This window comes from Hoplias malabaricus, chromosome X2 (genome assembly GCF_029633855.1).
Source record: "Hoplias malabaricus isolate fHopMal1 chromosome X2, fHopMal1.hap1, whole genome shotgun sequence".
Taxonomy (NCBI): domain Eukaryota; kingdom Metazoa; phylum Chordata; class Actinopteri; order Characiformes; family Erythrinidae; genus Hoplias; species Hoplias malabaricus.
In genome coordinates this window covers 48,636,259-48,691,123 of record NC_089819.1, presented here as the reverse complement: position 1 = coordinate 48,691,123, position 54,865 = coordinate 48,636,259, and the positions used below count along the sequence as shown (strand labels likewise).

Sequence of the window (54,865 nt, the reverse complement as noted above, 5' to 3'; positions counted from 1 at the left end):
ACACAGCATTTGGAGGACAGGCAATGATAAATAAGAAGAAATAAGCAACATAAAAATAGCAACATTATGAAACAAAAAGACATTACAAAGTAAAAGTCCAAGAGTATAAAAAAACATTAATGGTTTTAACCCCTTTAATTTCCTAGAGTACAAAGTTCTACACTGCAGTTTATCACCGCAAAATCCAATGTACTTGAACCTCTGTAAGATTCATTGTGGAGATGCTGGAGCCTGTAGAATCACTAGAGAAGAATTTGAAGCAAAGAAACCAACTATGACTCAAATGATTCACGGCTTTATGACAGGAACGTTCACAGTATCACTTTATATGTTCAACGGAACTTTTAAGTTGAAAGGCTTTGACTCAGATAGGTCAGAGATGAGTGGTAAAAGCCAAGCCGCAGGTGGGTGAGTTGTGTTTTAAAGTTGTGTGTGCTGTGGTGAGGTCAGTGGAAGGGCTGTGTGTTGAATTGCTCTGGATTTAATCAGAGATCTCCCGCTGAAACAGGCAAGTGGGCCAGAGAAACCCAGGAGAGACCCAGGAGTGATGTCAGTGCTGGGAGTGAGTTTGAAAGACGAAATGACTGTTCTTAAGTATTCGTTATTACTGTGGTGGCACATAAGACCCACAGCGCTGCCAGCTTTAAAGTGACACTTAAAACCTCTGCCACATGCTTTATAAAAACCCCAAGGAAAATGGCAGCTTACAAGAGAAACACAAAATGTTCTGTAGGTAGGGTTAAGGTAAGTTGACACTGAAGAATATAATATATTTAGGATAGTTGCTATTGGTCCATTCAGCAAGAAATCTTCACACAGTATGTGTCTATGTTCAAATTATGTCGAAATATAAAAATCATAAAAAATGGGGACACTTTATATAACCAAAATTTGTGGACACATACTCATGATGACCTTAGGCACAGCAAAGCATACCTTGCTTTTGGGCTTTGTGGAGATTATAAAAGCTGCATACACAAATGAAGACTTTGTCCACAGTGAATGCACTGTAATGTAGCGGAATTCACTTATTATCAGTGGTTGAGACAAGCATTTGTACATAGGGACTTTGGGGTAGCCGGGGCCTTGTCTGGGGAAATATCACCTTCTGTGTTTGAGCTGGAAAAAGCTGTATTCCAGATTAATTGCAACGAACAGTCCTCTTAAAGCGAACAGAGAGCCATACAGTTGAGATATCTTTTGCATAAATAACTTAGAAATATCTGACAGAGAACTACATCTATTCTAGTCCAGATAGTCTTAAACGGTAAGAGGTTATGACAGTGACATATTACCATGTGCTTCTTAACATGTGCTCCATGTGTATCAGGACTGTATTTTAGCAACAATTTACATTTGTTCATGTTTTTGTGGGTGCATGTGTGTTTGCATCAGACCGCTAACAACAGTCCTCAGGTGTGAGATACATCGAAACAATGGAGCTGTTGAGAGTGTCTTGGTCTGGAGCCATACAGGCTTCTTCTTATTTTAGCCTGAGGAAGAGGAGGAGGATCACACATGCCTTCCATATGCGGTAAGCGCTGGGATTTCTGCGGCTCTTGGCTGGGGCCAGCACAGGGCCTCTGCTGCAGCTCTAATGGTTGGAGTGTGCTGGGCAGGAATAGCTGCGGTGGTGCTTAAACCTCCAGCCGTCTGCCAGAAGTGGGGCTGTCTCCCTCTCTGTCTGCAAACCATAAATGCCCTCATTGTGCCCAGTGCAGAACCAGCTTCACGGACACCACACCACACAACAACTCTGGTATGACACACCATGGCTGCAGAGCCAATGAGAAATTTAGAAATTGTTAATTAAAAATGGTTTGCTTTCTCATGAGATCTGCTCACATAATGCAATACAGAACTGAGTGGCAGCACTGTGACAGAGAGTGCTGGATTGTTCCAGAATGAATATCTACGTCATGGAAGGAGTGAGAGACATCCGCTTACTTTAGAAATGTGAATTATATTACTGGTTTTCCCAAATGCTAGAAATGAGTTAATTGTCCTATTTTTTCCATTCAGGCCTGCCATACCCATGGCTGTCACCAAGAACATTACTAATTAAGGTCTTTCATTTCTTTGTTTTTTTTTTTTCGTATGGCATGGAGTTTGCAAGACATTCATCATGTACTTAGCCTATATATCCTTTCATTTCAATAATGATACATCATTACATGCCACTAAGTGTTTTAAACTGAAATTGCATGACCCGTATGCGTTGGTCAGATTGATGATTCAATGCCCACTTAAGATGGTGTGTCCAAGATACACAGCAATTATTCATGTTTCCTCCCTTGAGTCACTGACTAAAACCTGATGTAAACCCATCCGTTTAAATGTGTGAATGAGCATATGCACAGATGAAAGTGTCACACCAATAGACAGAGATCCAGGCTATAGCCCAGATATCTTTGATGTAGTCCTAACTCATAATATCCTGCTATCGTCAAGAAAATATGGTGCAAGGTTCTAAGCCTCAGAGCTGCTGTCTTCTTCTGTGATGTGTATGTAACGTGAAACCTCCAAGCTTCAGTAGTAGAAGTTAGCTGTTTGACATGATGATTAATGCTGCTTTAGCTAATTGGAAGGGGTTATGTTCCAAATATAGACTGGGCCAAATGTCTAAATCCCAAATAATGGAAAAGAAAATAGTGATCTGGTCCATATATTCATTTTCCCTGCGTTATTAAGGCATTACTTCAAAGAGTACAGCACATCCAGGCAGAATTAGCAAATGTGCTAGGCTACAACAACACAAGACTTTCCACAGTAGAGAAAGAAGGATTGAATCATCTGCTGGATTTGGTGAAGAGCAAAGAAAAACTAATGTAAGATGTTTTGCTCTTTGCTCATTGGAGACAAACCCTGAACAATAGGGAAACATCTGCATCTTGAGCATCAGGCATGCACCAAATGAAAAATCCAATGGCGATCTTAAGAGCAACCATTCATGAAATTAAATTTGATGTGAGTAAACTGTAGTCAGGATGTTTTGCAAATGCTCTGTCAAATAATGTTTGATGTGATACACATATTTAGAATGAACTCCTAAATGCATTCATGGATATAAGCAGCTCTGTGCATAAAAGAGAGACCACAATACTGAGGTATGTGTAGTGCCAAGGCAACCTTCTAGGTAATACAGTTCATTTTAAATGCACACATTAGTGACAAATAGCTACACAGTTTGTATAATCTGCCTAAGTTCACAAAGCCCAATGCCAAGTGTTGGCGTCAGGGATAAAGAATTCCCCAAGAATTCTGCAGTTAAGAAACGAAACTGTGTTGTTAAGTTGAAGTGGTGTTTGAGAGCCACATGCAAAATATCCAGCATCAGTACCTGACCTTACAATTACCTTTTAATCATGTTCTACCTGCACATACGCATATGCACATGCATGCACTAATGCTTTTATCTAGCTAGCAGTCTTGCATGTTTTACTCTATTTTGGAGCTGTGGAACTTTCCAAAGCAGGATAAAAAGTGCAAGACTGCCAGTCCTTGGCGCATCATTAAATCATTATGATGTGGCTGAGGCTCTGCATTAATAATAATAGACAGTTGAGTCACTATGACAGATGATTGCAAATTAACTGAAGCTGGAAAAAAAAATCTTCCACCCATAAGTCCTCGGTGGATTTAGAAAATGTGCAAAAGTGTCCACTGAGCTGAGCTTTTTTTCTGCAGATGTGTGTTCGTAAGTGAGTGAGTGTGATTTTGGAGCATCTGACAGTCCAGTTTTTGATTATTCCCACAGATTTCATTTTGGAAAATATTTCACCTCTGTGTAGATTGATGACGATAAAACTGATGATGTTGAAAATGTGTGTGTCTTTGTCAGTGTCTGTGCCTGGATATAAATGACAGCATTCCAAGTGTGACGTCTTTGAGCAACATCTCCCAGTGGTCTCTGTGGGGAACTGAGCTGAGAACACAGACTGCTAGTCACTGCAGATTGGCTCCAAATGACCCAGATTCTGAGAGTGAGGTTTGTTTTCAATGATGGGAAGTTAGATCACTGAGCTTCACACTGAGGAATCTTGTGTCTCCATTTCCCTTTTTTTAAAAAAACTGCAAGCACTCCTCCTAATGTTCGTTTCCTGCTTCCAAAACCCAGGCTGTGTTTTTGGCCTCCTCCATGTACCCATCAGTGCTGTGACATCAGAGAGACCGCATGTTCAAATTCTGCCACTAAATCAATCACATTTTCTTTAACTCTATCCATGATTGGCTACTTTTACTTGGAGAGGTAAGTTAATTAATATTAGAGCTACACCTTCGAGTCCAGCCATGCTCTATCTAAAAATAAGAAAAAAGACAATGCTAATTTCTGCTTATAGTTTGTTAAATTAATGCTAAATTAACTGTGATTCTTATTCATGTTTTTGGGATAATTGAAACATGTACAGCATGTTTCATGTTTTATTTGAACCATATATTTCATTTTGTTCGCTGTAGGTTTATTATGTCTGTAGTTAATGCGATATGTTATGCATACATCTCCTAATGTTCTAACCCCTAGAAAATGCACACTTGGCTGTATTTACCTTGCCACCACAGTACAATCCACTGTGCTGAAGGATATCCACAACCCCAATAGGTGGCTATACGCTGGTCCATTTCCAATGATTGATAGAAGAATGCTGACAAATTGTACCTTAAAACATGGAGTATACTCATTTATCTTAAACCTATAAATGTGAGACAGATGTTTCCACTTAAATGGCTAATGAGAATTTCATTTGCTTTTCCATTAATTTGTATTACCACAGATATTTAATCCTGCATGGCAGACAGATTCTTTACAAATTGCCTCAGAGAACCTCCTTTGGTACAACAAATGCAGCTCAGAGTGTGCTTTTGTACTTTGTCCTTCTCTCACTGAATCTGGACCTTCATTTAAGAATCTGGAAAGGATTTGCCTGATTTTTTCCATCTCCCTGTCACTCTCTCAGCCTACTAATCTTACTCTGTTTTGATCAGAGCATGCAAAAAGGCTACAGAAATCTGCATCATTTTCACTCGGTTGGAGAGCTGCTGACACCTCAATGTAGGCTTGATTTATGGCTTCGAGACTTGATTTATTAAGGTTGATTTAGAAAGCATTAACATGCCAAAACAATATACAATTAACTAGCTTGCCTTTCTATTATCAGGACTAATTCCATTTGCATGAGTTGCAATCACTATGGAAAAGCTGAGGATTTAGACATACATACTTTTTTTCTATTATCTTCTTCACTCATGTATTATTATTTTATTGTTATTAAATAAAAAACATCTTCCACATATAATGTCATATAACATCTGACACCTGAATCCATTGGATTCTGAAGCAAGTCATTAATGTAAACTTGGGTCGAGTCATTGTACATTCTATTGTTCATTGGGTTTCTTCTTGCTTTTTAAGTACAGGACAGCATTTGTTTATCATAATCAGCCATATGTTGCAGATTTGTCAGAGTAGAGAGATTAGTTTGAAAAACTGAAGTGCGTTTCTCTTACTGAGGCATAATCAACTGCAATATCTTCATGCAAACACTAAGCTTTCACTTTTATTGTGCAAGACTTAATGCATTGCCCAAAAACAGAGGACAGAGGAAAACCTGACACCAGCACAACCAGGGATTAGTTCTGAGGTTCTGTGGGACAGTTAAGATCTGAAACCAGAGAGTGTGTCTGACAGGAGAGCTTCTCTGTACTCTACATTTTTACAGACTTTGTGCAATACGGAGATGAATGGAAAACCAGCTGCTGTGAGGAATCAAAACAACATAGGGAAAAGAGAGAGAGAGAGAGAGAGAGAAAGAGAGAAAGAGAGAGAGAGATGGAGTGCTGGGAAATGAGGAAAGTCTCTCTGAAGTCTTTGGGAGGGAGCGTGGGGGTGTTGAAGGGTAGCCAGGACCGCCTGTCCAACAGACTGTGCATCATCTTGTGTCCACTCTCCATAAAACTTGTTGCACAACCGTTTTTGAATGATTTTCATTCTGCCTGAACATCTTAGCTTAAGTAAAGCTTTTGAAAATGATGTCACACCCTCTGAAATGTTTGATCTAATCTGAAGAGTTCATAGCTCTTACTTTAACCAGAATGTACATACAATTCTAGGGGCAACCTTTATATCTTGAGAAGATAATTTTAAAATTCTTCTCATTTACAACACTAGTTCTTAAAAAAATATTTGTTGAAGAATTCTGGGCAATGTTCATGAGGTTACGTCGCTGTTATGTTATAACAAGTTTGTTAATTGGTTACTTCAAAAAACATTGTCTGTCATAACGACTGCTTTTGACAACTTGTAAAACTTGTTGGGTAACATCCATAATTATTATTTTTTGAGTGAAATGACACAGCACATTACAGCAAATGACTTTAAGACGGACATGAACATTCATTCATTCATTCATTATCTGTAAGCGCTTATCCAGTTCAGGGTCGCTGTGGGTCCAGAGCCTACCTGGAATCATTGGGCGCAAGGTGGGAATACACCCTGGAGGGGGCACCAGTCCTTCACAGGGCAACACACACACTCACACATTCACATTCACACCTACGGACACTTTTGAGTCGCCAATCCACCTGTTATTTTGGACTGGGGGAGGAAACCAGAGCACCCTGAGGAAACCCACGCGGACACAGGGAGAACACATCAACTCCTCAGAGACAGTCACCCGGAGTGGGAATCGAACCCACAATCTCCAGGCCCCTGGAGCTGTGTGACTGCGACACTACCTGCTGCGCCACTGTGCTGCCCCAGATATGCATATTTTTTATATAATGCAAGCAATATCTTCTGAAGATTTTGATATAAGTGCACAGTTCACTGCCAGCAGCCATGAATACATGGGGGTTTAATTAGTACACAGTACCTGCGTGATGCTGTTAGTGCTCAGTGAGAAAAGAAAAGTGAAAAAGACTATAATGGAGACCCTGATATGTTTAACACATGAAATCCTATAACAGGCAGCAATTAGAAAACATTTCACTTTCAAAAATACAGCAGTGGGTCTCCTCAGTTCCCAGATGTTCATGTTTTCACAGTTTCAACATTTATTTATTTATTTATTGTACTATTTTCATTTAAAAGTATGGTCTAAATGATTTGCAGAACATTGCATTTAGTTTCATTCATTTATTGTATGTTACCGCTTATCCAGCTCAGGTGGGTCCGGAGCCTACCCAGAATCACTGGGCGAAAGGTAGGAACTCACCCTGGAGGGGGCGCCAATCCTTCTCAAGGTGACACACACTCACACATTCACTCATACACTCACACCTACGGACACTTTTTTGTCTTTGGACTGTGGGAGGAAACTGGAGGAAAACTACACGGACACAGGGAGAACACACCAAACTCCTCACAGACAGTCACCTGGTTTGAGAGCGAGACTCGAACCTGCAACTCCAGGTCCCTGGAGCTCTGTGACAGTGACATTACATGCTGTGCCACCGTGAAGCCCTGAATTTTGTTTTTATTGTTTTATTTTGTCCAGTGTCCCAAAGTTTTTGGAAATGAGGTTTATAGATAGATAAATACTTTAATTTCATTGCATAGTACAAAAAGATTAGTGTGTCATTCCCCACAGAGGCTTAAATCTTAAAAATAATCTGCCATAGGAAATAATTTGTTTCATCTAGCCTAATTAACTTAATTTGACATTAAAACATATTTATGAACTGTGTTTTTCATGTTAGCTGTCATGACGGCCTTAAATGTTAAGATATCTTATGTATACTGCCCTAAATTAAAGCGTTACCAAAGATTCTTTATTGGTTCTTCTATGACATCTCTTCAAAGTACTCTTGGAACATGTATTTTTAAAGAAACCCCTTCCAATTAAACTCTGTAGAGCCATTCAGCTTGAGGACATAACGTAACGTAGGTTGTAATCCTTTCTGGAAATCAGCACTGTGTCCTGGAAACTTGGAGAATCTATAATTTCTCAGAGTGAAGAGACCTTTAGCCAGCAAATAGTTACAGTGTATAAATTATGGAGGCAGATTGCATTAAACCAATGTGCTATTCTTGTTTTGATCATACTGATCAGTGTAAATGTCTAAGTGACATAGAGATTATCATTGCAGATGGTGGATTATGTTGAACATTCCAGCTGCATTACAGAGCACTAAAAGATCCTCCAAAAGAATGTAATGCACTTCTTCATGATGGATGTGTTCTATGCACATGATAAATTAGATCAATAAAAGCAACTTTCATTGGGATCCTGTTTTCCTTCTTCCATGGTCTTGCTGATGGCAATGGAAACATTCAGAAACACAGTGCAAATTATTCTGCTGCTTTTTCACATAATAAAGCAGCTCTGCATAATTTCAGGGGCACAAACATTTTGATGGGTTTGAGTGTTTTTGGGCTAAATTTCCAGTCTAACACCTACACACACACTAATCTGAAGTCAGGCACCAAATAAATACATGCTTGGTCTGAATGGAAAACTACAATTGGCTTTGGAAAAAGAAATAAATGAAAGGAAATCCGAAACATTTTTGTTTTATATAGGGAATGCTGGCTTCACCTTTTCACTGAAAAGTCTGCAGTAAAGACTGATTTCTGAAGTGAAAACCGATGGCTTAGGGACATCATGCTCATGTTTCCTAATGATTCAGCTGCTCAGTTTGTTCAGGTTTAATACAGTGAAGTCAACTGAACAACATAGCTTTTAGTTTAGCCTCACATCAGTCTTAGTTTGCATCAGTGTTAGCCCCATTCCATCTATCACAGCTCTCTAATCCAATCTAGCTCAGAGACCCTCTAAGGTTTTATATTTCATTTGACCACTGAGTGAGTTCCTTAAAAACAGCTACTTTGGCTGGTCTATGGCTATAAATCGCCACTCCACAGATTCACTATGGCACCTGAACAAAATGTCTGACCTTTCCTAAAGGATGTTGTCATGCATGGCCAGCCCTTTATGGTTTATTTAAGCTCAGTCAACTTTCCATAAATGACCTGAGTGTTTTCTGTGTAATCCAAACTTTGTTCATTGCTCTGCTGAAGTTTTATAGTCTCCAGCTCTGTAGTTTAATCACTGAGCCTGAAGACATTTTTTTGCCTTCATACTCAAGATACAGTTTACAGCTCAAAATTAATTTTACTCACTTGAAAAAGATCCATCTAAACATAAGGCCCTCCCTGGGCCCTAATAAAGTGTTAAATGGAAAGACTTTTGTGGATGTCAATGGCCAGTGCCACCTTGTAAAGGGTCAACAAAGTGAAGAAAAAAGCAAATGTAATGTGTGTTGGTCTTTAAAAATATTTTCAATTGCAAGCAGCCATAACACTAGAATCCTACAGACCTCATTGCATAACACTGGCCAAGCATTTGTTTAATAGATTCATCTTGTACCATTGTAATGGGTTACATCTAGCTTTGTCATTATTAAACCCAGCTGTGTATTGTTGCTGCCAATAGCATTCGTCACTAAATGAGTATTGTATACAATGCTTCTCTAAATAATGGGTGCATACATTCATTAGTTAACAATGAGTCACTTACTGAATTCAGGCCTAAATTCATATATATATATAATTTTATTTTATTTAATAATGTCTTTGTACATGCTTTACTATAGTTCATCTGTCATTTTATTTGAAAAAAAAACTTTGGGGACCATGCAATTGATATTTAAATGGAAAATAATAATGGACCTGTTAAAGAAAATGGTTCACTGCTAAACAAAACATACACTTAGTAAACTTTACTTTACTTAGCAAACAGAGACAACAAGTAAAAACATATTTTCAGGGTTTTTCTACAGATTATCTCCCCTAGATTTAAGGTATTGGCAACTCTGCAACAGTAACCACTAGCACAGGCTTCCTTTCAGACTTCTGAAGCTATTTATATGTTTGATTTTGAAAAGATATGTCATCTTTCCATATTGTTGCCAGCACCATGTTGTTATACAGCTCAGCTTGGAAGAGAACACTGAGTCCCCAATTCTGTCATGTTAGCCAACAGACTTCAACAGACACTCAACCATTGTGCGATGGAGGAGACTTTCTTAGACTCCTGGCCATGGACAGCTGTAGAATCATCAAGGACAAACTCTCTGTCTACTGATCATAGGCCCAACACTTACAAAGGTGTACCTCTTGTGATCAGAGCAACAACATTATATAGGTTTGCCTTTTAAATACAAGGTCATTCTGCAAGGTTAATGCATGTTGCTGCATATTTTACTATTTAGGGTGACCAGACGTCCTCTTTTACCCGGACATGTCCTCTTTTTTAGACTTAAAAAATGTCCGGTCGGAATCTCACAAACGTCCGTTTTGTTTTTCTAGAGCTTACATAGAACTTCGAGAAATTTCGTTCACAAACTAGTCCCGCCCTCCCCTACTCCGTTTGGTTCGCTTGAATGAGAAGGGGGCGTAGTGAAGTAGCCTAAATTCTGATTGGACGTTCTGACTGTAGAGCTACCGTTATTGGTCGTTAACCTCCTCTGCTAACATTTAATTGGTCAGTCTGCACGTCAGTAGTCCTTGTTTACGTCAGGCAAAGCTCGTGTACCCACCCTCATCTCGAGCAGCTATGCCGAAAAGTAAATGTAAGTTCTCGGATGAATTAAAAGCAGAAATTCATATTCAAATAAAGTTTTTTTATTAAAATGAAGCATATGTTTTTAATATTGCTGGACAGAGTGTGGTTTTAGTAAAGCAAATGGTGTTTCGGGAACATATTTTTTAGTGCAGTACTGAGCTGAACTGAGCAGAACTCAGTATCATCCAATTTTCCTGGGAGGCTGTAAGTATTTTTGGTGGAGCTGAGACTTTTGAAATAAATAATGCACTGCTCTGGATGAAAGTTTCACAACCAGCCTTGTACTTTAAAATATGACCCAGGGTAGTTATTGTTTAAAGAATCAGTGCTTTTAATGGCTAGCTCCAAGTAAATATGCATCATGCACTCCTAATCCACTGAACTGTTCATTCTATTACTGTTTTTTGCTTTTACAAAGAAAAAGAGTAGGTTCACTGAAGATCCATTCTTTTCCACTGAATCAGATAAGGATGTTAAAACATTAACAGCTGTTTCAATTGATTTGTGTGACTGTATTAGACCCACCTTAAAACAACTGAGTTTAAGTAGCATACACTGCCCTCTGCTGCTTGAACTGAGCAACAGCAGTTAGCTTTTATTTACACCCTACTTGAAATATTTTTTCTTTCTTTTTTTAAGGCTTGTTTGTTTGTTTTTATTAATTAGTGATTCCCATAATCTCTTTTACTCACTTATTCTTTTTTAAACTCACACACTTATGTCCAAGTACCTATATTTATATTAGTGTGTGTTATATGCTTATATGTCTTATTAATATCTTGTATGTATGTATTTAAAATGTGCTTTATTTGTCTAGAACACACAGTTCTAATACACAGCTTATATATAACTCATTGTTGGCACTGTTGGATATAAACCTAAGCCCTGAGTCTCCTTATCTACCATCTCTCTCTAACAATAACCAATTGACCTGGTTATGATGCAGTCTGTCCTTTTCAATTTAAAAATAGTCCTCTGTTTTCTTTTGCTCTCTCTCTCTTTCTCTTTCTCTCTCTCTCTCTTTCTCTTTCTCTCTCTCTCTCTCTCTCTTTGCTATTATATACACTGAACAAATATGGGCTGGAAGAAAGAGGATATGTGAGGCCTTTGTGTTGCCAAGGAGACAGGGCATGGTTGGAATGCCTTAGAGACCTGTTAGGCAAGTTCTCTTCTTATTAAGGAATAGTCATAAGGACATATACGTGTTGATCTATAACTATCAAACATGTTCTGCAGGTAGAACATGCCTGTGACATGTCTGCAACCTCCACAGAAAAGGCGATTTAAATTAAAGGTGTACTCTTCTATGTATTGACATGACGTCTTCAATGTGGCAGCTGATGCAGAGGTGTGGCCAACAGGTGAAAATTCAGGTAAGGTCAGTTTCTGGATAACCTCAGGAGCCTCCTCCTCCTCCTTTTCACTTTGTTTCCATTCACAGGAGAGTCGCAGAGCTTTTGTATTCACCTGCTCTTCAACTCACCTATAACGACAAACAGAAAACAGGTAGGGTGTCTTTCTCTTACTTACTGAATAAAAGATGAATCCTCGACAGGTAGCTCACTTTCTAACTAACACATTTATTACTGAAACAATAAAAACGTTGTGTAAGTGCCTTATATCATAGAGATGGCTAGAATTCAGCGTATTATTGATTCATGTAATATGATGACTCATATATAATATTGTAATGAACCTAATAACTGCTCTATCCACTGTGCAAAAGTCACAGTAAGTCCCATGTAAAGACATTGTGGTGCGATGTGAAGAAACCAAGCATTTAAAACATTGAATGCACATATTTCTGCCTTAATCTCATTTCTCAAGCCCTTTAATGCTAGTAATTGAATTTAAACAGAAAAGATTTTAACCATACTGTGTCCAGCGTCAGCACATCAAGGTTAATGTCGATTTCCATATATTCAAACAAGTATAAATATGAATTTACTGCAACTACTTTGAATAACAACCTTATTTTTTTATATAAATAAAGAACACTATGTTCTTTATTTTGTTTTTATCTAGAAATGTTTAAACCATGTAAGCATCTTGTAACATGGTTAAACTGAGCTTAACACTCTTTAGAACTCTTTGTAACTTAAATTAAGGGAACAAACATTAACACATAAAGTAGGACCATGTAACTGTTATTTGCGTTTGTGACAAAAGGGTGTAGCTTGTAAGAATTTATTAAACCAAAATATAACTGAAACTGATCATATTGGCCAAACCAGTTTGGCACCATTTATACCTGTTCCAGCTCCTGAAATTGTTATTTCATGTTCCTCTGACTGCACAATATGCACCATGGAAGTATACACTTCAGTGTGTGTTAAAGTTAGGAGAAGTGCTAGATTCCCTTTACTGAGTGCAGCTTAAAAGGGTGGAACAAAAAAAAAAATAAATGTCTAAGCAGGACTTTAGAAGGACTTTGGGTGTGTTGAAGCAATGTAATGAGGGTAATTCTGATTTTGCAATGTGGAGTGTTATATGGTATAAATGCATCTGTGGTTAAGGATTTCTCCTGTGAGGACTCATTACAAACATTCTGCTGATCCTTTGAGATTTCTTGCATCACTATACTGGTGTGTCGTAGCCTTCCTCCATCTTGGTATATATTTTATCAATTTGTTATAGAAAAATAATTTATTAATTACATTCTAATTATAAGTAAATATGAAGGAATGAAACAGACTAGAGTATTTACATGGTTTGTTGAGACCATTATTAAAACAGTTTTTCTTAGTAATAACAACCAGAACCCTCATGGTTGATGTACTTTTAAGTAAAATACTCTTAATGTGCTCACACAGTGGAAATACAAGTTTCCCCCTAATTTTAATATAGCAGTGTCAGCTCATTTGGGTCATAATTGGAAGGTAACCTGTCAGAAACAGATGTAATTTCATTTTCGCTGTGAGCTACCTATACATTCATATATATATATATATATATAGGCACAATTAACCTACAGCAATTTAGCCTCACCCATTCATAATTATACTATTAGAACTGTCTCAGCTCATGCTGCATTTTAAGTGAGGCAGATATAGACCTGTCAATCATACCAGCCTTAAAGGCACCTTAACAACAGTAAATAAAGTATATAATATGAATGTGAGATGAATGATGTTGAGTGAATATCATGTAGAAAAGCTGTAAATGAATTTATCAGATTGTTATATATTATGTTATTAAGGGGGTGGCATGTTGGTGCAGCAGGTAGTGTCGCAGTCACACAGCTCCAGGGGCCTGGAGGTTGTGGGTTCGATTCGCGCTCTGGGTGACTGTCTATGAGGAGTTGGTGTGTTCTCCCCGTGTCCACGTGGGTTTCCTCCCACAGTCCAAAAACACACGTTGGTAGGTGGATTGGCGACTCAAAAGTGTGTGTATGTGTGTGTGTTGCCCTGTGAAGGACTGGCGCCCCCTCCAGGGTGTATTCCCGCCTTGCGCCCAATGACTCCAGGTAAGCTCTGGACCCACTGCGACCCTGAACTGGATAAGCGGTTACAGATAATGAATGAATGTTATTAAGGTTAATTACCTAAGGGTAGTGACAATTTTAAGCGCTGTTTCTTCTTATCAATATATTAAATGGACTAAATAACAATTCAAACAGCCGAAAATGAGATATTTTAGATACTGTTAAAGGTTGTAATGCTTTCACTTTTTTTGATGAAGGAATGACACAACTATTGTTTCACACAGGAAAAGGCTGCAGACATGAAGCTACTATTAGGCCTTGGTTTTGCTGCGATATTGATACTCCAGAGCTTCCAGGAGGTTCCCACACAAAATTTGACAAATGAAGTAGAATTTACCTCTGGCTATAATTTATTTGGCTTTAATAGTGGTGATTCTGAAGATCCTACTGCCCTTCCAGTAGAAAGCAATGAACCAGAAAATGACACAGATTCTCTCACCACAGTTCCGACATTTAATGCTGCCTTGAACTTCAGCACAGAGGTTTTCTTAAACCCCAATGAAACCTCAACCCAAGAAGACAACACAAGCAGTACAGTCACACCTGGGCCAGACCTGACCACGCTGATGACCACGGAAACTGACCTAAACAGTACAGATGCACAGCAGCCCACGATCAACAGCACGGCACCTACTACTGGAAATTTTACTTCAAATGAAACAGCCATTGACAGCTTTGATAATCAGAATACAACTACAGGCATCAATATGTCTTTTACGACTGCTCAGCAACCACATACTGCAAACACGTCATCCAACAGCTATCCAACTTCATCTAATGGTACAATTCAAACAACGACCAGCCAGTTACCAACCACTGTGTCCACAACCGTCCAGTTAACTGAGAGTGGCTCACAACTGAACAGAAGTGGGGGATCATTGGATGTCAGGGACAATGTACAGGAAGGTAAGGGAGAGCTCAGTAGATATGAACAATATCACTGTATACTGCTGAGTAATTGTTATTGTACCCCACATTTCCACACAAAAAGTGTCAGTAAAGACACATAAATTGACTGATAGATCACTTTTACAAAAATGTCTGTTTACCCCAGGTGTATCAGTCAAGACAACGATTCTCCTCAAGTTAAGCACTTCAGAGGATGTTTTTACAGTAAAGATAAAGTAATCCACTCACTTTAGGAGTTTATTAGCTAAGTTAGCTACAGAGAAACAGAAGTTACACCAAACATGTCTCTGCAAACAACTACATTTGGTTTAAATTATGTGTAAGTTAGATTTTTACCAGATCCTAACTTTTCCTAAGTACCACCATCATGTGGTAAACACATCTGGTTTATGTGTGGCATCAACATAAAGCATTGTTTTTAGCTCTCACATGCTTTGATGAGTTATGAAGAGTGATTGAAATGTTCTTTCACATGCTTTTACTCTCATGCACATCTTAAGAGGAAACAGTAAAGGAACAAGGTCATGCTTCAGTCAGGACCTGTGTTTATCTGCCATCTGAGAACCATCGGAAAGCTTAGCCCAGAAGTACTTCAGTAATGTGTTATCAAAAGGTCAGGTTTTTGCCTTTTAAAACCAAACAGACTCATTTATATGGGGGAAAATCTGATCCTAGAACAGATGATTTAGGGTACCTTGAGGAACTTGATATACAGGCCTTGGATTATGTTCCTGAGTTGGTAAGACCTTTCATACTATGTTAAAGAAATCATGGTTTGAATTCATGTTTTTTTATATATATATAACATTGATCTAAGGGAATATAGTATATATTTATGTCTTGATTCATTAATTAATCCATTAATTAATTTATACTGTGTAGACATGACTAACAATAAGTGAAAGCATACACATAGACACACACACACACACACATGTATTTATTTCAGGTTGGAGAAGCATGTCATCGCTGTCCAATTTAAAATGTGTATCTCCCAAAATAGTAACTTCACAAGAGAAGGAAAAAACCTTTTTACATTCAGTGGAAGTGAATGTAAAAAGATTTTATTTCAGCTATTTCTATTGGTCCATTCATCATGAAATATTCATAGTGTGAAGGACAGCTGCTGTGTTCAAATGATGTAGTAAACTAATAAATTAAATAAATGTTCTTAATTGGACAGTGGCAATATTCAAGGGCAATGTAGCAGTGTATTAAAAAAATGCTGACACTCTTTTATAGTCAAACAACACATCTCCTCATTTCCACCCTGGAGCTGTCCCACATTTCCAGTGTCCTGTTTCAGTTCTAAAGCTCCAGTGGCTGTGTATGTGGGATTGGGTTTCACCACTGGTTTGTCCCTTGTGCTAAGCCGAGCTCTCTGATTACTGACACCTAACCTTATGAGACAAAAAAAGCACTGTGTTCTCTCAGCACGTCCTGGGAGGGTCTGTGTCCCCAGGTCAGCAGCAGAACATTGTATCTCACTGCTGGACTAAAGTTATTTACATATAGAAAGCATCCTGGAGTTTCCCCAAATCTTTGACAAACATTTTGACAAAGATTAAAAATACTGGTTTCATCTTCAGTTAAAGGGATAAATGATTACATAAATAATTAATGCATTTAAAAGACTTCATTGGAAAATCAGAGACATTGTAAAATGTTTTTTACTTTCATGTGGTGACAGGTTATTTAAAAGATTCTATTTAACTCAGTCACAATTACAATGACATGTAGTTTGAATAAATAAACCAAAGCACTACTTTGAAATCAACTTAAACTAGAAAAAAGCATTTCTATGCTTTTTCCACATTATATATACTTCTAAATATGACCGACTGAAATCAGTTTTGAATGGTAGTATAACTCAAATGTAGTTTCAAGTAATGGAATAAGTAAGCATTATGATTAATATATTAATAACTAAATAAAATTTTGGTCCAGGATAAAAACAGGACTTTGTCCTCTACAGAAAATCACAATGCAAAAAAGCTGAGCCACGCGCTGGATGGGATTTCGAAAATGGCCCTAGATTGCAATTCTTGGTCAAAGCAGAACAGTTACAGTGTTCAATAAAAGACAAGTTGGAAGGTTTAGAATGTTTTTTCAGCCCTAAACCTTTTGTTATTTTGTGCTGATGGAAGATTGCATTGTTTGGTGTAATTTGGTCTAATCAGCGGTTTATCTTTACAGGTGTTGGCTCAGATATTAAGCAAAAAGCCAATAACCGGCCATTGGGAGTCGTCCTGGGAATTGCTGTAGCAGTGGGATTTGTTGCCGTGGTGGCATATGTCATCATGAAGCAAAGGAACCATAGGGATTTCTCACACAGGAAACTGGTGGAGGACGTACCACCTGATCCAGGTTTGAAATAACTCTTAAATATCCTCATCTTCATCACTGTTATTACTGTCTGGATTAAAGTAAATGGGGAAAAAAATATTTAGATGCATCCTGGATTAAATGCATTTATTGTTGTCTTGTTCTGTACTCAGGAACTATGAAAAATAACCAAGATTGAAGAATGCCAGTTATTGTTTAAAGTCTATTTGTTTCTTGACTGGCTAAACCTTCAGACATAGTTTAGTGCCATGATATATTTATAGTACACAATAATGTTTACAAAAAACAATGAACAAAAATACAACAGCCCCACAAAAATAGACTTGAGGCATAATGTTAATAAAGTATATATTAATAAACAAATTAATTGATTCACATTCATTGTTTATTAAAAAAATATATTTTTGCAACATTTTATAATATACAATATTTAAGATTAAGAAAATGAAATGCATATTAAAATTTCTAAGCTATGACTGTAAAAGGCATTAATTTCATTTTATTTTCTATTTTTACCTGCAGTGCATCTATATATAAATTTACTGTAATGATCTTGACCCCTTGAGCAAATATTTACTGTGTTGCTGTGATTACCCATCTGTAATATGTCTTTGTTTGCTCTTTATAGTTCATAGGTTGGACCATGGTGAGCCTCTGGATTTGAAGAGTGATGGATCTGCTTACTACAACCCTGGACTACAAGGAGACAACATCCAGATGACCAGCTTCCCTCGAGGACACTCTAACTAAAGATTATTCTGCTACTCCAGAGACACTGACAACGTACATTGGACCTTGCTGTTATTAAACAACCAAAAAAATAAAATGAAAATGTTTCTAATCAAGATAATGTAATATATAATGTAAAATGCCAAATGAACTTTGAAAGGACCAAAGCTTGTTTTCTTTGTTATTTTTAATTTTTTATAATCTCTTTATAGAGACCGAGAGATTTCTGGAAGTGACACTCCTTATTTTTAAAAGAAAACTGAATATATATTTTTGTTACAGGTAATTAAATATTAACATAAAATGAGTCAATACACATAATTTGTATAATAATTGGTAAAACCATGAAAATCCTATGATGTAAACTGATGAGTTTTCCATCTTATATTAAACTTGTTTCACCTGGTAGACTGAATACTGTAAGGAAAATTAAGATGTAATTCAATTATTCTGTATAATTCTATTCAGATATCACTGGTATGAAAATGTATAGTATTTGAACACTATAGAACACCTTCACATAAGAGTGTAAAGTTTCAGATGTAATGAGTAAGGCTGGCACATTTATAAAAGTACATCAATTCATTTAAATTCACAATAGATTCCCTTGGTTCCTAAAGTCAAGTCTGCAATGAGATGTTGATTTATAGTTTGTAAAAATATCTCTGTCCTTTGTATAGGGTATGAAAAATCCAGAAAGGGCCATAAAAAAGATTGGAAGTTACAGGCTAGGGTTTTGAGAAATTACTTGGGAATATTGGTGTTATACTTGCTATCATGTCCAGTACTACAAGAAATATACACTTATACTGCTGTAAAACATTCCAGCGGGTATTGGTTTAAACATGTGTTAACTGACTGTAGTTATTTTGGAATAATGGATTGTTTTGTATGCCTCTGGGTATTGCAGGGTCTTTCTATCTAAAGTGTGCTGTTGCACAAAAGAGGTTTCTGGTGACTACAGGGCACATAACAGAACTTTACAACCGACTACAGGAAGCAATAAAAAATATTATTTTCAAAATTGGAAAAGCAAATTGTACTTTGTACCTCCTGTGTTTTAATGTTAATTAAAAAGCTTTATTAAAAAAAATACTGTTTATATATAAATTAAAAACAAAGAATGGAGCTGTAGACATCACTAAATTAATAATAAAACCAGCGCTGATAAAGTTCCTCCAAGCCTGAAGGGGGAGACAAAGGAGACCGTGTGGCTGCACTCCCCCGTGTTTCTGAAGAGAAGGAGTGCACTCAATATTTTTTGTTGTTGACCGAGTGAATGACAGTTTTTGCTTATTTTTATATTTAAATATGATAAAAACTGAGAAGGTGTTACACCTTAAGAGCTCTCGTGGGGGTAAAGTTCGGGTTGTCCGGGAGCACTATTTGAGAGAGAGAGTGGATTGCAGGAGCTCACTGTGTCAGGACGACTGTAATAGCGGTGAGAGAAAACACAACCTCTCTGAACAAGTGTAGTCACTAAAAATGAATCTCTCTTTCTGAATTACTGCTCTCAATTAGTTTATACTTTACTCTTTTAAACCTTTCTCTTTATCTCTCCCTCTTTTTTCTCTTAATGTTTAAGATATGTGCGTAATTCATAATGTTAGATATAAACAAAGTTTAATTAATCATTACTTGATATGATAGGAACAAGACGTCAGAGAAATCTGGAACCAAATACCAGTAGAAAAAGTTTAAAGGTTCCGTATTATGGAAATAATGTGTGTTACTGTGTAGTACATGCAGACCACATATGTAAACAAAGCTTCAAATCTGATCAGTGTTTTTGTGATGCTACAAAAGTGTATTACATATACACATCAACCTATTGTACCCATGGGCAGTTTAGCCTGTCATTTATAGTGAGAAAAATAAAATAAGAAAATGGTAGAACGTGATACAAGTTGAATGAATAATCTCGGCTTTTATCATTGTACCAACACAGCAGCATGCTTTTGCCTTTTGAATTAGAAATACTGAGGGTGTGAATTTACTCTGTTAGATGGCAAACTGCTCTCAGGAGATGTGACCCACTATGTAGTGCCAGATGCTGGAGTGGTGCGTGACTTTCTGGAAGTTTTGGAGTTCAGGGAGTTGCAGGGGATTGTGTTCACGCAGACAGCCTGCCAGGCTGCACATCATGCACGTGGACGGAGGTAAGCTGTTGCCCACATGTGTCAGAGATTCTTTACTACAGCATACATGGTCCGATTCTCATAATATTGTGCTGTAATTCTATCATTTCACTGCTGTGAACCATTAATATATTTTGCAGGCACTATAACAGATTACGTGGTCTACTGAAGGACCCTCGCCATGACTGTGTCTTGTTTGCAAATGAGTTTCAGCAGTATTCATACTGCCCTCGGGAGAAAGGAGAAACTCAGGAGAAATGGCACACAAGGTAACTCATGCATGTAATGTATGTAATGTAGTAGTAATAATACTTATTTCTATTTAAAAAAAAATAGTACTAAGGCTCGACTGATGAGTGGGTGGTGGATTTTCTTTTCAAGGTGTGTGTACCATGCTGCAGTTTGGTATTACAACCATCTGGCTGGTCAAAAGCCAGTGGTTATGATCTCAGAAGATGAGGAGGCTATCAAAGAGTACAGCAGTCAGAACACTGGAGTTTATGTCATCTCAACTCAAGTATGAGTGTAAAGTTATAATGGCTTTATAACTGCAGCTTTATAAAGATGTATAGCCATAAAGCACTATTACACATCTTAATCTCTTGCTTGTTATGAATTAACCAGTATATTTGCACTGCGGTTTATATTCTAGAAGCATAATAACAGTCCTTATACTGTTGCCTGCTGACAGTCTGTATTTTCTGGATGTCATACTGTAGGAGTATTTGCAAAGTTTCTGGCCAGACCTACAGGCAGCACAGGAGCTGTATACATCCATTGCTCACGCTCTACAAGAGAGAGAGAGTGAGGGAGTGGAGAAAGAATACACAGAGCACCTGCCTGCTGAGGTTTTGGAGGCAGGGATCAAATCTGGCAGGTACATTCAGGTAAGACCGTTTTAGTCATATGAGTGTGACTGAAAGGAGATACAAACTATTCCTGATACTTTCAGTTTCTTTTAATTTTTACCTTAAAAGAACTGGTGACCAATTATAGTACCTATGTTTCTTGACACTTCTCTTTCAAGGGCATGCTCAGTGTGAACAAGCATCGTTCTCAGAATGAGGCATTTGTGCGCTTTGAAGGCTCTTCAAATAAGGACACAGGTCAGCACTGGCAACAAAATTTCCAGTTGACCTCTATACCAAGTTAAGTTGGTTGAACTTTGATCTCTGACCATGTCTCTAGAGCTGAACAGTGACATTCTGATCAGTGGAGGGAAGCATCGTAACCGAGCCGTTCATGGAGATGTGGTTGCTGTGGAGCTGTTGCCACGTAGTGAATGGAGCGGACGGACTAATTCACTGACAGATGGACAAACAGAGGAGAAGGCAGGAGAGGACACTCAAAGCAAGCCCATGCCCACAGGTAAATTCAAAAACACACAGTAGGGATTTTTAGCATCAGGACCTGTAGGGGTGATTGCGGTGAAAGGAGATAATTGTGATTAAATCTGCAGAAAGTAAGTCACTAAACAACCACCCTAATATCTGACAAATTCCCCTGAAAGACAGTGTGAGGACACTGTGATCTGTTGTAAATAAAATTCCTAAAATGTAAACTAAATATACATACAATTAAGCAGCCAGGAGCAAGTCAAATTCACAAGTCAGATAAAATCTGAGGCCCCGCTCTTACAGTGCCTACTCTCAGCAAACTCTCACAAAGGTACTGTGTTCTTCAAGAGTGGACATACTTAAGGTTTAAGTTTCTGTATCAAAGAGCATTAAGCCACAGCCAGATGATTCCATTGAAAAGTTACAGGCATGTGGCTAATGAATGGAATATTAGAATTATAAACTATTAGATTTATTTGACTTTTTCAAAAAGAATTGATTGTGAGGTTGACTAGATCTGTACAATCTGTAATATTCTCTTTTCCTCTGCAGGCAGGGTTGTAGGCATTGTGCAGAGGAATTGGAGGGACTATGTTGTAACATTTCCCCCAAAAGAGGAGCTCCAGTCCCAGAGCCGTAACACACAGAAGATTCTGGTTATACCCTGGGACTACCGCATTCCAAAAATACGGATCAGCACCCAGCAGGCGGAAGTCCTTCAGGTACAGCTTTATATAATGGTTTCTGTAATGTATTTGTGTTTAAATATGAAACTTAAATACATATATTTATGTATTTGACATGTCACCATGATCAGCACTCTGTTTACTTTGCAAACTAATTCCTGTTTAACAACATCAGAGATTTTTCATATGAGGTATTAAAATGTTTGAGTGATATTTAAAGGATCATAGGGTGATTGTGCGTTTGGACTCATGGGATAGCACCTCACTTTACCCCAATGGCCACACTGTGAGAGTACTGGGGAAGGCTGGTGAGCTGGAGACTGAGATTCAGACCATACTGGTGGAGAACTGCATTCATGTGCCCCCATTCTCTGAGGCCCAGGTGAGTGACAATGGAAAATGGAAGAAGTAATTCACAGTTTCATTTTCTTCACTGAGCAGTTTTAAGTTTTTTTGTTATTTTCACTCAGAAGTGGCACAATTTATGTTTTCCTGAAAAATGCCATATTTAAGTTAAATCATTTGTATAACAGGGATGTACAAAGATTTTTTTAATAACATATCTGCTTCTTGTTGTGACTATGTATTTTTTTTTCTAGCTGCGAGAGATGCCTGTGAACTCTAGGGAACAGCCATGGCAAATGGACCCATGTGAAGTGAGCTCTCGCCGGGATCTGAGGGACACTCATCTGGTATTTAGCATTGATCCTTTGGGCTGTGAAGATGTGGACGACACGCTGTCTATTCGCACTCTACCTGGCGGCAAGCGGCTAGAGCTGGGTGTACACATCGCAGACGTCACACATTTTGTTAAAAAGGGTTCACTGACTGATTTGGAGGCTCGCACCCGGTGAGTTAAAACACTGTAAAGCTAGGAATATTTGAGTGTAAACCAGTTGTTAGTTGACTTCTCAAATCATCTCAAAATCATTTTAATGCATCTCCCTCCATCCAGAGCTACCACATATTACATGGCTGACCGCAGGTATGACATGCTGCCTCCAGTGTTAAGTGCAGACCTTTGCTCTTTGCTGGGAGGAGTGGACAGGTAAGTTTCACACCTACTTATGTTCTCAGACATAAAAAACATGCATATGAAAATGTTAAATGTAGCATAGGAAGATGTTTATCACGATTACTTTTTCATTTTTTATTGTATAGATATGCCATGAGTGTATTGTGGGAGCTGGATGCTGAGACTCTGGCCGTGTGTAATGTGTGGTATGGCCGTACTTTGATCCGCTCCTCCTACCAGCTTCACTATGAACTAGCCCAGAGCCTTTTAAATGGAGAAGGGGTTGAAGTACCAGAGCTGTTGCAGCTCGAGAGCCCGGAGCAGGGTCAAAAACTGGCTGATCTCTTGCAGGCCCTGGAAACCTTGACCCGGGTGGCCAGGCACTTGCGGGCACAGAGAGATAAAGTGGGTGCTCTGGAGCTTGAAGGAGTTGAGGTGAGAGCACAGCTGGACAAAGACAAGAATATCGCTGCTCTTGTGCCTAAGCAACCTCTGGAAGTCCATGAGACAGTGGCAGAATGCATGATCTATGCCAACCACTGGGTGGCACGCAAGATCCAGGAGAGTTTTCCACACCAGGCACTACTGAGGCACCATCCACCCCCTAGGCAGGAGTTCTTTAACCAGTTGGTTGACAGTGCCAAGAGTCGTGGATTTATAATTGATACACGGTAAGAAACCTGTCATTCTTATAAGCCTCACAGTGTTTGATATATTTTTTTGTCTCAGCATGGACATAATACTAGTATTAAAATTCTATTTCTACATATTGCTATTGCATTGGCGGCACGGTGGCGCAGCAGGTAGTGTTGCAGTCACACAGCTCCAGGGACCTGGAGGTTCTGGGTTTGATTCCCGCTCTGGGTGACTGTCTGTGAGGAGTTGGTGTGTTCTCCCTGTGACTGCATGGGTTTCCTCTGGGTGCTCCGGTTTCCGCCCACAGTCCAAAACACACACGTTGGTACGTGGTTTGGCGACTCAGATGTGTTCGTAGGTGTGAGTGTGTGAGTGAATGCGAGTGTGTGTGTTGCCCTGTGAAGGACTGGCGCCCCCTCCAGGCTGTATTCCCGCCTTGCACCCAATGATTTCAGGTAGGCTCTGGACCCACTGCGACCCTGAACTGGATAAGGGTTACAGATAATGAATGAATGAATGAATGAATTCGTAATGAATGAATCATTTACGTTTATTGACTTACATCAGTTCTTTGTAAACCTGCCAACCTCCCAAAGAAATGTTGTGATTGGTTAGATTGTCTCATTTACATTTTGCAGCAATATCAGTATTAAAACAGTATTTTTGCTGCAAAAGGTCAAATAAGGCTTTGGCTGATTCCCTGGACCGGGCAGTGGATCCCCAAGACCCATTGGTAAACAGGCTACTGAGAATGATGGCCACTCAAGCCATGTCTAATGCCCTGTACTTCTCCACTGGCGCCTGCCCAGAGGAACAATACTATCATTACGGTAAATATTTGAATTTATTTTTAGCCTGACTTCATGACTTAGGAAAGAAAACAGCTTTAATGTTCACATTGATGTTCACAGTATGTGTTTTTCATTTACAGGTCTTGCATTGGAGCGCTACACACATTTTACTTCTCCAATCAGGCGCTACGCTGACATCATAGTGCACCGACTTCTCATGGCCGCTATCCAGTCAGAGAAAGATGGGTGCCTTCATAAAACCATAGACAGCAACAAGGAACTGCACGAACTGGCTCAGCAAATCAACAACAGGAACCGAGTAAGTGTGCTCCTTGTGTTAATACTTTGCGTGGAGCCCCAGCTGTGTTTTAGAATAAGGATATGTTATTCTGACCTAGTACTATTTGGAAAGATGTGACTTTATATTTTGGTGGAACAATTGCAATGTATTTAACTTATTTATTATACAGTAATTGCTGAAGAAGAAAAATGAAACAAAATGCATTAAACACTTAAAAATTTCAATACTATTTCTCTGTGACCTACAGGCAGCCCAACATGCCCAGAAGCAATCTATAGAGCTTTTCCAGTGCCTTTACTTCCGAGACAAGGATCCACTTACAGATGAGCGCTGTGTGGCAGACGCTATTATCTACTCAATACGGGCCAATGGCATTCTGGTCTTCCTCCCACAGTAAACCAAGTTTAATGATTTAATTCCACCAGCTGGTGTATCCGACTATATAGAACTGTTTTGTTTTACTATTAAACAGAAAATGGAAAAAGGATTAATGGAACATAGTATTACTCAGTGTGCATTGGAAAGGATGCATTGCAAAGCCACACATTTTTTAGAAGTTCAAAAACACTTGCCCAAATCTGGATGTGTCTGTGTGGTTGCAGATATGGTTTGAAAGGTGCAGTGTACCTGAAGAATCGGGAGAACAAGGTGGTCAGTGTAAGAGATGATGGCAAATGTGAGTGGCAGGCGGGGACACTACAGCGTTATCTGGACAGAGTCAGCACTTTTACCAGCACTGGAACACACACCTTTCACCTGTTTGATCATGTTACGGTGAGTACTGTTGTTTATTGATAGATATAAAGCACTGAAAGGAACTGGCTTGTGACTTACTTGCGGACGTTTAACAAAATGCTGTGCAGTGTGTGCAATTCAATGCTTCACGTCCCAAAGCCTAGGCTGTATTTCCCTGCTGTTGTGTCAAAGGCTTGTCTGATGTGAATAAGCAGATAAATGCAGCTTATATTCAGTGAGATTTGGAGGACAATTGAAATGTTGAAATAGTTACTTTAGACTATGTTTAATCAAAACAATTCATTTTTTTCCCCTCTGTATCTCATTATGCTTCCTTAAATATTAAATCCTCAGGTGCGTATCTCTGTGGTTCCTTCTCGTTGCCATGCTGACAGTGTGCATCTCGAGCTCATCAGTAACAAGCAGCATCGGACTGAGAGAGCACAGTCTCAACCCTCTGGTCGTGGCCAGTCTGAACTTGTTCGGGAGGTGGTACGCAGGGAAGAGGAGGCATCTCTCCAGGCAGAGGAGCAGAAAGCAAGGAGACCCAAATTCAGCAAAGAGGAGAGGGAGTTCAGACAAAGCAAAACACCCAACCTCTACTCCCTTTTGCAAGAGATCAGTGAGCTTGCCATGCTGGACTTGACTGTTTGTCACTTACCCAACAACGAAGCACAGACTTGCAGTACTTCAGCATAGGTTTATTTGAAGAACTCGGGCCAGTCCAGAATCCCGCGTGTGATCATGTTACCCCTGGAGGCTAGTTCATTAGAGATCTGGATGGTGAATTTTATTACTGGTATATTACAAAGCTTGATTTTTGTTTACCCAGGGGTTTGGCTCCTAGACCCAGACTGCTTATATACTAAGGAGTTTTCCTTGAAATAATTTAGTTCACAAAGTCTTTTGCACTGAAATAACAAACCACAGAGACAGATCAAATTAGCAAGAGAGGAAACATTGCTTTTTGTTTAACTGATCTGCAGTGTGCAGGATTTTTTGCCAGACTATATAAACTGTCTGTAAGAGCTATAGATTTTTATGATATGAATCTGTTTACAATGTTTTACAAATCAAATGTGTATTTTCATAAACAACTGAAAGTGAATAAATTAAACTTTTATAATGATTCTAGTGCAGCAGGTAGTGTCACAGTCACACAGCTCCAGGGACCTGGAGGTTGTGGGTTCGATTCCCGCTCCGGGTGAGTGTCTGTGAGGAGTTGGTGTGTTCTCCCCGTGTCCGCGTGGGTTTCCTCCCACAGTCCGAAAACACACTTTGGTAGGTGGATTGGCGACTCAAAAGTGTCCTTAGGTGTAAGTGTGTGAGTGAATGTGTGTGTCTGTGTTGCCCTGTGAAGGACTGGCGCCCCCTCCAGGGTGTATTCCCGCCTTGCACCCAATGATTCCAGGTAGGCTCTGGACTCACTGTGACCCTGACCTGGATAAGTACTTACAGATAATGAATGAATGAATGAATGAATGATTCTAGTCAGATTTTCTGAAATCTTTTGTGAACAAGTTATTGGAACACTTGAAATCCATTGATAATGACTTCCGCTTGCAACTTTAATTTACATGAAATAGCATTATAAACCATTGGATCTTAAAATAATATTTCAGAATATGTCATTTGATCATGCTAGTGTGTATATACATCTATGTAAAATGTGAATTTGAACTGTTCAATATATGCAGCTTTTTGGTTTAAAAAAAATTAAAAATAAAATTTAAAAAATCCAGAGTGAAATGATCTTGGACCAGGTTATGGAACCTCAGCAGCTACTCAGCAAGACTAGCATGGAACTACACAAATGCTCAGACATACTAAACTTGCTAACCATATAAAGACTTTATTTAGAATACTGAAGTACAACAAGAAAAGGCAGGACACTGGAATGAGAAGTGTGCAAGAGACCAGCCATGTTGAACAAGAACTATATATATATATAAAAAAAAAAGATTTTCCCAATGCAGTGTGGGCTTAAGTTACTTGCTCAGAACCACTACTGACCAGATTAAATGATATGGTTAAAACAAATGGTCAACTAAGACTATTATAGCATGTTGGACAAATGCCATAACCACATACCTATATAAGCATGGGCTACATAATTTGTTAGCCCATGTTCATACAGTTGTAGACTTAAATATAGTTCCACATCACTAAGTGATGTATGGTTATGGCATAAATAGAGCTTAGTCAGATGACATCAGTGACACCAGTTTTACTCAAAATGAACACAATCTGAACTCTAGCCCTAAATGTCCAGATAGTTCTCTCTAGTTTTGCAGATTGATTATAATCTGAACTGAAAGGAAGAAAAAGAATTAACAAGGTCAGTATCTCCTGAATATATGTCCTCACAGAGGACGATGGTCCATACAGGTCAAAAGGGAAACACATTGGACATGGTCCATTTTTAAGGCTATGAGGGGAAACAGTGAATTTAGCTAATTTAAAAAGTTACCCAAGAGCTGCAAAAATTTGGCACTGGATGAAGAGGTATTTGGTTTGGTCAAAGGTGAAGAACTATCAAAGCAGTTTAACAGAATGTTTGACTTATCTGAAACTTGATTAAAGGAAAGAATGAAAACATCACAGATCAGTAGCAGTAAATTTCTTGGCAAATTTTGTCATCTCCATTGTAATTACCAGACGTGGGTAGAGTAAGATTTGATCAGTTGCTATTATTGTCTCTGTCATCATTCAGCTGTTGAACTGGACTGTCACACTCATCATCAAACAGGGGTGAATTCTGGGATGCAGCAGGTTTCAAGGGTGAATCATTTTTATCTGTGTTTTCATCCAGCGATTGTTGGTCTTCTTGGCTAAGGCAGTGTTGTGTGGAACTTGCAGATGGTTCATCGGGCAAAGCAGACTGTGAGGACTCTGAGAACATGCGATATATAAAACTAGCATAACATCGATTCAGCATAGATTATAAAAACTTATTTTTATTTATAAATGTAACAGAACAAGATGATAGATGATTAATGTTATGACATAGACAGATCGGACTATGCAAAACACATTACTTACATTGTTATTATAAAGTATTGTTCAGTGTCAAAACATACAGCCATGTACATGCACCAGCCACTTTTTCTGTTTCAACAGTTAACTGTTCATTACATCAGCTCCTCATACCATATAGGAGCACTTTGTAGTTCAATTATAGACTATTCTCTGTATATTTTACCCCTCTTTTACCCAGTTCCACAACAGAATGCTGTTAGCTGGATACTTTAACTAGCTGGACTATTCTTAGTCCAGCAGTGAGTGGTATAAAGACTCCACCAGCACATGCCATCACTGTGTCAGTGTCACTGCAGCACTGGGAATAATCCACCACTCAAACAAAACTTTCTCTGTGGTAGTGCTCTGGGGGTCCTGACCATTGAGGAACAGGGTGAAAGGGGGAAGCATGCAGATAAACAGATGGACAACAGTCACTAAATGATCTACAAATTGCTCCTGTACTGTCAGGGGAGATTGGACAACAGACAATACGTGCAGATACAAGGTAATTATACATAATAAAGTGACAGGAAGGTGTATAATAAGTAAAGCTTTGCCTATGTGATAACTAGTCACCTTGCTGTTTTTGACGGGCCAATCTCCTCTCCAGGGCAAGCTGTTTGTTTAGCTCAATTCGCTGCTGCTGTTCCTCTGTAAGCATCACTGGGGCAAGTGCAGGGGCAGGAGTGGAATGGATAAAAGGGTCTTCAGAGAAGCCTGCATCTCCAAATGAGCCTGCATCTCCAAATGAACCTACATTTTCCTGTAATCTGGCCTCAGCTTCACCTGAAGCATTTCACAAAATGAATAAAGAACAGGGACCATATATTAATTCTATTGCTGGCACTACAAGTGCTAGCAGCACAACATCAGCAGATAACCCTGTGTTAGTGTCTTCCTACCATCATTTCCAATGAAATCCTCATGGGTCAGAGGCATATCCAGTCGTATTCGCTTAAGACAAGTCTATGGACAAAGATGTAATTTGACATGATTTGTTATTGATTGCATGGCTTAACCTTGAAAATGGTAAATGTGTGAAATTAAATCCGAATTTGGGAAAGGCCGTAGTTACAGTAGGCCTTACCTGTACATCTTTCTTGCCACCTAGAACCTCAAGTTTGTCTATGAAGTCCTCAAACTGAAGTTTGGGATATAATCTGTGTGCCCAGTTCTCCATTTTCTGCATGAGAACCTTAAGATCCTCGGCCTAAGTAAATTAGAATAATATATACATCGGTATTAACATTTGACATTCAAAATAAAGAGATCAACAGATACTTGGCATGCCACACTGATTAGTCACCTCATGTCCTTTGCCTTTAAATTTGACATTATTAAATAAAGTACGTAAAGCTGGAAGTCCTCTTTCAGACAGGAGCCTGTAAAAAATATATATAAATAAGAAATTAAAAAACCGGAATGTAGTGGGCAGATCAGGCCTCAGTTTAAAAATACACAAGTATATGCTGAATAAATCCTGAACATTTCCAATTAACAATACCTCTGAGAGTCTAGTTTAGGCTGGGGCCTCTTAATTGTTCGCCTTTTAGCAACTGGAACCTCTGCTAATTTCGACAACTCTCCCTCCTTTTCACCTAAGCATAAAGAATATTTAGTAAATCCAATAAATACTCCACATGTAACTGTTAATGTAGTGAAGAATAATTGCTAATTATTGCATACAACATACCTTCCCCATCATCAAATTGGTCCTCTGCTAAATTACCCTCCCCAGGAGACAGTGGTGGTGGTAAAGGGGGAAAGGACTCATCTTCGATTTGATCATAGTCAGGGATGTCATACAGTCCATTTTCTAATTGATCAACCATGATGAATAGAGCCGGGGGAGAGAGAGGTCCTTTTTGTATTAGGAGAAAACACTAATACCCTTCAGTCCTAGAGACAACTTACAGAAGAAATTATTATTTTTTTTAAATATATAATAAAAAGAAATAAATGGTTTTAATGTGTAATTTCTTGTTGCATCATGTTTAGTAATAATAAAGGTGGTAACGTGTGTGTGTTTTATATATATATATATATATTAAAACATTAATGTATCAAAAACAGTTAAGTAAAATTGACCCTTTAATCCAGGAACTGTTACTTGCTAAATCAAAATGTGAAATGGTTAGTTTATAAACAGTTTATCTAAATGATCGGTGTATTTTAATATATTTGTGGGAAAAGTTTAAACCTTAACCATGACGTGGTTAGCTTAGCTTGACAGTTAATACTCAAACACCAGTCTCCAAAATAATAAAGTAAGTTTCAAACATTTCGGTTCCACCTTAAAAGGGGCAGCGGTTACAATCTGGCGCCTTCCATTTAAGGTGGAAGGGAACGGTCCTGAAAGAGGCTGGCGAATAAGAAAGCAGAAATGTGTATTTGGCGCCAATGTAAAAAGTACCATTACGAGTTAATGACTGACAGGATACCATTAGCCCAGAGAATTCAGAAACGTTTATTTTTATTTTCTGTAAAAGCTGAGCAACGTTAATATGAAGCATTTACGAAGCATTTACTTAATAATATTAAGCATTTCTTCCATAACGTAGCTAAGTCCGATATAAACAAAACTGCGGTCGTCTACGTGTTCAGAATTTTCGCGCCACCTTAAATGGTACAGTAGGCAGCTACAAACCGTAGCATGCAAGGACGAAAACTTTATACGTATAAAACGCCAACGTGGGTTTCGTAAAGTCATTCATTTTAAGAAGCAATGTAAAACATAGCTCTAAGAACCTAACTTCAGACTCGTCAAGAAATTGATCGTGAATGATATAGTCCATACTCAATTCCGTTTCGAACTTTATTCAGTAATTTAAGATGTCTGACCGATGTAATATTATACAAAGTCGTTTTTACCCATTTAAAAAAACAAGCCTTAATTACCTTAAACTTAGACGGACTGAGTCGAAGCGCCTGCCTTGTTTCTACCGGCGATTCCTAAAGGTAGAGTCCCTAATCATTCCCTGCTCCCTACAGAGTGCACTAAGTAGGTTTTAAAATAATGGCTCCTTAAAGGAACAGTGCATATAGGTCATTTCCTTTTTATGTACTTGTGCACAGTTCTTTACTGGACACATTATGTGCACTGTTTGGTTGTAGAAGTGCACTATTTAGGAAGAAGGGGGTTTCTTACGTTTGAGTCTGGTTCAAATAAATATTAGGAAGGCGGCAAGGCGCTTCTTCTTTTCAGCTGATCAGTTTTTCGGGGAGTATGGCTCCATCTAGTGACCTTAAAGAGATTAACCCATTTTACAGTCCTGTATTTCTACAGGAGCTAATTTGGGACATGTTTCTTTTAGGTTCTGCAATGAAGTGTTGGCGATATATATTTTAAATAAAATGAAAGTGGTCAGATTACCGTTTTCATTTGTACGTGACGCTATATAAATGATCAGAACAATAACGGTTATTTATTAGTTTCTTGAATCAGACGACAAACGTGATGATGTCACCAATGCGTAATCTACACGCGCCGGCAGTGGTTCATGGGTTTTGTAGTCAATATATAGTTTAATCTGTTTAAACAAATACTATTTATTTTCTAAAGTTCCAGCTTTATGTGATCTTTCCTCAAAATTCCCATATATTGAAAGCAATGGAAATGAAAAATATTTGAATATAACTGGCAGGTTATATAATCTAACTGCTGAAATTGGTGAGTTGTGTACAAATATCCAGCACTGATAAAACTAAAACTCGGTGTTAATATCTTTATTGAAGATATAGATGATACCACTTTTTGCCACACATTATGTCCACTTATATATTTGTGCCACAGAATTGATTTCCCCCTTTATGCCTAAGGAGGTACTGTATGTTACAACAAATACAAACATGCTTTTAAAGTATGTTGTTTATTTCATCCACCACTTTTCACCTCATATCAAACACCAAACCTCTAGCTATCCACTGAGAAATATGACTAAATGGGGATGTTTTCCAGCAATGTATTAACATGTACACATGTAACCTCTTGTCATTACTTAGCCATTGGTAATGTCAAAAAATAAAAAAAAATAAGTAAAATAAAATAAAAATAATATTGGAACAGGCATACATCTGTCTCAGTGTAAGAATCTTGTTAATCTTAAGATTTAACGAGACCAGAGATGTGGGAGGAATGTACTGAACAGATTGGAATTGTGATGTAGAGCATTCAAGGCCTAGAGGCGACCTCTCAGCAGAAACATTAGGAAAACAGCACTGATGAGAATACAGAGAGTGCACACAGTGGGAACTACTATCTCTGTCACCATCTCCATGTGGCTGGTCAGTGGATCTAAAAGAAATTAACATCAGTTAAATTTTACAAGGCATCCAATGGATAAATATGACATTAGAACATAAATTTGGTTTAAAGGAAATCAGTGCAGAAGTGCAACAAATATTCAAATTCAAGCCATTTTTTTCAGTTCTACAATTCTGGATATTAGTCCCCACTACCTAAACTTCATCATGCACTGGCCAAACCTTTGGCATTTCTGCATGTTCCTTATTTTCCTTGGATTTTCTTCTAGCTGGAGGGGCAAACAAAAGAAAATTCCCGTTAGAGGTTTTGCTGTTGTTAATTTGTGTATGTCTAAATTCATCCAGATTGTAATGCTGCATTTTTGCTTTTCCATGTTCTATATGTCAAGTACTTTTTCACTTAACAACTTAATACATAATGTAGACATAGTGTTACTTTTATTTGCAGGATGTACCCTCATTGATCCTGCCTATTGATACTGACCAGGAGAAGACGGCTAATCTAAATGTGCCAAATAGTATATTATTTTCTGTTGAGTTTTCTTTTATTTGCCCCAGCTAGAGCATTGCTAACTGTAAATAATGTATGGTAGTTATACTGACCTGCTGCTAGAAGCTGGTTGCTGGAGGTGCATGTTTCTGTTGCTTTCCTTTTCCAGCTTTCAATCTGTGGTGGGCATATACAAAAAAATTAATAAAATGAGACCCATAATTTATTATGTGAAGGGCTGACACAGTTTGTTGCATGTTATAACGTTTTCTTTTATAACTACCTTAGCAATTACCATGATTTTAGCATTTTGACAAACTGTACCTCTCTCTGATTGGGGAAGCCATTAGAGCTGATGATACGTTTGTAGTACTGAACTGAGGCTTTTGGGTATCTTGCTTTATTTTTGCTCCTGAAATCCACGTAGTACAGGCCAAACCTTTCAGAGTAGCCCTCATCCCATTCAAACTTATCAAGCAGAGACCACGCAGTGTATCCTTTCACATTTACCCCATCATTAACAGCTGGATAAGAAAGAAACAGTTATAGAAATGGGACATATTTTACTGACCACTGTTATATAAGAGTCTTTATTCTTTGAAGATTGACACTGACCTTTAAGCATTTCATTGATATAATCCTTAAAGTACTGCATTCTCCATTCATCACATAAATCAGTACAAATCATCTTCTCTGAGACTCCATTTTCTGTCACATAAATCATAGGGTTTCCATACTGGCTCTGAGGGAAAAAAATAATATATAATATATTATATATATAACATTTCTGAGTTAAATCTTGGACATATTTCTGCTCTTCTGATATGGATCTTCAGGGCTAGCACACTCAGCTTCCACTTAAGTTGTAACCTCATCTTGCTGGTGTACACTTCTTGTTACTGTGTCATGTTATGTCATTTCTGACCACAGAGCCAGTCATAGGTTGGATATTTTGGTGGATTTCAACCAGGAGTAATGCAGTGAGGAATGATGTTGAGGGACACCTATGAATTGAACCCACCTGTGCTCTATATAAGGCATGTTATTAAACTATAGTGCACCCATATGTGGTGATTGCTAGTGGGAGCAAATATGATATAATGGTTTCTAATAACTTGGAGAGTGAGGGTATGATTTGACTGCTTATATCCACCATCACAGTCATCTTCCCCTGATCATTGTGTTGTTTACTAAATAGACACTACAATTGCCAGTACCTTTACAAAGTTGAGCAGCCGACGGAAGCCCCATGGAACTGAGTACAGCCATTCAGATCCAGGATCGGGCCAGCGAGGGTCCACTAGCTCAGCCAAGTCCCGGTCAGTAAAGTAACTGTTTCCACGGTTGGAGGGGAAGTTTTTCTGTGTAATGTAGCGAGTAGTGAAGTGCCCAATGCCTAGGAAGTCACAGGTGCCTTTAATGTAGCTCTTCTCCTGTGGGTTAAATGTGGGCAGACGGGAGCTGCTCAGGCCCTGCTGAGCACTCTTTCTGCCTGGAGGAATAAAGCTGAGTGTGAATATCAGGTTTCTTTAAAAAAGTATACAATCAATTAATATGTATACCAGGAAAATATATATACAAACTCTATTTACATAAAAGTTGGGCCATTATGTAAATTTCCAAGGATGGAAACTGCTGCAGAGTGTGTGTGACCATTGAGCCTCAGGCAGTAGAGAAACTCATCATGCTATCGTGATGGCCATAGCCACAGGGGCATGTATTCTTAACAGTAAATGAGTTATTTGGGCCAAACGTGATTTAAAATGGACTGAATGTCAGTGGAAATATATTCTATCGTCAGTTGAGTCTGAGGTTGTTTTGGGAAAAATGGATGAAAAACCCCATTCAGACTGTTACCAACGAAAAGTGCACAAACCAGCATCTGTGATGCCACAAGACAAACTTTCAGCAGGACAATGCCAGTCCTCGTTCTGCATGAGGTACAACAGTGTGGCCTCATAGACATAGTGTGCATGTGCTTGACTGGCCTGCCTGCGTCCAGATCTGTCTCAAAAAAAGGCGCATCATGAAAAGAATCAGACACGGTGACCGCAGACTGTTGAGGAGCTCAAGTCTTGTATACAGCAAGAAAGGGCTTAAAATTCCACTTGAAATTCTGCAACCATTAAAATCTTCAGTTCCCAAAGGCTAAAAAGTTCATTTTAAAAAAGGTGATGTGACCTCATGGTAAACATTCCCCTGTGTTGCTGTCATAGTGTTGTAATTTATAAATTTGGTTATATTTAACATTTAGGATGGAGTTTGTCAACTCTGAACAAAGCTGAAAATGTTTCTTTGTCTTTTAGTCTGTTGAAGATTTAATTGATTAATGGATTTTAGTTTTTATTGAATTTTTAGAAAATGTTTTAGAAAAGCAAGGTGGCACAGCAGGTAATGTCGCAGTCACACAGCTCCAGGGACCTGGCGGTTGTGGGTTCGATTCCCGCTCTGGGTGACTGTCTGTGAGGAGTTGGTGTGTTCTCCCTGTGTCCATGTGGGTTTCCTCCGGGTGCTCTGGTTTCCACCCACAGTCCAAAAAAACACACGTTGGTAGGTGGATTGGCGACTCAAAAGTGTGTGTGTCTGTGTTGCCCTGTGAAGGACTGGCGCCCCCTCCAGGGTGTATTCCTGCCTTGTGCCCAATGATTTTAGGTAGGTTCTGGACCCACTGTGACCCTGAACTGGATAAGGGTTACAGATAATGGATGGATGGGTTTTTATATATATATATTAATATGACTATGTTAATACATAGCCTATTTCCAGGTGTTTTGAAACGATTTCCAATTGTCATTTAGTTACTGGAATATATTAACAGCTAAAACACTTGCCACAACTTGCCTATATAGTCCTTCATCACTTGAGGATAGTCTCCATTGAAGAGTGGTGTTGCAAACCAACCCAAGTAGAACTGCACATATCTATCTGCTGCTTCAATGTCTCTCTGGTTTGTGATGTCCACTGGCTCTCCCCATTCAGTAGAGAGAGAGATACCCACCAAACCTGCAACCAAACAGATGCTTGAGCTTCTATTTAAAGGCAATGAAAGACAGTATCCTACTAAGGTACAGAATATTGTGCAGAAACAGAAATAGCCTTGCTGTTATATAAGTTTTGACAGTAGATCACTGCTGATAAATAGAAGAGCATCATGGCTCATGATTTGACTGCATTGATTATGGATTGTGTGTATATATATATATATATATATATATAATTATTATTATAATTTTTTTTTTTTCAGATTATTCATTGTCTTTTTCCAATTAATTCACTGTTGCGAAAATTTATTCACGTCACCATTGAAAGAGACTTAATAATGCCCCCCCCCCCCTAGATTCCATATATATACATCTTTACTAATTAATGAGTGTTACCTTTCTGCTTGTTCCGCCACTGGGTGTCATAAGTGTGCCAAACCTTAGCGTGTGCCTGTAGGTTGAGAAATGGAAACCTGAGCTGGGCTTTAGTGCAAAGTTTCAGACATTATTATAACAATGTGATAACCATTTTCCAGTTTATGTTGATTGCATCCTTCCTTTGAAAAAAGATCTTTATTTACCTTAATGATGTTGTGGGCAGCCTTGTAGGCGCCAGTGCCCCTCAGTCTAAGTCCAGGAGCATGTTCACCAGTCTCATAGCCCTCAACTGCAATTGACTGTGAAGACAATGTGTCTGTATAATATAAGTGCTTTTTGAAAGCATTATCTACTGTAATGAACTAGATTTACATTTGGACAGACTTTAACTGTCTCTTTGTGACATCATTACGACTGTGCACTTGCCTACTAAAAGTTATTGTAGTTAATTACAATAGCATCATTATAATATTTTGACATTTAAGACATTCATTCATCGGAGGTGGCAAATGTAAAAAAAGTCAATATGTTAATCCAATTGCCTGACTTCATTTATCATTTCAAAGCAGCCTCAGTGGTAACACAGCAGTTGAAACAAAAATATGGACAGGTTTTTTTGGGTCTGACAGTAGTAATACAATTATTGCACAGTATATGTGCTAATAGCTAAAATGTTACTGTTCAAGCTGGATGAGAGTCCTACCCATGGGTTGTTGAAGGTGATCCAATATTTCACACGATTACCGAATCTCTCAAAGCACAAGTTGGCATAGTCATTAAAATAACTGACCATGCTACTGTTCTGCCATCCACCGTATTTCTCCTGAAGAACCTGGAAATGCAGAAGAGTACTTTGGAAGAAATCAGAGCTCTGGATGGAAAATCAGTCAAATGTAGTAACTGCTACATATATATATATATATGTATATATATATATATATATATATATATATATATATATATATATATATATATATATATATATATATATATATATAGTTTACCTGGGGCAGATCCCAATGATAGAGGGTTACAATAGGGGTGATCTGATGCTCCAGGAGGGTATTGATGAGGTTGTCATAGAACTGTAGTCCCTTCTCATTGATTTTCTCGGCTAACAAACAGAACCATATGTCATTAATGGCCCAGTACTAATATTAATTACATAAATAAAGTACACTTTGACTAGACAGTTGTTCCCTCACACTTTATTCCACTGGGCAGAATCCTTGGCCAGGAAATAGAGAAGCGATAGTGATTCAGTTTCAGGTCTTTCATTAGCAGTATATCATCCTGTTGAAAAGAAAGGAAAATATTGAGAAATTTATTTAGAAATTAAAAGAGGGAAACTGGGACTCGTAACAAACATGCAAGACCAATTAGTTCATCCAAACAATCACCATAAGGTTATCAGTACTTAAGGCTTTCATCTTTGCATAACATACAACAAGGCTACAATATATTACCCGCTATATCACCTTGACTTTGTAGTAGCCATCACAGGAGGCATCTCCAGTGTCATTCAGGAAGATTTTTCCTTTCTTATGGGAGAACACATCCCAAATACTCATGCCTTTGCCATCTTTGTCCCATGCTCCCTCTGTCTGATATGCTGAGCTTCCAGCACCCCAAGAAAATCCTGAAGTAGGGGAATTGACAGAGAAACAAACTCAGTATATTGTTTAGTGCCATTTGAGATAAACGATAAATTGTAAAATATCTCTTTTCACACCAGAGGGAGCCAAAGAGAATTTGAGGGGGTGTGTATTTTGTTCACCTTCATCATATAAAATGTGTAATCAATGAAAAATAGACAGTTTTTACTGTCAAAGTGTTATTATAAGCTTATAATGTGAAGAGTTACCAGTGGGGAAAGTGCCATAGTAGAAGGATCCCATCTCATTCTTGGTCCAGTCAAAATCCTCAGTGGCAGACATGCGCAGCACCAGCGTGAGAACATAGCACACTCTCAGCAGTCTGCACTGTGCCATCCTGTTATTTTCATGTGGGTCAGTCTCTCACTAGTTACACCTGCACAGGTAAAACAGTTTATCAGAAGACAGATCTGCGCAGCACTTGCACAGGCAGTATCATTTCAGAAGTACTTGTATAACATTTTTTACAACCGCTTTTTGTCACAAAACAGCTTCACTGCAGTCTGGGTCCTCATCCTAAGTGGCAGTTAGACAAAAAAGACTTCTTCAGAAGAAAGGGGGAGCCTGGCATCCTCAGGTCGAAACAGGAGCAAAACAAAAACACAGTGAGGGCAGTGTAATTGCATCTGCAACTTAAACGGTCTACAATTTATATACGGTCGCTGTCTAATTAATAATATGTATCTCCCAAAATAGTAACTTTAAAGGAGAAGGGAAAAACCTTTGTCGTTTTTATTGGGAGATAAAATAAACAGAATATGTTCCAAGTAATTTTGGAGCATTTCAATTGGTTCCTTGATCATGAAATTTTCAAACAATGCGAAGGACAGCTGCTTTGTTCAAATGATGTAGTAAACTAAAGATCCACAAAATGGAGATACTTGTTTTTAGTTGGAGAATGACGATATGCCCCAGTACAGTCTCCTTTTCTAATTACTATATGCAGCACTAAGACCCTATACATCTACACAAGTAAAACACTCCACCCTTTACATTTACAGTGGGAAAAAACAATTCCTTGAGCTAACACACATCCTCTTACGTTTGTAACTCAGAGAAGGAGATGGCAGTTTTTTTGGACCAGTCAGAAGTGTTTCTATGCTCTGCCATTCGGATTCCTACTGGTAACTATCAAGTCACATATATATATCTACATATACATTAAGTAATGTCATAAAAGAGAATGTCACAGAAAGCCTCATAACATTTTTCAGTGACTTACTTAAAGTGGTCAGCTTCCAAACCATGCAGATGTAAGGCATACACATCCCAAAGCAAACGGCCAGCACTTCTCATATGCAATCAGTCGCAAATGCAAAAGAGGTATACATTCTGTGAACCCAGATTAGAGCAAAAGAATGACTTCTCATTTCAGCCAGCTGTATGACACGCTGACACAGAACGCTATCAGAGACAGAAAATAAGTGAGCTTGTCCAAAGCGGTCAGTAAGAAAGACATCTCCAAAAGAATGTATCCTTCACCAAGGGAATATTAGATATATCAAGTGACAATAACTCAATCTTAGTGCCCCCTTTAAATCCGGTCACTGCAATGTCCAGGTCTTATCTCCCTTATTACTCCTTCTACTTCTTCTCTCTCCGTCTCTACCTCACTCTCTCTCTCTCTCGCTGACCCACGCCACTCTGAACACATATACAGCCATACCTGATCCACGCCTTGCATTTGTCCCAAGTGGAATCTACTCCAAAATGCCAGAAGGTTATCCAAGCTTCTGGACTTAATTCACCCTCACAATGGTCTCCAGAGGCACTGTTTTGCTGCCACAAAACAGCAGAGAAGCATCCAGCAGATACGGGCCCTATTCAGGACCCCCGTGACCCACACATGCCCACAAATACCCCCTATTCAGGCTCAATGGGGTGAGAGAGGAAAAGTGCTGCAGCAAACAGCTTCAATTCAAGCAGAGATTTGACACTGTAAGCAAAGTTAATGTTAGTGAGGGTGATCCAATAGCATGCAGGGGCCTGCAGGAGGTGACACCTAAAACATACAAAATAATAGGTCAGTTTTCTTAGCATGAAGAGCTTGATATACACTGATACTGTACAGTATCTTCTTTGTGATGTACTTGTGCTATGATATCTGTGCTATACATAAATGAAATTAAAATCTTGGTGAAAAATATGAGTCAAGACTCAGTCAAGACAGGTTTATTGTCTTAAATGATTATATTTGCATTAGAAGATAATGTAACTAATAACTTTTTTGAAGAATTTTGAAGTATTCTATTCTGTCTTCTGTTTGATTCTCCTTGCTTCTCATGGAGTAATTTAATGATTCTTCTGATTGTCTTTATCGCCCTTGTTGCTGAACACCTTGTTCTTTAAGCACAATTCCCAAATATGATTATTCTCAAAATCTTTTCTGAATATGCTCAGTTGGGAAACGTGGGCTTAGATTTGGACTTGGTTAATGCTTGATTTGGTCAAGGACCAATTCGTTTGCCATTTACTCCCATAAGTCTTCCTCAACATAAAAAAAAAATGTAAAATACATCAGCACGTTTCCTGTCCCACATTTTTAATGTCTCACATTCACAGCAATAAAGGACCACAACAAATACCAGTAGCAGCCTTTTTGCCATCAGTGGTAATTTTAGAGGTTTTTACCTTAACCTTTTCTTTCTTCATAATGACCTTAAATCCCACCTTTTCAATCTGTTCTTTCACTTTAGATATTCCTCACTTTCTGATATTCTCAATAAACACATTAAACAAAGGTTATTGATGTGACTTTAACATGCCTTGACCACTGATCATTTTTTGTCCAGTCCCTTATAAATCCAGCATTCAGATTAAACAGGTGTTATGATAATTGGGAACGGTGCCAAATTCCTTTACTGTTTGTCTATTTTCGTGACTGTGTCTTATGAAAAATTGTTAGATTATAATTGAGCTTCTACATTAGAACAACTATTCTGCTGAGAACATGTTATGTATTTGACACAGCTGGGTACAGTATGATTGACTGTTATCTAAAAATGGTCACCAGTAGCTATGTAGCTAATACTTTAACACTGAACATATAATATTCTTTTGCACAACATCAATCACATTATATGAAGCTATTGTCTGTGACACTAGAATGCTCATGAATATATTCCACAAATATGACATGTAAACAGCATGGTAAAGTATTGTATTGTACAGTATTGGCTGTTGGTATTTACTAAATGTAATGCATAGATGAAATACAGAGAAAAGACACATTCCCACATCAACCACTCAATTTGAGCCCAAGCATTTATGCATTTTTCCCCCTGCAGGCCACAGCAATTTGATTCTCATTTAAATGTATTTTTATGACTAAATAATTGACCTCACTGTGGTTATATTCACAGTGAAACAAGCCCCTATTATTCTGTGCTGTTATAGACTTGCTCAAGATACTGTTGGTACTGTGTGTTCATGTTTGTGTGTACTGACTATAGTTGGTGCATTTGAAGAGAGGAAAGCATTGTTGTGGTACTGCAGAAAAAAATGCTGAATTGTTGAAGAAAAGTGTTTACACTGCACTCCCCGCTTTGTGTGTGTGTGTAACTGTGGGCTTGTGTGTGTGTGTGTGTATGTGTATAGAAAGGGTTATGGAATATGCACGTTGCCTGTAAATGCTGGGGTGTACTGATATGCATGCAGTACTTTGTGTGTTTGTGTTTGTGTGTGTGTTTGTGTGTATGTTGTCATACTGGTCATTGGGTTCTGTCAAAAACACAGTGTTGTGGACTGTGTTTAGCATATCAATGCAGGGAGAGACTGCAGAGAGACAGGCCGAAACAGAATGAGCGTTCTAGTACTCCCTTATTCTCTTAAGCTGATGTATTTAAGGGGCATTTTTGTGCCCTCCACGAGCTGAAATGAACATCTTTACTAAGGTCCCCGGATTAGCCCAACAAACCAGGTATGTTTACAGTGTGTTCCAGTGTTCGGAAGCATGAACAGCACCAAGTGTTGGAGCCTGAGGTTCAAACAAAACTGTTCAAGCAGGGCTTCCTTTTCATCATATAAAAATGTTGTCTTCAATCGAGTGCAGAAGTCTGTGCACTCCTGGTTTGATTAAATGTTTTGTTGATTTTCATAGTGAAAACACATTCTCTAGAGGCAACATATCTCTCTCTGGAAACTTCAGTGCACTTTCTATTTATTACCTGGGGTAAACATAATGGAAATAAAGCACAAAATATTATATTTGATTCCATTTGAACAGTTTTATATATTCTTCAAATATATAAATAATATATACAAATATATAAATACATTTTATATAATCATCAAATAAGCTGGCTTTTAAGGAACAATTCTTCATCTCAGATACACATTCTCAGTATTCTTGTCCAGTACAACTATGTTCACAAGTTTTTGATGATGTCAAAGCTTGATTATCCTGACACAATTGTATTTGACTTTGATTTAAATATGATTCATATCGATTATTTTTCTCTAATCACTGTTACGCAATGCCGCTCTGTGTGAATTCGTTCTCTGTGTCTGATAAGTGCATATTAGTGTGGTTATGGTTTTGAAAGTGTTTTGGCAGTGATTTGTGTACCCCTTTGATGTGTCCTGCAGCAAGCTGGGGTCTGTGCTCCAACGTGCCTTTTACGGGTCCAGCGGGAGGGTGAGTCACTTCTTTATATTTGCATAAGTTTGAGCCTGGCAATGAGGTTCCTGTGCTTTTTTTTCCTAATTTCTGACTGGATATAAATGTTTATGTTTCCCACTATGATGTAATTTGTGATCATATTCAATATACCATGAAAAGCAAATCTGATCCCAGACACTCCACAAACACCCCAGGCTTGTTGATTTCTACTGGAAAAATATGTGTTGAATAGGTGCATATAAAGTCTAACTCACATCTATGTGTTATGTGTCAGGTGACCCTTTTCGAGCAAAGGAACTTTGCCGGCCGGCGGCTGGACCTGAGCTCGGACTGTCAGAAACTAAGTGACAAGAACTTCCCTGAAAGATGCAACTCTGTGCAGGTGGAGAGTGGAGCGTGAGTACACAACATACAGCCCACAAACTACTGAACCGGGGCTTCAATTAGCTCTGAGCTTTTACTCACGCATGTGATGACCTTGGTATTAATTTCCATAGACCTGAATAAGCATTGGCAGCGGTGCAGCAGGTAGTGCCATAATCACAAAGCTCTAGGATCTTGGGGTTGTGGGTTCGAACCCGGCTCCAGGTGACTGTCTGTGAGGAGTTAAGTGTATTCTCCATGTGTCCGTGTGGGTTTCCTCCTGGTGCTCTGGTTTCCTCCCACGGTCACATGCTGGTAGGGGACCGTGGCAACTTAAAAGTGTTCACAGGTGTGAGTGTGTGTCACCATGCAAAGGACTGGCGCCCCCTCCAGGGTGATTGCCCCCTCTGGAACCACCATGACCCTGAATTTGATAAGCAGTTACAGACAATGAATGAATGAACGAATGTATACACATTTATAATCAATGCTTTTATACAAATCAATCAATTAGTGCCACCTTATATACAATGTTGGTTCTATTCAAAGGGTAACAGGGTATATCTAAATATTAAAAATATGTCTTTGGGACCAAATTTAACATGTACTTGTACCAAACTTGCCAAACTTGTACGGCATTAAAACTGTAATGACAAAGTAATTATATAAAAATAAAAGTGATTAGGGATCATTTCTATAGGTCCAAACTTTGTTAAATATTAGCTTAATTTAAAGGGTGTCTTTACAAATGTGAGTTCTCAAGTTAAATCTCATAAACGCTGTATAAAAAATGGAGCTACAACATTTACACATGTGATTCTTTCTATGACCTTCAGGATGTATTATATATTTTTAAACGGCTTCTTTGCTTGGATTGTTGACCCTGCTTTGGTCAAGTGCTCTGAGCCATTACAGCCATATTTACTGGAGTGCTTCTAAACTGTTCTAATGTGTGTGGGGGGTGTTTGTTGTGTGCAGCTGGGTGGGCTATGAGCATGAGAACTTCCGTGGGCGACAGTACTTGTGGGACATGTCAGACAGGGGCGAATATAACTGCACAGAAAAGTGGTGTGCCCAGGTTGACCGTGTCTCTTCTGTACGCTCTGTGAGACAGGTGAGATACTTCCTTGTTTGTTTTGCTTTCACATCCAAAGGGGAAGAAATACTAAGACAGCACCTAATATACAAAGGCAATGTTTGGATTTTCTACCTCCAACGTAGCTTTAAAGGAAAAGGAAATATTAATTTGGGGAAAAGAGATGTAAAGCAGTGTTCTTTTCAAAACGTGGAAACAATCTGCAAAAAACAGAAGGGAAGTAGGGAAGATTTTCGTACCCTAACTATTAAATGAACACATGACACTTGCAGGACACAAACTCTCCCCGTGCCCAGCTTTTTGAAAGGCCAGGTTTCTCTGGGAAAAGGATTGAGGTTCAGGAAGATATCCCCAACCTGATGACCCGGTACAGCCTCAACAGAGCCTCATCCCTCAGAGTGCTGGGTGGAGCGTGAGTACTATATATTTATAAATATATTCTGTATACATTTTGCACTAGGCCTAAAAGCTGCACTGTTTCTATTTTGCCAGAGACAATAAAATAGGAATTTTGAACAGACTTCTGAACTTACATATCTCTGTTTTTGTATGTGTAGCTGGGTGGTGTACCAGGAGCCCAACTACAGAGGAGCCCACTATGTCCTGGAGAAGAAAGACTACAATAATTTCTCCGACTGGGGGGCTCAGAGCAGCACCGTGGGCTCCATACGCAGGGTTCGTTTCAGCTGAACTTCTCCATTAACTCTCTACAAAATCAGCCCCAAAGCCCCCTCCTGCTGACCTTTTTACACTACACATGGCACAAGCAACTCAAGTCCCAACAGAAAAACTATTTTTAGTAATAAACGCCTGAAAAAAGACAAACCCTGCTGCACTGTGGTTTATTTTCAGCCTGAGAACACTGTCTGTACTGAAGTTTAACTGAGTGTCTGTGTGCCCCCTAGTGGTTTGCACTGTTCCTAATTTATTTGACTGCAGTGGTAGGAGATTTATGAGTCACAACACTTTTCTGTCATCGTTTATATCATATTAAGAATCAATTAATAAACAAAATAAAGAGCAACATGAATCCAGCTGTTTAGGAAAAGACTAAATTATGCATTTAAAATTATATATTTATAGTATATGTTTATTTAAAACCACTTAAATTTATAAGTTTTGATATTTAATTTAAAATGTTCCTCAAAAGCATCTGTTCCAAATGAAAAGTGTATATAGTTAGTGTTATTTTATTCCTTTACTTTTAAAAAAAGACAATATAATGGACAATTTTCACTATATAAAACTTCTACTCAAATCCTGTTACAGAGGAAATACGTAAATACCCAATTTTCAAATACATTTTAAAAAACCCTTGTGTTTAGAACTAAACTAAACAATTTCAAATCCTACATTTATTTAATTTCATTTGTGTAGAATGAAAAAATCTACTCATAAAATGCTCTGGGTCTGTGTCCTAAGAACTCTTTCCCGACAACGTAGCAGAAGTCAGCTAGTAAATGTTGATGGCCTTAGTCTCAGTAACATCAGTAACAGCATCAGTTGTTATGGGACCTTGGTGGAGGGTATAAACTCAGTGTTTTCACCCTATGACCTAGACCAGTGCTTAAAGAGCTTAAGTCCTCAATGGCCTAAACGCTTGAAGCACAGCTGTAGAGTCTTCTGTGTACATGAGAGCACATGATAAGGAATTTGTGAGGCTTTATCCCAGGGTCCTGCCCGCTCCACATGCTAGGTGATGGTGTGTGTGTGTACATGTGTATCAAGGAAAGGGTATTTCTGCAAGCCGTGGGAGCTGCAGTTGCTCTCCTTCTGTCGGTCTGATGACACTGGCCTATGTCTCTGTCATAGTCTCTGGTGCTGAGATATGGACTACTGCCAGCTGATGCCTCTATTATAGCAGCATTGTGTGAGAATGTGTCACTTTATATTGGGCAGCTCGTACAGCTTTCTCCTATAGAAATAAAACTGCCTGTTGCTGTCTGTTTGATTTTACCAAACTTTTGAGGTATTATGTACCAGAAAAGAGTGTGATTCAATTTTACAGCTCTATAACCAGCCTCTTTTCATGCAGCCCTCGGTTCTGACTGACTGCTCAGTATTATTATGCCTCATTACAAAAGTATTCCGAGCTGAAAGTCCTCTTATAACATTGTGCTGTAAGCTGATTAGATATGAGCATACACAGGTCATTAAAAAATAAAAAATAAAATAAATAAATAATAATAATAATAATAAATAAACGTACCAATTCAAAATAAGGTCTACAAAATGTTTACCGTCTGTTTAACTTGTTATTTATTAGGTTGTAAAGACCATATAAAGAAAGACTAAATAATGTGAATCTAGTCATTTCTTAAGTTATTATCAGTAACAAGACAAAATGTTTGTGGTCAATTCATTAAACTTGGTGGTTACATATACAGATTATTAATGATTTTAAGGTGTTTACCAAACTATTTATAAGAGTAGTCTTATTCCAATGTGGTTGTGTTAAATGATATTACAATACGGGCAGCACGGTGGCGCAGCAGGTAGTGTTCAGTCTCACAGCTCCAGGGTCTTGGAGGTTGTGGGTTCGATTCCCGCTCTGGGTGGCTGTCTGTGAGGAGTTGGTGTTTCCTCCGGGTGCTCCGGTTTCCTCCCACAGTCCAAAAACACACGTTGGTAGGTTGATTGGAGACTCAAATGTGTGTGTGTCTGTGTTGCCCTGTGAAGGACTGGCGCCCCCTCCAGGGTGTATTCCCGCCTTGCGCCCAATGATTCCAGGTAGGCTCTGGACCCACCGTGACCCTGAACTGGATAAGCGGTTGCAGATAATGGATGGATGGAATATTTCAATATGTTATGCATTTATGAGAATTACTGAAGGGTATGCTCATATATAATATCTTTGCACTTAAGAAGTTATATATATGGCTGCTATCTTGTACTTTAAAATATGTAGGATGTCAATGTTTATAATTAAATATAGATTTTGTGCATCACATGTAATGCTATGTCTTTCATGAAACTGATGAAAGTGATACTTTTCCTACTGTCTTTTCCATGAGCTTCTGTGACCTTGTGTTTTCTCCGGCTATGCCCTGCACCTGTGAGCTTTTGGCATGTCATGTGACCAGGCTCGCAGGTGTCTCCTATTGTCTATGTATACTTAAGCTCAATTTCTTTGGCTTATGTTGGTCGTTCATTCATTATCCTGTTTATTTATACTAGACTCTGTCAGTATTGGTATGTATCAGTATCAGTAAATGCCAAATTCTGTTTGCATATATCTGTATGTATGATTCTACCTTGTTTGTTTATGTTAAGATCTATGTTCACTCTCACAATAAAGTCTCACCTTCCCATTTGCTTTCACATTGTCGTCCTTCATCCCATCGCTAAAATGAGAAAGAGAGATTCGAAGAAAAAGAGGGAGGAAAATGAAGAATTGAGTTTCACATAGCAATGCCAGACTTTTGTAAACAACCTTTAACCAGCTTCATCTGAAAGTCTAAAAATCAGTTCATGAAATGACTTGAAATGGCCCACAAAAATGTCCCAAAAGGAGTCAGAAAACAATGCCTGGGACAGAAGTGTATTAAGTGGAAGCAATGCAATGGAAAGCTGTGGTTAGACTTGCGTGCATTTTGTTTGAGGCCACTGCTTTAAACAGGAACAGTAAGAATGTGGATGTGCTGATTTAGGCTTTAACATTGGAGAACATCACAAAGATTCTCTCTCTCTCTCTCTCTCTCTCTCTCTCTCTCTCTCTCTCTCTCTCTCTCTCTCTCTCACTCCTGCTATTTCTGTTCATATGGCCAGTGAGGCCAAGAGAATGGCCAGTGAGTGCAGAAACAATAGAAACACGGAGGTGGTGTTATTGTTATGACTGATCTATTGCTGTGCATACTTTGTAGCCCATTTTCACCGTTTTTCAATCTTCAGGACCACCATAGAGCAGGTATGATTTGGGTTCTGAATCATTCTCCACACTTCAATGACACCGATGTGGTGGTAAGTGTGTGTTGGGCTGATGCAAGTGGATCAGACACAGCAGTGCTGCTCGAGTTTTTAAACACTGCCCCTTTGCTGTCCACAGTATTACACCAACCTCACTGGTCCACCTTGTAGATGTAAAGTCTGAGACAGTAGGACTCTGCCCAAAGGTGGCAGGGTTGGTGGGATATTGATGGTTAACACACTATTCTCAATCTAGCAGTGAAACTGAGGGATTTAAAAGATGATCCAAACGGTGTCTGGTCCACTTATACCAGCACAAGGCACGCTAACACACACCATATATATCAATGTCGCTGCAGTTTGTTGTCTATGATCCACCAACCAAGTAACGCATACTCTGTGGTGGTTCTGTTGGAGTCCTGACCATTGAACATAATGCTAAAAGGGAGCAAGGAAATTATGCAGAGCAACAGATGGACTCTAATCTTTAAATGTAGAACTACAATGTGTGTAGTCAGTGGAGCTGAGAGAAAGGAGGTGGTGTTATTGTTATGGCTGATCTATGTATGCTATTCACTGAAAATGTAAATATTAGGCTAAAAATGCAGGGCAAAATTTAACTCCATATTGACTTCTCTCCATCTCTCCTTCTCTCTGTCCGTTGCGGTCTGTACCTCTTTCTCTGCTTCTGTTTCTCTTTTTCAGTGTCCTTATGCATGTTTCTCACTTTTTAATCTTTACTAGCCTTTATCTCTCCACCCCTGCCCCCCATCTCTCTCTCTCTCTCTCTCTCTCTCTCTCTCTCTGTCTCTTACTCTCTCTCTAACTCATTCTTTGCAGCAGAGATGATGTGGTTAGATGGATGGGAGGGGTTCTGTGTGTTTCCTCTGTAAGCTACTTGGTCACAGCTGAAACAGTAAACTAATTGACCACCCATACACTGCATTCCTCCTGCAGTGCATGCAGCTATGAATGAGCTTTGTGACTCTCTCTCTCTGTCTCTTTCTCTCTCTCTCTCTCTCTCTCTCTCTCTCTCTCTCTCTCTCTCACTCACTCACTCACTCCCCGTTCTCTGTCTTTCTGTCACACACACATTCACTTGCACGACCATACACACACACACCCCAGCACACAAACACAAACTGCCTACAGTTCATATGCTATCAATCAAGCCTTGAATCCCCCAGATGCTCATTTACCCTCAGTGTGTTTACATGCTGAACTCTGCTGCTATACCTCCTCTGCCACCAAAAATTCTGACCCCCAACCTCTGGCCACTAACATACACTTCAAACAGTAACGGTCTTCTGAAAATTGTTTACTTGCTATCCACAGCTTACTCTTCTATGTTCAGTGTTGTGAATATGCCTCCAAATTGTCCTAACCTGTTTAGGGACATTCCACTGTGGAACATTTAACAGACACGTCAAAATACTGGTTCTGTTTTCATCAAACTTATTTTTTAAAACTCCATTTATGGCCTGTGGACTTTTCTTAGATTGTGAAGCCATCAGTCAAACCTGTATCACTTTAGTTAAAAATGATGAACTCTTACCCTGTGTACAGTGTGTATGTGTATATGTGTGTGTGAGGTGTAATTAAAGTTTGCATGTGAGAGCCAGTGTGTGTTTGGGTGACCTCTGATTGCAGTCCTTGGCTGAGAAACACATCTGTACTATCAGTGCATCTAATCGACGTGACCCTGATATGGAGTCTGCCACGCTGCATTCTTGCACATTCCCAGCCATGTTTCCCCTTTAATCTCACAATAGCCAGGGAAGCAAATCGCCCAAGTGCTTAACACAATGTGCACATTATTAAATGCAAAGCAAACTGCTGCATATTTGTTAAATGGCTTTCAGAGTCCAGCACCCAGTGTTTACTGCAGTCACAGCACATGCATTCAAACACACAAAGAGCATCAAAATCCAGCAGCTCTTATGGCATCAATCAGAACACTTTTATTTAAGTAGTCATTGTAATCTGGCTCCTAATTTATAGAGCTGTTGGATTTTTATAAAGCCATTTCCTGGCATGGCTTATTAATCGAAAAGTACGTTATGTGCCTGAAGTTTGGAAGAAACTCCTTATAAAAATAGGTATTTGAATTGCTTTAATGTTCACCTTTTTTGGACACAGTTATTCAGTTGTGAACAACAGCTTGTATAAGTAGTGTAGAAAAATTAAGAAAAAAATAAGCTGCTACAGAAAAGTTCAGAGTCGAGGTTTGTGATATTTTATTAATTCTGATGTCATTAATTGTATTTCAACTGTTTTCTTTCCTCAAAACTAGACAACATGACAAATATCCTACAAAAATCAACAGACAAAAATATTGTTTGAAGTGAAAGTTTACAATCTGTACTTTCAACACACCGTAAACAGCTCTACATTTAATAGATAATTAATCTAGACCTAAACAACACTATGCTTTTATCACTGGTGATAGCTCTGACTTACTGGGAAATTCCAACAGCTCCGGTTTGCCCAGAGTGGGGGCCCAGGAAGCCCCTCCATGTCACTGAGGATTACAATTTCAACTCCAGCTTCAGCTGTGGATGTTACAAAGAGAAGAACAAGACAGTTCTTGAAAACTGAGGGATGGCATGCATTTGTGACTGTTGTTAATTTTCTTATCATCCTGCCTCTTTTTCTGAAGTGGTGTATTTGAAAGATTCTTTAGCTAAAGCTGAACATCACTTAATAACACATAATAGCACAAGGCAGTGTGTTACACCCATAAAATCGAGCCCTTTATCCTCACTTACAGCACCCATCATGTCACATTTCTATTCTCTGGCTACAGATGCCCAGATACCAGTCTGGCAGAGAACTCTGCTGCTCTTTGCATGCTTTCTCTCACCCAGCTATGTCTAGGGTACAGTGAGATTTAATTACAGATGATCTCACGAGAAAATACCTTGCAGGGCTTAACTGCACATGCCTGCATGTCTGACAAGCTATTTCAGGATGATTATCAGGAAAATCTTGATGCTACAAGCCGGTATGCGGCGTGGCGTCTTGTTACGACATGCTTTCTGCTCTGGAGCCAAGAGAGAAGGGAAATGCCAAGCTCCAGCCTCAACCACAAGGGCAAACCTGCACTTTCAGGAGCCTCAGTAAGAATTAAGTTTGTTTTGTATGGCTGTCTGCCTTCTAAGTAAAATCTGGAGGGCAATATAACAGAATACAATAGTATACAATAGAAAACAATGCAGTAGAATAAACAGATGTAAACTACACCCTTACTCAAGTGAAGGTACTGCTAGTTTGATCAAATAAAGTTATAAATGGAAGGAAAAGAACCATTCCCTTTAAATACTACTGAGTAAAAGTACTCTGTCTAACTACAGAGAGGAGCTGTCTGTAGGATGAGGTTCTCTTTTTGATGTAATATTAACATAACATTAAAATAGAAAGAATTACTTCAAGGATCAATAAATATATGCTAACTATGTTTTTGAATTCAAAAATCAGAACTGTGACAAGTGTTGCAGAATTGTGATCAAATCATGGATGCTGTCAACCTTACAACATAAATTAAGTCCCTCAGAAGCATAAGGAATATTAGCTCAATACTGATATATTTCATTATATCTCCAATGTTACATTGAGATGTGTGTGCTTTGATGTGAAATATAAAATTATTCAAAAAACATTGTAAGCAAGGGGTTTCAAAACCCTCATAAAGCAATGTCTCAAAAATCTATTCATAAGCAGTTTGTGTAATATGTTTTTGTGGTGTAGCTTACAGAGGTATTAAAAGCTCTGGATGTCTGGATGCTATCACCACTATTGCAAAACATTCTAATATTCTCTCTGAAAAGATTTCACATCAAACCAATCTGAATTACTGTGTTCAAATCTCAGCCCCTGAATAATGCAGAAATGAAGCAAAAAAATTGAAATGTCACTCTAAGACTCTTTACACTGAATATGGAATTGAAGCATCAGACTAAAAATATAAGATACTATGTCAAAATAAATCTGTTTACATGTGTTTGAAAGTTGCCTTGCGCCCGGTGATTCTGGGTCGGCTCCGGACCCACCACGACCCTAAAATAGACAAGCGGTTACAGACAATGAGTGAATGAATGAATGTGTTTGAAAGTATATTAGGATTTTAGAGAGACAAATGCTGTCTTGTGATAGTTGATATTTTTTTGCCAAGACATCCATGGTTATTTCAGCAAGAATATGTCAGGCCACATTCTACATTTGCTACAAAATGACTGGCCTGACTACAGATCTAAGTCCAGACAAATGTGACCACAGACTGCTGAGCAGCTCAAGTCAGAGCTTAACATTCCTCTATATCTGAGTTTTGGTGTGGGTTGCAAGCATCAAATTATGAATTTTGTTGATATTTATACAGTAAAGTTGGTCAATGAAAACATTTGAAATCTTTGTTACCTGTCAGTTAAATAAAGCTTAAAAGTAATGAACACATGACAGCTTCTGGTTATATTGATGCAGCAGGTAGTGTCGCAGTCACACAGCTCCAGGGACCTGGAGGTTGTGGGTTCGATTCCCGCTCCGGGTGACTGTCTGTGAGGAGTTGGTGTGTTATCCCTGTGTCTGCGTGGGTTTCCTCCGGGTACTCCCACTATCCAAAAACACTCGTTGGTAGGTGGCTTGGTGACTCAGAAGTGTTTGTAGGTGTGAGTGTGTATTGCCCTGTGAAGGACTGGCGCCCCCTCCAGGGTGTATTCCAACCTTGCACCCAATGATTCCAGGTAGGCTCTGGACCCACCACGACACTGAACTGAATAAGCGCTTACAGATAATGAATGAAATCGCCCAACTTTTCTTGAAATAATCTTTGTATATGTTGTTCATGTTAAAAAACAGAACCAAGCAAATTCAGTGCAAAACTGTGTTATATGCAAGAAATTAGTCTGTGTCTAGATGACAGTTCAGAATAGGTTTTAAAGTGAAGGGTTATCAGAGTGACATGGCTCGAGGATTTGACTACAGTCAATGACAGGCTGCTTTGGAATGTGTGTGCCTTTTGTTCCAGGCCCTGATGTGAACTCCCAGTCTGGACTGTGTGAGGCAACCACTGTGGCCACCTGTGAACCACAATTATCACCAACGCTCACACACACACACACACACACTAGACCAATTAAGCCTCCTGTACTCTCTCCTCATTCAGCCATAACTAACAGGCCTAATGCTGCTGCCAGGCCTAACTCCCTCTCTTCCATCTCACTCCTTAATAATGACCTTCAGCACTGTGTATGTGAGGGAAACACACACACTCACAGTGAGAAACAGAGCGAGAGAGAGACACAGAGAGAGAGAGAGACACACAGAGAGAGAGAGAGACAGAGAGAGATAATTTTTTTTGATGCTCCCCAGAATGTCTATGTGGAAAAAAATCATGAAAAACATAACAAGGATTTTGGAACACAGTTATGTGGCTTGTTGATGCACATAGCAATATCCAGGGAAATCATCAATACAGAGAACAGACCATGAACTTTATGTAGAAAAAAATGACTATAATACTCAGCAATATTCATGTTCACGTCTAAATATTTCTAGATATTACTGTGTAAAAGAATGAAAAGTATGTGCAGGCTTCTAGCCGCATTTGAAAACATTGCTAAGAAGAATGTAGTTAAAATCATACATATATTTGATAAATTGAAGGATTACATTTACTGCATTTGAGCATGAAAAAATTAATAACTTCAGCTCTATTTTTGTTTTTGAGACCAATTTAAAACATTTGTTGCAGTTAATACTGTGTGAAAACTTCACCAATAAAAATGTCCCAAAATGACCTTGAATTATATTTATTTTTACATTAAGAACGTTTTTTCCTTTCTTCTGGAAAGTTAACATTTTAATGATGAGGTTTGTTAGAAAAGAGAACGACATGTTTGTTTGTGTACATATCCTGAGACCTTTGTAAAAGGTCAGCATGAACTTTAGCTGCAGAAGAGTCTTGAACTCCACCTCTGCAGGCAGAGACCACAGTCTGTTTTCAATTAAAGCCTGGAGGCTGGAAGGAGCTCTTTAAAAAGGCCTGAGATTGTTTGGCTGTTTACATTTGGGCCCCTGGCCCCAGTCGCGGCTATGGTGCTGGAGAGCCATGTGGAGAGCAAGATGAGGCTGAGGAGTGGCCTGGAGACCAGAGAGGAGTTTAAAAAGCTCAACCCTCACTCATCAGTACTCTCTGCCACCCACTGTGCTACTGATCCTATCAAACACAAACACAGGCCAAAGCGGTTTACTCACTGACACACAGGCGTGCCACAGCCCTCCTCTCAGCCGCCAGGAGCTGCTCTCCAACACATTCCACACAAAGACTTAGAAACTTGGATGCTCAATTTCTTACTCTTATTTGACAGTGGGTTTTTAAAAATGGCAAATTGTAAATGCGTGATATAAAATGGATTCGTTTTGTCTCT

At 38.8% G+C, this 54,865-nt stretch overlaps 5 protein-coding genes across 8 annotated transcripts; 3 read left to right on the top strand and 2 right to left on the bottom strand.

Moving 5' to 3' along the window:
• Positions 1-10,520: 10,520 nt before the first annotated feature.
• Positions 10,521-19,103, top strand: LOC136677147 (mucin-15-like). 2 transcript variants are annotated; one of them, XM_066654580.1, is made up of 7 exons: positions 10,521-10,569; positions 11,650-11,721; positions 11,799-11,935; positions 12,004-12,068; positions 14,491-14,952; positions 17,152-17,322; positions 17,930-19,103. In XM_066654580.1, the coding sequence occupies exons 5-7, from the start codon at positions 14,613-14,615 to the stop codon at positions 18,049-18,051; spliced, it is 633 nt and encodes a 210-aa protein (XP_066510677.1). In that variant the 5' UTR covers positions 10,521-10,569; positions 11,650-11,721; positions 11,799-11,935; positions 12,004-12,068; positions 14,491-14,612; the 3' UTR covers positions 18,052-19,103. The 2 variants fall into 2 exon arrangements, with proteins under 2 accessions (XP_066510677.1, XP_066510676.1); XM_066654579.1 differs by having other exon boundaries at positions 14,271-14,952.
• Positions 19,104-19,280: 177 nt separating this feature from the next.
• Positions 19,281-27,361, top strand: LOC136677558 (DIS3-like exonuclease 1). The gene is made up of 17 exons (XM_066655140.1): positions 19,281-19,471; positions 20,036-20,189; positions 20,309-20,437; positions 20,550-20,685; positions 20,888-21,055; positions 21,196-21,274; positions 21,357-21,536; positions 22,058-22,227; positions 22,412-22,573; positions 22,791-23,041; positions 23,147-23,239; positions 23,353-23,877; positions 24,518-24,672; positions 24,774-24,952; positions 25,182-25,327; positions 25,537-25,708; positions 26,024-27,361. Exons 1-17 carry the CDS (start codon positions 19,342-19,344, stop codon positions 26,366-26,368), a joined length of 3,174 nt encoding a protein of 1,057 aa, XP_066511237.1. The 5' UTR covers positions 19,281-19,341; the 3' UTR covers positions 26,369-27,361.
• Positions 27,362-27,509: 148 nt separating this feature from the next.
• On the bottom strand, positions 27,510-31,839 carry LOC136676974 (TIMELESS-interacting protein-like). 3 transcript variants are annotated; one of them, XM_066654298.1, is made up of 8 exons: positions 31,589-31,839; positions 30,384-30,599; positions 30,195-30,288; positions 29,997-30,072; positions 29,778-29,900; positions 29,593-29,656; positions 29,267-29,476; positions 27,510-28,561 (listed from the first exon to the last, which is right to left on the bottom strand). In XM_066654298.1, exons 2-8 carry the CDS (start codon positions 30,520-30,522, stop codon positions 28,350-28,352), a joined length of 918 nt encoding a protein of 305 aa, XP_066510395.1. In that variant the 5' UTR covers positions 30,523-30,599; positions 31,589-31,839; the 3' UTR covers positions 27,510-28,349. The 3 variants fall into 3 exon arrangements, with proteins under 3 accessions (XP_066510395.1, XP_066510396.1, XP_066510397.1); XM_066654299.1 differs by having other exon boundaries at positions 30,384-30,589; XM_066654300.1 differs by having other exon boundaries at positions 30,384-30,535; positions 31,590-31,839.
• Positions 31,840-32,753: 914 nt separating this feature from the next.
• On the bottom strand, positions 32,754-38,793 carry LOC136676744 (lactase-like protein). The gene is made up of 13 exons (XM_066653947.1): positions 38,667-38,793; positions 38,281-38,441; positions 38,008-38,095; positions 37,807-37,916; positions 37,506-37,634; positions 37,006-37,101; positions 36,821-36,875; positions 36,281-36,446; positions 34,661-34,931; positions 34,059-34,185; positions 33,768-33,967; positions 33,557-33,620; positions 32,754-32,984 (listed from the first exon to the last, which is right to left on the bottom strand). The coding sequence occupies exons 1-13, from the start codon at positions 38,791-38,793 to the stop codon at positions 32,869-32,871; spliced, it is 1,710 nt and encodes a 569-aa protein (XP_066510044.1). The 3' UTR covers positions 32,754-32,868.
• A 3,539-nt stretch (positions 38,794-42,332) lies between these two features.
• On the top strand, positions 42,333-45,227 carry LOC136676746 (gamma-crystallin C-like). The gene is made up of 6 exons (XM_066653949.1): positions 42,333-42,376; positions 43,045-43,093; positions 43,353-43,474; positions 44,420-44,555; positions 44,810-44,949; positions 45,095-45,227. The coding sequence occupies exons 1-6, from the start codon at positions 42,333-42,335 to the stop codon at positions 45,225-45,227; spliced, it is 624 nt and encodes a 207-aa protein (XP_066510046.1).
• Positions 45,228-54,865: the final 9,638 nt, after the last annotated feature.

Bases quoted from the DNA above. Each gene is read 5' to 3' on its own strand.
- LOC136676744 (XM_066653947.1), bottom strand. From the start codon at position 38,793: ATGGCACAGTGCAGACTGCTGAGAGTGTGCTATGTTCTCACGCTGGTG. The intron at 37,635-37,806 runs GTAAACTATATA...CTGCATTTCCAG, and splicing joins ATCATTGGGATCTGCCCCAG to GTTCTTCAGGAGAAATACGG. The intron at 37,102-37,505 runs GTAGGACTCTCA...TTGTCTTCACAG, and splicing joins TCACCTTCAACAACCCATGG to TCAATTGCAGTTGAGGGCTA.
- LOC136676974 (XM_066654298.1), bottom strand. From the start codon at position 30,522: ATGGTTGATCAATTAGAAAATGGACTGTATGACATCCCTGACTATGAT. The intron at 30,289-30,383 runs GTATGTTGTATG...CTTTATGCTTAG, and splicing joins CCAATTTGATGATGGGGAAG to GTGAAAAGGAGGGAGAGTTG. The intron at 28,562-29,266 runs GTGACTAGTTAT...GCATGTTCTCAG, and splicing joins GGCCCGTCAAAAACAGCAAG to AGTCCTCACAGTCTGCTTTG.
- LOC136677147 (XM_066654579.1), top strand. From the start codon at position 14,286: ATGAAGCTACTATTAGGCCTTGGTTTTGCTGCGATATTGATACTCCAG. The intron at 14,953-17,151 runs GTAAGGGAGAGC...TTATCTTTACAG, and splicing joins CAGGGACAATGTACAGGAAG to GTGTTGGCTCAGATATTAAG. The intron at 17,323-17,929 runs GTTTGAAATAAC...TGCTCTTTATAG, and splicing joins GGACGTACCACCTGATCCAG to TTCATAGGTTGGACCATGGT.
- LOC136677558 (XM_066655140.1), top strand. From the start codon at position 19,342: ATGATAAAAACTGAGAAGGTGTTACACCTTAAGAGCTCTCGTGGGGGT. The intron at 22,228-22,411 runs GTACAGCTTTAT...TGATATTTAAAG, and splicing joins AGCAGGCGGAAGTCCTTCAG to GATCATAGGGTGATTGTGCG. The intron at 25,328-25,536 runs GTAAACCAAGTT...GTGTGGTTGCAG, and splicing joins ATTCTGGTCTTCCTCCCACA to ATATGGTTTGAAAGGTGCAG.
- LOC136676746 (XM_066653949.1), top strand. From the start codon at position 42,333: ATGAACATCTTTACTAAGGTCCCCGGATTAGCCCAACAAACCAG. The intron at 42,377-43,044 runs GTATGTTTACAG...TGTGTCCTGCAG, and splicing joins GGATTAGCCCAACAAACCAG to CAAGCTGGGGTCTGTGCTCC. The intron at 43,475-44,419 runs GTGAGTACACAA...TGTTGTGTGCAG, and splicing joins GTGCAGGTGGAGAGTGGAGC to CTGGGTGGGCTATGAGCATG.